General features: G+C 35.3%; 3 protein-coding genes across 3 annotated transcripts in view; all 3 read right to left on the reverse strand.

Annotated features, from left to right (window-relative positions):
- LOC132309281 (probable protein phosphatase 2C 33) overlaps nt 1-8,063 on the reverse strand; it is an 8,410-nt gene extending 347 nt beyond the window's left edge. The window contains exons 1-5 of the mRNA XM_059807599.1: nt 8,031-8,063; nt 7,007-7,102; nt 5,651-5,768; nt 5,299-5,522; nt 1-168 (exon numbers count right to left, since the gene is read on the reverse strand). The exon at nt 1-168 is cut by the window's left edge and continues 347 nt beyond it. Of these exons, the coding sequence (XP_059663582.1) occupies nt 118-168; nt 5,299-5,522; nt 5,651-5,768; nt 7,007-7,102; nt 8,031-8,063 (522 nt within the window). The 3' untranslated portion in view covers nt 1-117. The remainder of the gene's footprint in view (nt 169-5,298; nt 5,523-5,650; nt 5,769-7,006; nt 7,103-8,030) is intronic.
- Nucleotides 8,064-12,150: 4,087 nt separating this feature from the next.
- On the reverse strand, nt 12,151-15,624 carry LOC132309282 (cation/H(+) antiporter 14-like). The gene is made up of 3 exons (XM_059807600.1): nt 15,370-15,624; nt 13,498-14,502; nt 12,151-13,377 (listed from the first exon to the last, which is right to left on the reverse strand). Exons 1-3 carry the CDS (start codon nt 15,622-15,624, stop codon nt 12,151-12,153), a joined length of 2,487 nt encoding a protein of 828 aa, XP_059663583.1.
- A 20,741-nt stretch (nt 15,625-36,365) lies between these two features.
- On the reverse strand, nt 36,366-40,066 carry LOC132306475 (cation/H(+) antiporter 15-like). The gene is made up of 3 exons (XM_059803864.1): nt 39,629-40,066; nt 37,936-38,940; nt 36,366-37,712 (listed from the first exon to the last, which is right to left on the reverse strand). Exons 1-3 carry the CDS (start codon nt 39,845-39,847, stop codon nt 36,540-36,542), a joined length of 2,397 nt encoding a protein of 798 aa, XP_059659847.1. The 5' UTR covers nt 39,848-40,066; the 3' UTR covers nt 36,366-36,539.
- Between the last annotated feature and the right edge of the window lie 32,023 nt (nt 40,067-72,089).

Consider the following 72,089-nt stretch of genomic DNA (forward strand, 5'->3'; position numbering starts at 1 on the left):
AGCTACATGCAATCTACCAACAATGGGAAGATGGGAGATCCATAAGTCCAATCCCATGTAAGAACCAAAAGTACAAAAGTGAGTTTATACTGAGCCCATATGAAACAAAAAATATAGTTAATGGACCTGCAACAAAAAGTCAAAAAGATAATCCCAGCCACATACAATCTGTCAAAAAAATAAAAAAATTATGATTAGTTCAAACCACTACAACAAATTTAAGTTTCTACAAGGTCTTCTCATAATTTCAAGTCCTTTTTTACACACTAAGAATGCAAAAATACAAACCCAATAACAAACCACAAGATAACAAATAATTATTAAAGAAGCACAAAAAAATATCTTAAACTATTCACATTAATACAAAAGCCAACATGTTTGGAATGATTACAAATACATTAACATGTTTGGTCTTCAACTATTGATGGACTTGCAGTAGGTGTTTCTGGGTTCGGTTCTCTTCTTCCTCTTTTTACACCTAACTTTACTCTTTAATTTAGAAAATGGGCACCTATTTTGGCATCATCTTCTTCTCTATCACCATCAACACCATCTCTCTTTCTCACGCACAGTCAATATAAATATACACACATGCTAATGGTGTACTGATGAAGATGGTGATATTTCTCTAATTTCATGTGAACACATTCCTTAATTGGCTAGCTAAAAATTAGCTCTCTGCATGTGCTCCATTGCAAATTGAGGAATATTTCTATATTTTTGGGAGGATATTAATGAATGTAAGGTTGAACTATGTACATAGCATGATAGAACCCACTAAAGAGCTGGTCCACTACACCTATTACAGAAATTGGTCCAAAGCCTCACTAATTTCTTTGTAATTACTACTATTGACTTAACAAAATTTAAAAATCTAATTTATTTGTAATTACTACTAGTGACTTGACACAATTCAAAAATACAGTTCACTGTAAAGTATTCAAGTCTTTGTAAAGGCAAAGCGAACATGGAAGTGAATTAAATCTTTTACCTTTTTTTTAAAAAAAAAAAGGACTACTAAAAAAAGAAAAAGATCATATTTTGAAAAACAAACACATCTTACAAACAACATAGCCATTTCTAGACAAATTAGACCAAGTAGAGGGAGGAAAAGATGCCCATTGAGAAGGACATACTGAAATATCGCCTAAATTGCTACTAAATGAGCTTCCTGTTTAATCAAACTAACGTGAAGATCGAGACTACTTTTTGTAATGGAATGGATGCCCATGTAGTGGCAGTTATGTTCCATTTCTGAACATAATAAAAAACAGTGAATCCGTCTCTTTAATAAGAACCAAAAGTTGGCAATCTCCTGAATGGCTAAATGAGTTTCCTTCTAGTCAACTTGTGCTTCCTAATTCTCAATTTCTTATTCTCATAGGTAGACCCTACATCCCTAAAGCTACCTACTACGTTAATTAGTTCAGAGATCAAGTACAGGCATAATTTGCAATATGGATGTCCAAGGATAACTATAAATTCCATTAATTGTATTGCTAACCCCATACCATTAGTTTCCAAAAGTTTATACCATATGTTTTTAAAAGCTCAATGTCAAGCTCACATAGCCCAAAGATAGAGCATCAAAGTTTATGAACCAACTATTTAGTAATACATTAAGACAATAAAAAAGAAAGAAGATCATCTATATTAAAGAACCAATCGCAAAGCAATGCCTTTTGCTATAGTTCAGTTCATTGTATTACATTAAAAGGGCAGCACAAGCAAAGTCTCATGCATGCTCCTTCCATAACTAACTAAAATAAACCTAACTAATCCATGATACTGTTAAAAGACTGATGTTAAACAAATCAGGCTTCTCATGCAACCCCCATCATTATTCTATTAGAAATTTCTTTCCTTTTCTTTCAAGTTTGGCTCTCTTTTTCAATTCTTTTAGAACTGTCAACAACATTGGCACTGGGGATTTTTATGAAATTCAACCAAAAGTTGTAAAAGCAATAATATACAACAAACAATTCATAGTAGTTGTTCTCAATTTTGAATCTGTACACCTACGTTTGTCACCTAGAACTTTTGCCATTGCACTAAGTAGTGGCCCCTCTATGTAGACTATATCTTCTTTCAAATTGCAAAACAAATTTGTCTTATTCACATTTTTGTTAGTGGTTCTCTTTGGCCTCTCTAATAGGTGCTATAGCTTTTTCTAAATACATTCATTTCTCATTCAGCCATGTCATTTTTTTCTCCCCCAGTGGTCTAAATCAAATTATCAGTTCAAAAGTATGCTCTAATTTATGGACAAGTTTCTTGATGGCCAACATTATTAGGCTTAGGAGACTTTAAGAAAGAGATACTGTCATGCCTCAATTTTCACTAGAGTCTAATATTTTATTTTAAGTGAACCTTCTTCTAGTCATCTATTTTGAAGACAGAACAAAAATTATCTGCAGATCCTACTTTACTTAGAATTTCTGATTGCACTTTGATTGAACCTTCTCTAAATCATGTGTCTAAGGCTTTCTGGAAGGTTAAATATTTGGCCTTAAGAGATCTCAAGTGCAGCAACTCTTTAAAAATATGGGTTTCCAATCTTTCTGGAAGGTTATGACATGTCCACTTATAATAATGAAAATGTCTTAAAACTTCCTGTTGTAACTCATTTATTATTCTTATGGCTATAACATTTAAGTTGTTAACAAGGTGAATGGCTATCTTTTCCCAAGGAAGAATATCAGGGCTGTAATAGATCTTGCATTGCAAGTGGTATCAAAGGGAAGATTATCACCTCTACCTCACAATGTTCATTGCTTGGAAAATATTCTTCTAAAAACTTAACGGTTAAAGAAACTATCGAAGTTTATGCTTCACTATTAGAAAATGTTCTCAAGTTCCCATCTGAAGTTGCAACTCCCAAGGATGTTAGCGAAACTTATGAAAGATAATTTGTATCTATATATATATATATATATATATATATATTGACAGTGAACCCTAATTTCATAAGAAAAATGATAAGGAAACATAAATTAATTATACTTACCAAATATAAATAAAAGGAATTGTGGTTTACATTCAATTATTCAAATCACTTACCCAAAAACAAAGAGGTAGGTAAAGTCAGACTCTAATTCTAAAACAATGCATGAGCGGTCAATAGGCTCAAGGATTTCCATGTGCGTAACTAGGACTATATATGTAACAAGATCACAAACACCACGCATTACATTTAATGGACACAAAAGAATATCAATGCTTGTAGTTTAGTATTTAATATTTTTGATCATTAAATGTATTTCTCCTACTAATAAAGTAAATTTATAGCTACTAGTACATAGCGCGTGTAAATGCACATGATTAAAAATATAAGAGAAGTAAAACAATACAAGTTGAACACAATGATATAGTCATTGCTTCAAGGTGTTATATTCACGTACAATGAAAAATATAGAATGAAAATAGTGTTTTACACGTAAAAATTTGCTTAATTAAGGGTAAGAGAAGTAAAACATAGTAAGTCTCAAATGTATATAATATATATTACTAAAAATTAAAATACAAGGACTCAATTGGATCTAAATATATCAATTTGAAAAGAGTTTTAGATTCTTTACTCTGGGTAATATTAAGTATTAATCAGATTCGGAGATTAGATATTCTAAATCAGATTAAAAAAGGAATAAATAAAAAGTATTTGAGGCATTACATGTTAAAAAATGTGAAACAATTGTTCATGACTACAAAATATGATAAAAATAATGTTCACAGATTTGAGGCCCATAACATATTGTCCACTAAGAGCACCAAACATTGTCATCTTATATTTCTGACCATTTTTTATTTCTGTCCACTAATTAATCATCTGCTTTATTAAACAGTGACCACATATTAGTTTCAAACAAAATTATATTTCCTTCCTTTTTCATAGAAGACAAGAAGCTTAACTAACTTTTTTTAGGTGGCATCCAGAGTAGTTAAGCTACACACAGAGAGAGTTTCTAGTCCTTGAGAAACATACTTTGTTTGAGGCTTTAAATTTTTTTTTTTTCTACTTAAGCCTATCTCTTTTAGCAGGAATCTGGCCACTGGTATAATTTCTAAAACCCTAGGAACTTCATTTCATAGATCATTATTTATCGTTAAAAGGAATGGATCACTTAAACCTACAGGCAGCTAAATGATGAGGCTAGCTAGATTTGGGAATTCTATCCAAAACCATGTCAATCATTAAATTCCACTATAATTTGCTCTAATCTTGAGCACTTAAAACTTCTAAACTCTCATTCCAGTCCCAACTCCTGCAATCTTCATCCACTATAAAAACAATATAATAAATAAAATGAAGAAAGCCAATTCATCCACTATTGATCTTTTGGCACTTTATAAATTGTAACTGATAAGGGGAAGATGAAAGAAACTAGTGTTTGCTAACTTAATGAAAGTGTAATATGTTAAATCTTGTTCATAGGACAATCTAAAGCGGATAACTATTGAAAAAATGATAGCTCAAGAGAAAACTAATTTATAAAGTGCCAAAAAAAATACTCTGTTTTCAGAATGAGAAAGCAAGTGCATTTAGTGTCGGAAACTAGGCACCACAATCTTAAAATTCATTTCTGCTACCAATCCAATTTGGAATATGACCAGTTAAGTTGTTATGGGAAAGATCTAAGACCACTAATGAGCTGCTATTGTAAAATGAACAAGTTATTAGCATTAAGTGCACACACATAACAAAAAAATATCACTCTATTTTTTTTTTGGTACTTTTGGTGCAATGCATATTAAAAATTTGCTCACTGAAGAGTGGGTAAAGTGCCTTCTTTTGGGACCTTAGGAAATGTTCTCAAATATCATAATTTTCAAACCCATTTGACCACTGCTGTTAGAGTTCAAAGTGAAAGTTCAAATTTCGCCATGTTTAGTAAAAAATATGTGTGTGTGCGCGCGCGCACGTAAAGTGATACTTCTTGATATATCAATATCACTTTAAGATATATTGGAAGGTGAATTGGGGTATTTTAAGATTTTCGTATAAATGAAATGATTACAATTAATGTTGAAAACTTTATGGATGCTCTATGATATTAGAGATATAAAAGGAATATGACATATAAATAACAATAGATTTATATATTGCCGCATAAAAACTAGCCAAGATAATGCTTATGTACGTTCACACTTAAACAATTTACTGCCTAAAGCTAAGAGAAAGAAACGGTTTATTCAACCAAAAGTTTGCCAGAATTATCAAATTAGTTTTGCTAGAGAATTATGGAAGAAATGTTTGTCAGACTGTCACACACATAAAAAGAACTCTTTATGTTTTCTTACCCCATCAGTTGCTAGAACCACAAATTCATCTGTGTCCGTAAGCTTTCTATAAGAGACTTCCGGGATTGAAATTAGGCCAAAATCTTTCAAGCAAAAATCTCTGAAAGCCCTTGCCATTGCAAGACCGGGACAATTATCATCAGGCATCCATACTCTAAACACCTCTGTTTTTTCATCCATTGCGAAAACTCTGCCTTTGCAGTCCCTAATTCTTTTCGCTTCACCTGATTAACGACACAAAAAAATAAGAAAAGGTTCATTACATTGAACATTCTGGTTTTTTTTTTTTTTTTTTTTTTTTTTTTTTTTTTTTTTTTTTTTTTTTTAAGATAGCTCAAGAGAAAAGACTCACATGGAAGATTCGGTTTCACGTCAACTGTGAGTTGGACGGAAACGAGCTGATTTTTGTTGCCTCTAGTGCAGAGGACTGCACGAGAATCCCCCAAGTTTGCAATTACCAAGTGTTTACCCTAAGCATTGAACAAACAAAATGAGGGAGGAAAAAAATAAGAACAGTCATCTCCTTGTGATCAACAATATTTCTTTAAACAATTGACTGATTAAGGCATAGAAAATCCAATTTGGGTAATTAATAAAAAAAATTACCAATTTATTTCTAAACAATTCACCACTCAGTAGTCAGTACCCTATCTCTTCTTTTGACCAATTTACTAGTCCTATTTGAGAATCTACTAGTGGAAGCAGAGTGTGAGGTAGTTCATGGCAAGCCCTTTCCAACACTATGGAATTCACTCAAAAACATGCTTTTTGTAAGTAATTTAATTTTCAAGAAGTAACTTTAGAGCTTTACCCTATATTAAGTACTTTTGCTTGTCAAAGTTCTTGTTATGATTTTTTTTTTTTTAGTTCTGTAAAGGCTTCCGTCTTCAAAAAGCTTGGCATGTTGATAAAAATTGTTTCAGATTCAATCTCTGCAGATTTCTAATCCAATTCAGATTCCCTTTTTTTTTTTTTTTTTTTTTTTTCTTCTTTTTTCATGCCCATATTCAAATTTTCTTGTAAACATAATTGACCAAAAAAAAAAAAAAAAAAGAGTTTTAGAAATAAAGAAAAAATATGTTTTCCTGAAATAAAATGTAGATTACGGTGATTACCTCAAAATGCCTACTTTATATTGTAAAAAAAAATTATAAAAAAAAAAAAATCATAAAAAATTTCACCAAATAGGATTTAGTTTGCAAGACAAGAATTACAAACCTTGATTAGTTGATTCAGAAAAAAATTTAAAACAAAACCCATACATACAAGTTAGCAATTGCAGAGAGAGGGAGGGGCAAGCTTGAGAGTTGAGAGACATCAGGGCCAGCGGCTGAAGCTTGCGAACGGCGAACCCGAACTGGAACAGCGGGCGATGGAAACAGAAAGATATGGGTTTTGATTTTTTGAACAATCTGAAATGATATGCCGAAATGGGTTTTGATATAGGTAATAGGTTTTCAAATTTTGATTCTTGTAGACAAATTTTGTAGTTTGCAGTTGCAGAGACAGAGAGAGGGCAAGTTCAAGGTCGAGAACGAGAACAGAGATGGAGGTGATTGGGGAAGGTGAAATGATTTGCCCTAAAATATGGGGAACGAGAATGTGCGCTTGTGTGTGTGGTTCTGTTTGTGTGTGTGTGTGTGTGTATGTATATATATATATATATATATTTATATATATATCGAGAGAGATTGAGAAAAAGAAATACCTGATAGAGGGTATATGGCAGAAGAGAGATTTGAACCAAGAGATTGACGGATAGAAGGATTAGGGCTTCAGTCTGACGTAGAATACAGGGAGAAAACTAGGGCACCGTTTTCCTCTTGAGAGAGAGCAGAGAGAGAGAGAGAGCAAGGCACGGATCTTATTTGTCTGGGGCTGCGAGAGAGGAGTGTTATTTCAGTAAAAATTCACCAAAAACAATACTGGGCTAATGGCACTAATATTTCCCGCCCACCAAAATTTTGGGGAGATATTCTTTTGGGCTTTAGAGAAGTACTGTCCCAAAGTTAAAATACCAACCTAGAATACCCCTCGCAAGAGTATATATATATATATATATATATATATATATATGACCCAAATTTGAATTTATTTATTTATTTTTTATTATTATTATTATTTTACGTGGTGATGTCTAGTTCTTAGAATTTTTTTTTTTCTATCAATTACCTTAGAAAATTAATTCTTATAAAATCATCTCTCATGAATCCAAAGGCAATGGATATATAATTCAATCAATCTTATTACGTACCCAATGATCAATGATGGAAAAGTTGGCCTGACTTGCTAACAGGGATGGAGCCAGAATTTCAAGTAAGGGGACACGCTACCAAAAAAAAAAACGGAGTGTATATATATATATATATATATATAAAATAACTATAAAATTCAAAAGGCAAAGAAGAAGAAAATTATTCAAATATGCATATTAAAAAAAAAAAGAAAAAAAAAAAAAGAATTTTAAGAGTAGAAATAGAAAAAGAAAAATCAAAGAATTTTAAAAGGAAAAAGTTAAAAAGTTTCAACTGAGAAAGAAAATTTTGACTTTTCTATTAAGGAAATTTAAGGAATTTGAAGAGCAAAAAAAATAATAATAATAATAAAAAAGAGATCGTTTTAAAAACCACAAAATTTAGGGGGCATTGTATAATTATATATATATATATATATGAAAAAAATTAAAAACAAATTACCACAAATATTACAGAGTGCAGGCCAACTCAGGGGACATGTGCCCCCAGGCCTTCATTGGCTACATTCATGTTTGCTAATAGATTGATCAATTAGGGATAATTACTTTATTCAATGATCGATAATGGAGAAGTTGGCATAACTTGCTATAAAATTGGAATTAATTGAAATATAGTTTAATTATGAGATATTACTCATAAATGTATTTATAAAGACGGTCACATTAAATTTTTTTAAATTATTAATTATATAATTTATTTAATTAATATATAATTTATGTTTTAACTTAGGCCATTATGTGAAAAATAAGAAAAACAAAATTCAAAATAAATCTTAAGCAAAAACATTTTGTTAGAAAAGTTATAATATTTAAATTTCATTCAAAAAATTATTTTTTTAGTTTAGGACATTAAATTCCATGGCCCAAGTAGTTTTGTTTTTTAAATACAGATTCTTCAATAATACTTTGTTCAGTAAGAAAGAAAAAAAAAATTGGCATATGCAGTTTACTTGAACAACAGGCGATCGGCGATAGAAATAAAGTTGCAGAGACTAGAGACAATTTGATATAGTGATATGCGGCGTATATGCTGATATGGGTTTTGAACTTTTGATTATCGCATTTGCAGAGACTAGAGAGAGATAAGCACGTTTGATTTGTAACTTTGAAAACAGTTCTCAAGACCGGACTCAAACTCACACTATACTCTATGTATGCAAGTATGTAATAAGAGAGAATTAAGGAGGAAGAGGAAAATTTAGAAGAACAGAAGTATTCTGAATTTCTATCTCTTAGGATGTAACGGCCTTTCTTTCTTTGATAGCAACATTGCAAACCGAATAAATGGACGAACCGGCTTAATGTAGTACTCTCTCCTATAGACCGAACTCAAACTCACACTATGCTTTATGTATGCAAGCTAGTATGCAAGAAGATAGAATTAAGGAGGAGGAAAATTTAGAAGAAAAGAAGTTTTCTGAATTTTTGTGTGTTTTGCAAATGATCCTAATTGAGGTATTTATAGGCACGACTCACCAACACGACTCGAGTTAAGCGGGTTTGTGTTGCCTCAAACGGATTTGGGTCTTAAACGGGTTGACATGATTAACCCGTTTAGTTAATCGTGTCGTATTTGGATTAAGGGATTCAACCTGTATAACCCGTTTATACTTGCTTAACTATACGTGTCATAAACAAACTTTTATTTAAGCTCCAAAATAACTATCTAAACTTATATCTAATAATTTATTATTTTGTAAATTAAAAATTATTTAGTAATTTGATTGGATTGAAACCTATATTTTTCTAGTATTTATTATTTGATTGAGTATTATTAATTATTTAAATAATATAATGTTTGTTTTATTAAATAGGTCATTAACTGGGTTACACGTGTAACCCGTTTAATAAACAGGTCGGGTCAATGTTGATCAGGGTTTCTGACACGATTATTAAATGTGTTGTATTCGAGTTGAGTTGTTTAGTAAAATACCATTAGATCGACACGATACGACACGATTATGACCCGCGAACACGAATTGTCACCCCTAAGTGCAACCCTTTGATGCACTGGTTCAAACCATGGTTTAGAACAGGAATGGAGATTGGAGGCAATTGGCAAGGTTAAATGATATGCCCTAATTTTTTTTTTTTTTTTTTTTATGGCCCATAATACATGGGCCTATCAATTTTGAGGCCCTATAAATTTTGTTTGTAACTTTGCATTGGTTTGCTGGGCTGGGGTGGGCTAAATGGCTGATAGGAAATAGTAGTACTAATTTTTTTTTTTTAGACCTTTGCTATATAGCTTGGGTTAGCCCATGAATAGTTTCGCCCATGAGCATAAGTAATAAGTTTTTAGCAATTATAGTAATTAGCAAGAAATAGATTATTTGTGACAAATTATTTGTCACTAAAGTTAGTTTTTTTGACACAAAAAATAATTTTGTTGTCAAAAGATTCACAATTTGAGACAAAATAAAGATTTGTCACAAAAGAGTTACTAATTGGCGACAAAATCGAGAATTTGATGCAAAAAATTAACTTTTTGGGACAAAAACTTTGTCTTTAAAAATGTATTTTTTTGGCAAGAAAACATTTGTCACTAAATGTTAAGTCTTTTGAAACAAATAATATTTTTGTTGACAAAAGATTGGCAATTTGAGGCAAAAAGGAGGTTTGTCGCAAAAAATTAACTTTTTGGGACAAAAACTTTTGTCTCTAAAAATGTATTTTTTGCAACAAAAAATTTGTCACAAAATGTTAAGTCTTTTGAAACAAATAATATTTTTGTTGACAAAAGATTCACAATTTGAGACAAAAAAGAGGTTTGTTGCAAAAAATTAATTTTTTGGGACAAAAACTTTTGTCTCTAAAAATGTATTTTTTGGCAACAAACTATTTGTCACTAAATGTTAAGTCTTTTGGAACAAATATTTTTTTTTGTTGACAAAGATTCACAATTTGAGACAAAAAAAGAAATTTGTTGCAAAAAATTAACTTTTTCCAACAAAACCTTTTGTCTCAAAAAAAACATTTTTTCCCAACAAATTAATTTGTCACTAAATGTATAATTTTTTGGCACAAATAATATTTTGTTGGCAAAAGATTCACAATTTGAGACAAAATTAATATTTGTCGCAAAAAAATTAACAATTGGCGACAAAATCTAGAATTTGTCTCCTATAATAGCCTTTTTGGCAACGAACTCGTAATTTGTTGCAAAACATTACACATTAGGCAACAAATTTACATGTTTGTCATAACAAAATACATATTAGGCAACAAAATTTGAATTTGTCACAAATTGCAGCCTTTTGCAACAAATTTAATTTTCTTGCTAAAAAATTTGTCCCTAATACCCATATCTGTTGTAGTGTGCCTTGGAGGTGCCTTGTGGTCGTGGATAGTTAGCCAATATCCCTTTCGTGATGCTTTGGAGGTGCCTTGGGTCGAATTACACTAACGGTTTGGAAATTGAAATGGAAATGTTTCGAAAATCGGGAGCGACATAGGCACGGCATTGCACTTCATTGGCATATATGATGTATTTGTGACTTGAATGATTCTCTTGATTTATATTCTATATGTGGATTCACAGGGTCATAAGATCTGTGTCTTAGATACCTCTTACTGTGCTTATGCTCACCCCATTATTTTAACATTTTTCAGGTTTGGGAAAGGAAGTGGCGGACGGCATTCCTACACAAGTTTTGATGGGTTAGTGGACTCTTTGACCTATTTTGTAGCTATGATCTCATTATTATTATTATTATTATTATTATTATTATTATTATTTTTTTTTTTTTAAAACCCTAGTATGACTCGTATATTTTTATATTAACGTAAGAAAGGACAGTAGCGTCCTTAGTTGACCTCGGATTCGGATAAGGACCGGGTTAGTGATTCGGACCCTCGGGTTCGGGTCGTTACAAGAAGTGTGTCTTAAACACTTCCTACTGAGCTTATACTCACCCCACTATTTTTTAAATATTTTTTAGGATACGGAAAAGAGGTGGCGAACAATGATCCATCACAAGTTTAGACGAGATTGGAGGCCTATTTTATTTTGCTATCTTTTGTATTAGAACTCTAATATTTTGTAAATGTAATCTTAACTATTTTGTAAAATTTTAATATAATTGGTGTAATGCTTTAAGTTATGGATTTTAAAATTTTAACTATATTTTATGGACTGTAACTTGATGTAACTAAAGTGTGTTCCTTGTTTGGATGAGATGGAGGAACAAGATTTTTTATATGTATGTAATCATTTTGGGAATGTGATATAATATTTGTATTGTGCGTTGGGATATGATAGATTAGTTTTAAGGCCAGTGAAGCCATTAAATTTTTTTTTCAAACAGGTTGTAAAGGAACTTTTTCTGCGGAAGTTATGTCAAAATTTTATATAATTTATTATTATTATTTTGGGTTTTTTTTTTTGGGTCGTTACAAAGGCAAGGAAGGAATGGGATGGAAATTACTATTCAAAGACCATTGGAAGTCTAGCAGAGTAGATACCAACGTTGTGTGGCAAGTTGGAGGAAAAAAATAAAAAAAAAAACTGGATTTCATATTTACAAGGTTCATATTGAGTTTACAAATACTATTGCTCTATGGATTGAAATTCTTCTATTACAATTTTCACCCTTTTCTTATCGTATTCTAATGGGGCATAATTCGGATTCAGAAGGTTCTCGACCCACCCTTGAACTTACTGCAGGACTGCTACAAACTGAAGTGGTGGGATTGTCCAGAAAACCAGCTTCTGGTTGCTGTTCTTGCAACACCAAGACCGAAAACTGGAAATCTGAAGTGGCTAGCATGTCACCAACGACCCCAAGTTCAGGGCACTGGCTCCATTCCGTTAGACCTAATAAAAGTGGAGAATCAGGTTCATGATGTCTACCTACTATGAACAAATCAAAAGCATCCTCCATAGAACCAATCACACGCGTTGACCCCACTCCATCGTCCACTCTTTCTTCTCTATAGACAATCCTCCCATTGCCCTTGGCATTGCTCCTGAATTCGTCAATCAACTCGCTGTCAAGGTTGTCCTCCATTACATTACCAAACAGTTCCTGTTCTTCCCGATCCCATTGTTTAATCCAAACCACCGTGAGGGTGATTTGTGGATGGTCTGCCATACGGCTGCTATATGCAAGTGCTGCTCTGTCGTCTGCACCACCAAGGAAGAGCAAGGCAACGCGGAACAAGGACTGTCCTGTTAGAACAGACCAGTTGCCACTCATTTGGCCTCGGTCTACTAGGACCCCAACCGAGCAAGGGGATTTTTTTATAACATTTTTATTTACTGTCCTAATGGCAGGGAAGGTAGCTCCAACTGTTCCATCAATAGTCCACTGCTTGTGAAAGGGGACAATTACAAGGGTTGCAATTTTGTCCAGTGCAAGCATGCATATGTCGTCGTGCATGCTTGCATATGGTGCAACTGCTGTGAAGTGTTGTGCCATGACGCGCCCTTGATTATTCTCCACAAAGTAATTGAAAGCGTTAACTATATGATCAGACCGGCTTGGTGCAGAAGAGAATTTTACTCTCTTGAAATTTGGCACGAGTATGGATGCAGACCTCCCGGTGAGCTCCATGAGATTCAAGACGAAGACGGTAATGGGGCGATGCAATGTGGGATGTGAGGCTTCAAGGAGGTTTATAATGGTGGGGACATTGTCTTCATTGTGGATGCATACAAGTATCCGGAGCTCCATGTTCTGATTATAGGATTGTAGGATAGTGCTTCTCGTCTGATCCATGTACCTTCTTGATGGGTCATAGAGGTAACTTATAAGGGGTGTGGCAACTCCCGTTACAATTAACATCGACATTATCAGAAGATTATAAGCTTGGTTGCTAAATATCTGCACATTACCAAAGAACCACGAAAATTACGATTAAATCATAAACATAATATATATGAGATTAGTCAAAGTATTTCAACCTATACAAAGAGAGAGAAGCAAGAGCGTTTAAATATTTACCCCATTTAGCCTCCACATGTTATATAAAGCAGCCTCGACGACGCCTTTGCAGCACATGATCAAAGCAAGACATATGGCATCCCAAAGGGGCACCTTGCAGTAACAAGCCGAAAGAAGGGTGCCTGTGAACTTCCCAATGTAGCCCAAAACAATTATGAGCAGAAGTATAACCCCGGTACCGAAATTAGTGCTTTTGGTAAACAAGTTCACCCTCAAGCCACTAATTGTCATCTTCACAGGAAGCCACAATCCTGTAGACATTGCATCAAGCTTGTTTACCAAAGATGACCCTAGTGGTGGACCATCTGGTAAAGCCAATCCGAACATAAAAGTTCCAAGGGTACTCTGACCCACAATCTCAGAGAAATAAGCACACCCCAAAAGCATCACAACAATGGCTAGGAAGTTGCCCTCCTTCATGGATCCCCCTTCGTGCGTCTGCTTTGCTAACCATATTGCCAGCGGTCGGAGGACCAACACAATGGTCATAAGGAACATGGCAAGCCAGAAGATGGACCACATTGTGGTCCAGTGTGAGTTGCGCATAGATATACTGATTGTGGTCATAATAATGGACATGGAATAGCTCCACAAGTCGCACACCATGCAAGTTAATGTGGCTAAGCGACCTAGCTCTGAGTTGAGAATCTTCAGATCAGCAAGGAGGCTGGTGATAACAGGAAACGAGGACATGGAGTTCACAACTGCTATGAAGTGAAGGTATTTCTTTATTTGATCTTCTATAGTGAATATACGAAGTGAGATGAATGCTGCGGAGACTCCTAATACTAGAGGCAGCATGAAAGATGTGGTGCCTATCAGTGCAGCACTCTTCCCTGCCCTCGCCAACATGGTTGTGTCGATCTTTACTCCTAATATAAAAAGGTGAAGCATGTAGGCAAAGTCTGCTACTGTTTCGAGTATCAATTTGCCTCCCGGAGGAAACAACTTTAGCATGTACTCTCTATTACGCGCTAGAAGTGTTGGCCCCATTATAATACCAGCCTGGTTAAGAGAAATGATCACATTAAAACAATCAAAACTTGAAAAAAATAAATGAAATACAAATTAGGTACCATGTTCTATTTAGGTGCCCTGATTATCCTTCCATTCAAATGTCAAATGTAATCGTCTCAGCCAAATGCTAATAACCTTTTGTGTTTGAATTAGTACTTTTATATCGAAAATGAGTAAATTTGGTTCATATATTCTCATTCTTGTACTTTATTTTCCAGATTTCATTGAAGCCCTTAGTCGCGATATTGTAAAGGATCGAGTTTGTCACAATATTTGGTAATCTTCACATTGTATTTCATTGATTGTCTGCATAATGTGTGCATATCAACCTAGTGACGTTTGCGTGCCAATATGAACACTCGTGCTCTAACAATTGTGTTTCTTTCTTTGCTAATTCATGTTCTTCTCTATTATTCAAATTAAATTCATGACATGATAAACTACACAATAAGCATTAACTAAATAGCCATTACCATAAATCCTTTCAGAGCTCGCTATTCAAATTCAAAAATGCTGAGTTTAAGTTTAAGGACAAATTACTATTTTGACATAAAAGCTGAAGGGATAAATCAATTATACACAAACTAACCATCTAGCACCTCGGATTGACAAAAGTCACACCGGGTAAAACAAACACTTTATTGTTTCCTACATAGTATGATCTCTTCTTTCCAAAAAGGGGAGGTTGGGCGTTTAAACCCTTCTAGGGGGCAATATTGTGAGTATATGTGCATCTGTATGAACTTTTGAAATATATATATATTAAAAAATAAAAATAACACTTGCTAAGCAACATGGAAAAAAGTGGTAGATATAAATTAAAAATGTAGTGGAAGCCAGATAGAAGAGGCTTACAATAATTTGTGCACTGAAGAGACTTTGTTTAAGAGGTCTGAGGATGAATTGTGTGGTTCTTGTGAAAAAGAAAATGACAGCAAACTGGGCCAATAAAGTAGGCATGCTGTAGCTGAAACAATCATCATCAAACCATATACAACCCTTGGAGTTGGTGAGATGGATATATTGGCACACCATGATTTCGTCGTGGTTTTGTCCCGGAGTACCCGGAATTTTTCCAATTGCAGCTGTACCTCCATGTAATTCTGCCATGTCTATGGCGCATATAGAAGCTCAGGAGAGCCCAATGAATATTTGAAGGAAAACAAGGAGGAGATTGTACAGTTTTTTGAAAAATGAATCAGTGAAAGAGAGAGGAAAAAAAAGAGGAAAGAGAAGGAAAAGAGAGAGAAAGGGTATAATCAAAACATACAGAGGAGCGAGAGGGTAAGCGAGAGAATGGGAAGTTTGTTGGTCATGTCTCATATTGTTGGTACATTAGTAGCTTCAAATACAAATGGTTGAAGAACATTGTACTTGGCCTTGCAATGAGGAAAGCTTCCATGTTGGCACATTGCTCGGATTAGGCTCCTCTCTCACTCAATCTTTATATGAATGAGGAATGATTACATTATACATCGTTAAATATGATGATATCGTCGTGACATCAATTAAACGAATGTATCTAACTCTGTATCGTCACACACACACATATATATAATGCATAGAGTTTTGACTATGAGAAACAGTTTAAAATATTTGGTCTAATAAGTCTCTGCCCTAGATAAACATATATGATAATCTAGATAGAGATTTGACTAATGAAATGATATCAATGGTCCGCCTCTAAAAGCTGAGGAGATAAAAATTATTTGTGCCCACCAAGTAAGGATTCCCCTGTCTCTATTTCTTTCTAAAACCATTTTTAGTTCTCATATTTAGCGTCTAGCTTTCATCCCATTGATGAAGAGATAAGAATTTGTTTTTTTTTATGTGAAATCCATGAATCCTTTTGCTCTTATGGTTTTAATTGTAACGACCCAAATTCACTAGGTCCGGATCATTAAATGAGTCCTTACCCGACCCAAAATTATCCAAGGGTAATATGGACCAAATTTGTAACAACCCAAATCCATTGGGTCCGGATCATTAAATGGGTCCTTACCCGACCCAAAATTATCCAAGGGTAATATGGTCCTTTTACGTTAAATTTGTATATTAAACTCCAATAAGGACAAGCTGGTCATTTATCACAATTCTAATGGTATGAGATTCAAAGGGCAAAATAGTCATTTACTTGAATCACATAATAAATAAGATAAAGTCCGCAGCAATATAGTCTTTCCCATGGCTAAAATATAACCTTATAATGTGTAAGAATACACTTGAGTGAGTGGTCAAGGGCAACACAGGAACCGGTCAATGTATGGGGAGTCACACGTTAACTGGTTTGGGTCACGTACAGTGACATTGCCCACTGCCAAGATACCAGTCGACGAGTGGGAGGCTACGCGTCGACTGGTTCAGGTCATGTACAGTGAAATAACTATTGCCAAGATACCGGTCGACGTGTGGGAATTTCACGTCGACTGGTTCAAGTCATCCGGTCGACGTGTGGGAATTTTACGTCGACCGGTTCTAGGTTATCCAAACTCGAAATTTTTCACTATCCGAGATACATCAACATTGATAACCAATCACCCACGCCACTACGCTCACGTACACATTTAAATATATTTTAACATCTAATACATTAACAACAATATTGCTAACATAATTTACAACACGTTACATAAAATACACTAAATGATTTAGTGTAAATAAGCCATGTACAGAATGAAACTAAATACTTCACATGCTGCAAAATGATACACGTTGGGTCAACACTTTACAAAATGAGGCCTAATACAAAAGGCAGCAAAAAGATACATTCTTCTAATCCAAACTAAGACTGTGGTGGATTGTCGCCCGCCACTTCTTTTCCTGAACGTGAAAATGTTAAAATAATGGGGTGAGCTAAACGCTCAGTAGGAAGTGTCTAAAACACACTTCTTATAACCCCGTGAATCCACGTAAGGAATAGGTAAAAGAAAACGGGATCATAGCATAGGGGTACATGGCAATAACTACAGCAACAAGTAAATAACAATTGTCACCCAAACACATACACACCATATATTCTAATGAAGTGCAATGTCATGCAATGTCACTCCCCATATTCGAAACATTTCCGTTTCAACTTTCAAACCGTTAGTGTAATCCGACCCAAGGCACCTCCAAGGCGTCACGAAAGAAGGATTGGTTAATCATCCACGACCACAAGGCACCTTCAAAGCGTCGCATTCGGTCTGGTTAGCTCAACCATACTCCCCTCTAGACTACACTAACACCACTGATCACTAGACGCCTCCTAAGTGTTCGGGTTTTCGTAAACACTTTTAGAAAACTTTTTCCCAAAAACAATTTTACTTGTTTTAAAGACATTTTTGTTCCCTTTTTCTATCCCAATGAATGCATGAAATATTTCATACTTCAATTCATCAATTCCATCATAAAATTCTCACACATGCTATATAAAGTAAATTTCTAAACTACATAACTAAAGTTCTCATATAATATCAACTTTACATAACAAGCATATAAGACATGAATTCAACTTCATGTAAGCATGTTTAAATACTATAGAACAACTAACAATTTGTCACATCTATTCCACACTTTTATTTAAGCAATTTTTTGACAAAAAATACTAATTGAACATGCTAGACATCAATTCAAGTTATAAAACTCACAAAAGTACAAGAAATCACGCATTAGAACACCCCTACCTCAATGGAGATGAAAACCCCCAAAACTCCAAATCAAAGCCCTAATTTTCCAAATTGCAAGCTTAGCCAAACAAGAAATTGTTTACATCAACGTGAAGGTCTCGCCGAGCTCTTCAAATTGCCGCAAACGACTTCCAAAAATTCCAAGTAGTGAAGGATGAATCAAGTTCTAAAGTTTTGATTCAAAAAGAAAAAGAAAATGCAAAGTAAAGTAAAGGGGGTGAGAGAGAGAACCAGCGGGGAGAGAGAAAGGAAAGCAAAAAAAATGAGGCCTAAATGCCTCTTGTTTCAATCTTTAACATGATATGTGGGCCCCACCAAAAATTAAATTTATTTTTCCTTTTATTTTTAGTCTCATTATACACTATATATATATACTTATACACATTAATTCATAATCACTTAAAACACATTAAATAAAATAAATATGATGCAAACGAATCCAACCAAGATCCCCGGATGAAATAATTCTGGTAGCGGGTCCCATACAGAACCGTCCGACCCAAAAAACGAAAAAAAATGCAAAAATGGCAACCTTAGCATTTCAAAGAGTCCTAGACTCAATGAAATGTCCCAACCAACTCTCGGACACAACCGGTACACCCCACAGTGTTCGGCACGCAAAACGAGAAAAGACAAAATGCCCTTGCATGGACGAAAAATTTCAGAATTTGGAAAATGACGAAAATTGGACACGTTACAATCTACCCTCCTTAAAGAGATTTCGTCCTTGAAATCTACCCTCCTTAAAAAAGGAGGCCCACAGCCACACCTTACCCCGAGAAAACCCCAAGACCATGAACCTACCAACATTGTTGCCTTTGACGCCGGACGTGACCAGGCAATCACATACTACTGCCACTAAAACCCAATACGGGTACTCATCTCTTATGTTCCTCATAACATAAGATCAGCTAGATTTTACGCCTGACTCAGGACGAACATCGGCCTACTCCACACAGCCATGAAAGGCTCAAAAGCCCCAAAAGAAAAACTGCCACAAGACCTCGGAACATGACAACATCCCACCTCTACTCATCCTTCAAAGGACACACTAAACCTCAAACAAGGAATTCTATCCATCCTTTAATCAATCCCAACTCTAATCTACACATCCCTGACAGACTAAACACTTGCTATCTAAGACGTAATTACACCACCTTATAACCGTATCAACGACTACAATTCGCACAATACGACAATCATTACACTCAACAACTTCAAGATGATTGAACAATGAGTCTCCCAATGATCACCTAAACATAAATCACCAAATTAATAAAGTGTACCATCCTGTATCCAATACACAGATCCTCAAAACAAGATCTTTAATAATTAAATAGATTGGATACTTGGTCTCACCTAACATACCTCGTTACCCGAGATAACTTCCTAAATCCACACCGACACAATGTTCAGTACCATACGTTCACTATCCATGACAAATCGAAACAATCATTGACCTTTGACCCAACATCGTGCGGAAGAAGGATTGATTCAGAAGAAATGGTTGGCCAAGCCATTCTCATCATCGATCCGGTCTCAACACAAACGTCGTTCCAGTCCTCAGATCCAAACCTCAAACACAATCTCACACAGCCCACAAAATAACTACGAGATCTACTCTCTAATCAATCCGTTGCTCTGCATAACCTCAACAACAATACAGTCACATACCAGCTTTAAAATCCAATCATACCCCACTCACACAACCTATAACAAGCTAAAAGCAATACGACACCAAGTACCATAATCATCGACCAGCATATAAGATATCCTATCCCTTCATAACACCCATACTAGGCAAACAACTCTCCCTAAGATCATTCGATTCAATTCTTACCTCACCAAAACACACGATATGATCGTTTTATACCTGAAACTTCAAAACCAAAGTCAATCATTTCTATATTCCTTAATAGATTCACACATTCACTTTCTCAAATCACAAAATTCTAAAGCAACATCGACACTTATCCTCAAGACATTGCTCTAATTAAACGTCTATAAAAACATCCGAGTACATGACTTACATTCCATCACTTAATCATCCTTAGACTGTGATTCACGACACATTGCCTAGCCATCACTGCTAGTACCAAACATAAAAAACACAACCCCTATTCGGCAACCTATGCTTCACATCCTACCAGTCAAAACCACTCTTAAAACAAACACTACAAAAACCAAAGGCTCCACCTTCCTCCATGGGAGTGAGTCGACCTATTCGTCCATAACTTCTACCAACAAACTTTAACAGCGCAACAAATCACACACGAGTCCGTCTATCCACAGACGCACGCAACTCCGACATGGAGGACAAGACATACGACAAACGACATCCTTGCCAAGACTAGAACAAACAGAAAAGGGTAACGAACCCCGCTCTCACCAGAAACTAACAACTCCTACCTGAATACACCTGACACCCTATCACACTCTGCTCACCAATCGTCCCAAACTCACCTGAGATGAACCAACTCTTAACATATAAGGAGAAGAACCAACTAGACACCCATACGGAACTACGAACCCAAACCTAGGCAACCTCGCCACAAACGAACCGTCAAACACTATTACACAGAAACCTCGCACATGATACACCGCGACACCCATGCTAACCAAAACCAATCAGGCAAGAGCACTCACGCTCACAGCATACCAACATGAGAAATAATCACAGCCCTTCGGACACCGCGTCCCATTCTACTTAGAATCAGTCATTCCTAAATAACAACCTCTAAGCCATAAAACAACACTTTACCACCCATTCTATCTCTACCTTCCCAAGTGACACTGTCTCAATCACTGAGCACGCAAGACCCATGACCTCAATCACGACAACCCACTGACTCTTCAAAAGAAAAGGATGCTCATATGGTAACACCACTCTCACTGGCTCTAAAGACTAAGTTGCCCACCATTACCTCAACTGATGCATAACCCCATCTCCTACCTGACAACACACAACAAACAACTCATAATCTCAAATCTATCCTCGGTTCATACTTGAAACCATTAAGCTCATCAGTATTAAACACCACACCGTAACACCTCAACCACCATTCTTTCCAAACAACAATTCAAACCATCGTCCCATCGGACCATCAAACCACTGTTAAGCGATTCATCCTTAAACATCCTTAAGCTAATACCATCACTACAGAAAAATAAGCATTACTCTTGATACTCCCCATAACGGCCACTTTTTACCACTAGAAAAGAATCTCCATACAGCAATGCCATGCCGATAAATCCTCAAAACAAAAATGAGCACAAAACCAAAAATGCTCAACACCTAACTATCTCTTTAAAGCCACCAACGATGTAATCAATCACTAATGCCTAACTGATTACTTAAACCACTCTTTCTAGGCGATCCACGCACCTAAACAAGAAAACCTCATCACCTAGGTTCAACATCACCGTGATACCCCCGAATTTCCGAATGCGGGTTGGCCAGACTCACGCCCGAATACCCGAGGATATCAAAACAAATTGATAATAAACGAACACAGAGTACAAAAGAATAAAGAAAAATAAATAAAATGCTGACAAGAAACTAAAATGATAATCTAATAATAAACCTCATAATATATTTCCATTGATTAATAAACTCTTCTGATACAACTGATCCTCCAAAATACAACTCGGGAATCCATACTGTGTGGACCCCTAGAAAATCCAAACTAAACAAATGACAGTAATCTAAAACAGGAAACTGAATCGTAAAGGAACTCCTATATAGCATCGAAAGAATAAAGTAGACTGATCCCCGCTCAACACGAACAACCTCTACTCGTGACGAACACCTGAAAAATAATGGTGGGTCAGGCCCACAAACAAGTTCTACTCTACTATAGTCCAAGCAGAGATCCGATACACGTATATATTCTAGTCAATCCAACAGTAACTAGTAGTCCGTATATGTATATACACACTAAAGGAACCTCACTAGACTATAGGGTTGTCTCAACCTGAATAGTAGGCAACATGTAAAACGCACATATAGTGGGCATGAGTACCTAGACCTACCAGGGTACACAACTACACTATATCTAGCTACACATCCCTGGCGATATACGCGCCCTAACCATTGATCCTGAGACTCAAGCTCATATCATGGCACCATACTTATATATATAAAATCTAGTAACCATCCTATCCAGTATAAATTAATCCTCCATAAGTCATTCAACTTGTTCAGCTGACCTGACTTGAATATAAGTAGGACTTAACATTTTAGTTAATCCATTCCCTTATATAATAAATTAATCCTCCATAAGTCATTCAACTTGTTCAGCTGACCTGACTTAAATATAAGTAGGACTTAACATTTTAGTTAATTAATTCCTTTATATAAAATAGGTAGGACTTAACTGATAAGTTAATCCATCCCTAGAATGCCACCGTCCCATACCGGTGCATTAAACCACACAATCCAACAATTGATGTAACAATTAAGGAAATACATCAAATATTCCATAAATAACTATGATAAATATGATATCAAGTTATCACATAATAAGAATAACTTATTATTTCTTTAAACTTTCTATATCATATGTCCTACACAAACTGAATCTTATACATGCTGATATTTTATTATACCGTTAAATAAGGATTCTCCATATCCAATTTATCCTACACATTTAATCTTAATTGTTAAAACATTTTAAAAGATTAAATCCATTCGTTTGTTTAAAACATTCAAATAGAAAACATCATTATGATTGAGTCTATTTAAATTTATTTAAACCCAAACCTAGTTCCTATTTAATGTTCAGGAATCCTAGGCATGTTTCTACGTTCCATCATTCCACAGATATGAAAAATACATAATGTAAACATATAAAAATTCACACCGAAAATCACATCAAAATCATGCATTTATCAATTTATAACACAAGAACAGATATGAACCAATTTCATAAAACCTATGTTCTAATCCAATTAAACATGCATAATTATTTAATTTTATGTGTTTAATAAATCTTGAAATTTCTTAGGCATGCATAGAAACACGAATCAAAAGGAAAGAGATAGAAGAAGAACTTGCCTTAAACTTTCGGATCGAAAGTTAAACTTCTTCTTCCTTGATCTTCTCTCAATAGGGTTTTTCTCCTCTTTCCTTCCTTTTCCTCATTCCCTCTCTAACACTATCTCTCCAGTATATATCACGTGAATATTTCTAACCCCCTTTTACAACCTATAGCTATATATTTATAGGCTAAATAAAATAACCCTAACCCTTTTCCCAATCCAAGTCAATTAAAAAAAAATAAAAATAAAAATATTAAAAAGGTAAGCAAAATATGTTACGTATATAATTTATGTATATGTTTATTAAATAAATAAATTATACACATTTCATTATTTATTAATGGATTATCCAATAATATTTAAGTTACCATAATATTATAAAGTAACTTAAAACATAACACGTATCAAATCTATATATATTTTTATTATTTAAATAAACATATACATTAGATTAAATATTACTACCCAAATTACCATAAAAGTAATTAATAAATTACTTTCTCTTATATATATATATTAAAAAGGTAAGTAAAATATGTTATGTATATAATTTATGTATATGTTTATTAAATAAATAAATTATACACATTCCATTATTTATTAATGGATTATCCAATAATACTTAAGTTACCATAATATTATAAAGTAACTTAAAACATAACACGTATCAAATTTATGTATATTTTTATTATTTAAATATATAACATATACATCAGATTAAATATTACTACCCAAGTTACCATAAAAATAATTAATAAATTACTTTCCTTTTTATATATGTATATAATATATATCTATATATATATATACATTATTCATGAGTAATAATCCATACACATCCAACCTCCTATCCAAGTAGTCTATGGGATCCAATTAGTTGACCCATTACTACTAACCATAACCATAAAAGAAAAATAAAAAACAATAATAAAAGAAAAGAAAATATTTAATTTACAATTAATCAAAACACCATTTAAGCACATAATCTAATTAAACAATTAACACATAGACAAATACAAATAATACATAGACACATAATCAAATAATCAAGTAATACCTAATTCAATTAAATACATAAGTAATTAGTCAAATAATTAATTAAATAATTAAAAAAATACAATTAAAACAAATAAATAAATACCGAGACTATCCTTTTAAAATTAGGATTAATTAAATAATTAAAAAAATACAATTAAAACAAATAAATAAATACCGAGACTATCCTTTTAAAATTAGGGGTATTACATTCTTCCCCCCTAATAAAAGGAATTCCGTCCTCGGAATTCGCCCTTACTTTCTTCCATTATGCTTGGAAACTGTGAGCGAAAAACATTCTCATATTCCCAAATAAACGCAACCTCAATATAAGGGCTCCATTTAACTCCAATATACCCAGTGGTATACAGAGTTCCTATATTTTAAGAAACACAATAATCATACAATGCATAGGTTGTATCAAATAACAACGTAATCCTCCTATGTCGACAAGGGAATGATCTACATACCTCCAAGTGCCATAGAATATACGCACAAACTCCTATGCACCCAGCGCTAATAATTTGGTAACGCTAATTCAGAGGTGACTGCCTCAATTGCGAAACACAATCGTCTAAAAGTCAATGTAATAAGTAAAATTGACCTTTCTCCAAAAATCGCCTTTCTTCCTACATAGAAAACAGAACGAGCAAACTACTCCCTGATAGAAAAACTCTAGTATACGAGTTCAACTATTTACAACATCCTATTGTTGCCTCCCAACCGCGCGCAGTTCAATATAAAGGGAAGTATCTATTTCCGACATATTTTTAAATGAAGTCGAGGTCTGATTGTACAACCTTTACTTCCATTTCCAACCAACAAATGAAAGGTATGCATTGTGAAAGATACAAAACCTCCAAAGTTATCACACTAACCTCCTTGCGCCAACAATATCACAGAAAAATTCCGACAAGTGAAGTAAACACTTCCAACTGTCCATGAAAATCTAGGATATACACCTCAAACATATCCTTTATGGTCTAATTTAATCTCTCGATTAATTCCTCCGTCTATAGATATGAAGTAGAGCTGCTGCTCCAAAATCTTCATAAAGCTCCTTCGAAATAGCACTTTGCATCCACTAATATGGACATCCACATACTATAACACCACTATCACTGAACTATAGAACTACTATGAAGTTCTAAAATAAGTATCACTCAAATTTATGTCTTCAAGTGATCTTTCTCAATCCACCACTTAGATTCCATATGGAAAATTGAAATTCCAAATCAATGTCGATCCTTCCCATCAATCGTCACTCCTATTTAATTCAAATTCCATATTTGTTATAGGAAGTGGCTAAAGATTCCTACGATATCCGATGATCAACTTTCCACCTTTGTAGCAGGTTTTACACTTAGGGCAATTGTATATGCATCCTTATCTGTATCTGTTCACCAAAATCGACATTTGATGTCATGATGTACCTTCTAACCGTTTGATCACACCAAGAAAAATTATAAATTTTCTAGCTCAGTCGCCCGACCGTCATATCATTATTTACAGAAACTACGAAATCCTCCTTGGGTACCTTAAACTCCATCTGAGTAAGGTAACACCGTCTCCAAGGTCAGCTCCAATATTCAAAGTTGACCTTCTCAACTACCGTAATAATAACAAGTGTTATTATTACACCTACTATAAATGCATCTAATAACTCAACAACTAACCGAAAGATTTAAATATTCTATCATTTGTTGAGAGCATCCATTTACATCATTGCTTCCACTAGACGGAACTTAATATAAAGTGTGAATCACCAATGTAATCCATCTAAACCGTCTCGTGATCCATTCTATTCGTATGAACTAAAGTCCTACCAGTTCGAAATAGACAAGAATCAAGTTGACCTAATGTATCAGTCAACCAATATCCCATCCAGAATCCTGACCCTTGTGTAAAATCAAAAATCCCGCAACTAAATATGTAAAATGCTATCTCATTTCCATTTTAGTATAGGAAATGGCTGCAAAGGATCTAGTGATCTTTGATGGTCCATCTCTACTATCTAATAAATATTAGAAGAACTAAAAGTTGTGAAACTCAGTCCGTGCATCCTCCATCCAATTTGTCTATAGAAAGTACCGTTAGTCCAGTACCACCAGCTTTCATCTGTACCCAACGTTTAAATTGGAGCGTCTTCAAAAGCGAATTCTGTAACTAAATCTATCCACTACTGATCTGTGATAAACTTGCCGATATTAAAAATCAATTGATAATTCAATTTATCAATAATTAACTATAACTTTAACTCAACAAAAGTCAACAAACTACGACCTTTCCATACATACCATGCACCTCATCTTTATATAAGTATTTGGTCTCACCATCTTGTCTTTGACACACCCTGCTTCTTTAAGACAAGTTAATGACAATTCGACTTCTTTATCTAACTTCAAAAGAATATGAAATCTTTCCATCCTCTACATAAGTCATCAATTTCCTTGCAACAGCTAATTGTTGCAAATTGTGACTAAAAAAATAATTCCATATTATTTATGGAAATGAAGAGACTTAGTTTCCTCCTCCATGTGCAACACCGGCAAATTCATCCCAATGACACACCCTCTTGAATAAATTCTTGATTAAGAATTTACTGATGAATATTTATTCAGTCTCCTATCCTCACTCGGTATCATTCCAATAAGTACTTAATCCAGTACTAAATTCTCCTTATGACTTGGTAACAACTTTTGAAATTTTTAAGAAGATGTTCAGCAAATCCAGCACCTCTGATATATCATCATGGCATTTTAGTGATCTTTATTTACCACTACCTCATGCATATCGAAACATTAACAATCACCAATATCATGACGTTGTAATATGATACGAATCCATACCTAACGTAAAGTATATCAAATTAATCGTTCTAGATTGTTTGACTCATAGTGATGGTTTAATTATCCCATCCCAAACAATATAGTAGAATGACGCATGTCCAGGTCTAATAGATTGGCTAGAATTATGTGTATCTACCATATCCTACGACCACATGCTCACAAATCTAGCGTAAATAGAGCTATTACTCCATATTATTAAAAACAATAGTTAGCTTATCACATACTTGGGTCCCCAACTAAACCATATACCATTAACCGAAATAATCAACGAAAATAAAACCCGTATGACAAACACACTAGCACAAAATATACTCCTACTTTAGGACATCGTTCTTTCTAGAAAAGAAAGTCTCATTTGAAATCATCACTACCAAATTGTTTCATAATTTCCTTTTATAGTTTCGTAGGTAATCATCCAACCTCGAAACATATCCTTTAAACAGAGCATAAAAGCAACATATGTTTGCCTAAGCAAATACTAAGGGCTTAACCCTCATCCTCCCTACACGCTGAATGTAAACTATCTAACTTGGCTTTATAAAACGAATTAGAACGTCACAACATAATACCAATACCTTCCTGAATGTGATACAAAACCATATATTTCGTTCTGATAAGAACTCCATCAAATCCCCAATCTTCTGAAAAGTACATCTTATATATCTCTTTTAGAGATGATAAGACAGTTTAATTATAGTAAATTAATCAATACCAATTCTACAAATAACGTTAGCTATATAACCAGCAAACAAGATCACCCTCGCGTGATCATCCATCTTCCAGATGTAGTACCCTCTCTCTTGGAAACGCTGAAATCTCCTCCATTAGGACCCTCTTTGGACTCTTAATCCCCGCTTGTCTCCTTTTTGAGATCAACTGAAGTCGTGTCGGCCCCGATATGCGATGACCTATCATGCACATCTAAATCTTTCCTTGGCTTATACTTTAAAGTAGCTCCAAACGAACTTAAACCTTTGATCCCTAATTCTGCCTTCGGGCAATGAAATCAATAACGTATTCCTTTACTCCTTTGGATCTTTATCGCTGTCGCCTTGGACCCCATCCTTTTCCTAGTGCCAACCATTCTGTAACTACAGAATACAATTGATATCAGTTCCTCCTAACGATCCGTAAATAGAGTACAATGAATCCTAATAAGGGTTCTAAGTTTTAAGAGACGCAACGCGGAAGTCACATAATGAAAGACACTCTTAAGGACACTTAAACCTGGAGTGCTCTGATACCAACTGTGATACTCCCGAATTTTCGAATGCGGGTTGGCCAGACCCACACCCAAATACCCGAGGATATCAAAACAAATTGATAATAAACGAACATAGAGTACAAAAGAATAAAGAAAAATAAATAAAATACTGACAAGAAACTAAAATGATAATCTAATAATAAACCTCATAATATATTTCCATTGATTAATAAACTCTTTTGATACAACTGATCCTCCAAAATACAACTCGGGAATCCATACTGTGTGGACCCCTAGAAAATCCAAACTAAACAAATGACAATAATCTAAAACAGGAAACTGAATCGTAAAGGAACTCCTATGTAGTATCGGAAGAATGAAGTAGATTGATCCCCGCTCAGCACGAACAAACTCTACTCGTGATGAACACCTGAAAAATAATGGTGGGTCAGGCCCACAAACAAGTTCTACTCTACTACAGTCCAAGCAGAGATCCGATACACGTATACATTCTAGTCAATCTAATAGTAACTTGTAGTCCGTATATATATATACACACTAAAGGAACCTCACTAGACTATAGGGTTGTCTCAACCTGAATAGTAGGCAACATGCAAAACGCACATATAGTGGGCATGAGTACCTAGACCTACCAGGGTACACAACTACACTATATTTAGCTACACATCCCTGGCGATATACGCGCCCTAACCATTGATCCTGAGACTCAAGCTCATATCATGGCACCATACTTATATATATAAAATCTAGTAACCATCCTATCCAGTATAAATTAATCCTCCATAAGTCATTCAACTTGTTCAGCTGACCTGACTTGAATATAAGTAGGACTTAATATTTTAGTTAATCCATTCCCTTATATAATAAATTAATCCTCCATAAGTCATTCAACTTGTTCAGCTGACCTGACTTAAATATAAGTAGGACTTAACATTTTAGTTAATTCATTCCCTTATATAAAATAGGTAGGACTTAACTGATAAGTTAATCCATCCCAAGAATGCCACCGTCCCATACCGGTGCATTAAACCACACAATCCAACAATTGATGTAACAATTAAGGAAATACATCAAATATTCCATAAATAACTATGATAAATATGATATCAAGTTATCACATAATAAGAATAACTTATTATTTATTTAAACTTCCTATATCATATGTCCTACACAAACTGAATCTTATACATGATGATATTTTATTATACCGTTAAATAAGGATTCTCCATATCCAATTCATCCTACACATTTAATCTTAATTGTTAAAACATTTTAAAAGATTAAATCCATTCGTTTGTTTAAAACATTCAAATAGAAAACATCATTATGATTGAGTCTATTTAAATTTATTTAAACCCAAACCTAGTTCCTATTTAATGTTCAGGAATCCTAGGCATGTTTCTACGTTCCATCATTCCACAGATATGAAAAATACATAATGTAAATATATAAAAATTCACACCGAAAATCACATCAAAATCATGCATTTATCAATTTATAACACAAGAACAGATATGAACCAATTTCATAAAACCTATGTTCTAATCCAATTAAACATGCATAATTATTTAATTTTATGTGTTTAATAAATCCTGAAATTTCTTAGGCATGCATAGAAACACGAATCAAAAGGAAAGAGATAGAAGAAGAACTTGCCTTAAACTTTCGGATCGAAAGTTAAACTTCTTCTTCCTTGATCTTCTCTCAATAGGATTTTTCTCCTCATTCCTTCCTTTTCCTCATTCCCTCTCTAACACTATCTCTCCAGTATATATCACGTGAATATTTCTAACCCCCTTTTACAACCTATAGCTATATATTTATAGGCTAAATAAAATAACCCTAACCCTTTTCCCAATCCAAGTCAACTAAAAAAAAAATGAAAATAAAAATATTAAAAAGGTAAGCAAAATATGTTACGTATATAATTTATGTATATATTTATTAAATAAATAAATTATACATATTCCATTATTTATTAATGGATTATCCAATAATATTTAAGTTACCATAATATTATAAAGTAACTTAAAACATAACACGTATCAAATCTATATATATTTTTATTATTTAAATAAACATATACATTAGATTAAATATTACTACCCAAATTATCATAAAAGTAATTAATAAATTACTTTCTCTTTTATATATATATTAAAAAGGTAAGTAAAATATGTTATGTATATAATTTATGTATATGTTTATTAAATAAATAAATTATACATATTCCATTATTTATTAATGGATTATCCAATAATACTTAAGTTACCATAATATGATAAAGTAACTTAAAACATAACACGTATCAAATCTATGTATATTTTTATTATTTAAATATAAAACATATACATCAGATTAAATATTACTACCCAAGTTACCATAAAAATAATTAATAAATTACTTTCCTTTTTATATATGTATATAATATATATCTATATATATACATACATTATTCATGGGTAATAATCCATACACATCCAACCTCCTATCCAAGTAGTCCATGGGACCCAATTGGTTGGCCCATTACTACTAACCATAACCGTAAAAGAAAAATAAAAAAAAAATAATAAAAGAAAAGAAAACATTTAATTTACAATTAATCAAAACACCATTTAAGCACATAATCTAATTAAACAATTAACACATAAATAAATACAAATAATACATAGACACATAATCAAATAATCAAGTAATACCTAATTCAATTAAATACATAAGTAATTAGTCAAATAATTAATTAAATAATTAAAAAAATACAATTAAAACAAATAAATAAATACCGAGACTATCTTTTTAAAATTAGGATTAATTAAATAATTAAAAAAATACAATTAAAACAAATAAATAAATACCGAGACTATCCTTTTAAAATTAGGGGTATTACAATCACTGCTTCTCTTTTTCATCATTTCCCCAGAACACCTTTGACCCCAACAAAAGTCAAATGGGGCTACCTACTAGACCTACAAGATCAATCTCGTCCCAATCATTCTTATCGTTAGTCTACCTTTCCGGATCCTCCAACACCAAGCACTATCTCCTCATACTCCATAAGCAGTTGAAATACAACCCCAGTCCACAGCTTTCAAACTCTAGAACACAGTCCATTTGATAACACAGTACCCAACAGTTATCACTTCATCCATAAACAAACAAGCACCTCAATGACCTCACACAACCTGTCCTACAGTGCAATCCTACCCTACACAACTAAGACTGACCACTATACCTCACCTTGAAACTCTCTTGACAACCGTGCCAATCTGTAATCCCGTTCATCAACCAAGCTATGTAATCAACTCACCGAGAGTCAATTACTAGTAACATGCCTTGCAACTCTCCGAAATGGGGATCACCCTTCAACAAACCAATCTCCAAAACAGACTCTCACAACCCACGGACCGAATCTCATCAACAATCGATCACCCAACGCTAGCATGACTCCAATCAATGCCTACGTCATCCTAGACCTACAGAGTTCAACAAGTCCCCAAGACAGCCAGAACCAACACGCCTCCTCGAATCGTACCAGAACACTCGCAATCACACATCTACAACCCACAGACTATACTCATGACTCAAGAAACCCCTATTACGTCTCCCACGACCGGTTCAAAATGAACCTCCGCACTAAATCGTGACCCAAGTCACAAACACTAACCTTCTAACATCATACTTTTCTCCCACGAAACCATTACTCGCACACCTGACCCTTACAGTCACAAAAACCCATTCGCTGATGTATGAAACTCACACCCAACAAAAGCACCATGCCATAAAATACAAACCCATTCTGACGTCGTGCTCTAAGCACTGCACAAATACAACGAAAAGGTCAAAATAAATGCACACTAAATAGCTCAATCCACGAGCTAAAAAACCAAACCATTCATTTGATAAGAACTGGCACCCATCAATCCTGGAGCGACCGAGCTCCTCACCTACTCAAATCAAAACTCACACAATCATCCCATACTCGACTATGTATACATATAAGAATACATATATATGTAAATATCAGATCCCGTTCTGTAAATCCCATACCATGATACAATCATGTTCCTTCATAAAAAAATTTTAAACACCCCATCTTCCATAAGAAAATAATTGCATAAACCATGCCTAAATAATCATCACCATACCATACAAACACGCTTGCACATACCGTGCTCACCAGTTGCTACTTTAAAATTTAAATTAAAATTGCACACACCGTGCCTATCACGTTTTGTCACCATATTCCTCATACTTGTCATCATATTAAAATTAACATGCTTTCTATCATCATCATGGTAATAGTACATATTATTTTAGACACATTAACATGTGATCACATAAACAAGTACGTAAGTAAGCATACTTTTCAAAACTGTAAACACATAAGCAACTAAGCAAGTAAGCGTTCTTCTCAAAACAATAAACACTTTAACATGCAATGCATCTAAATTAGCTCAAGTCATTCTTAGGTCAACCCTACCCGTCGTCCTTAGGTTTTCGAACCTAAAGCTCTGATACCAAATTTGTAACGACCCAAATCCACTGGGTCCGGATCATTAAATGGGTCTTTACCCGACCCATAATTATCCAAGGGTAATATGGACCAAATTTGTAACGACCCAAATTCACTGGGTTCGGATCATTAAATGGGTCCTTACCCGACCCAAAATTATCCAAGGGTAATATGGTCCTTTCACGTTAAATTTGTATATTAAAGTCCAATAAGGACAAGATGATCATTTATCACAATTATAATGGTTTGAGACTTAAAGGGCAAAATAGTCATTTACTTGAATCACATAATAAATAAGATAAAGTCCGCAGCAATATAGTCATTCCCATGGCTAAAATATAATTATTGTATTTTACTGAACCTTATAATGTGTAAGAATACACTTAAGTGAGTGATTAAGGGCAAAATGGAAAAATAAGTCACAAATGTTTACTACACAGGAATTGGTCGATGTTTAGGGAGTCACACGTCAACTGGTTTGGGTCACGCACAGTGACATTGCCCACTGCCAAGATACCGGTCGACGTGTGGGAGGCTATGCGTCGACTGGTTCAGGTCATGTACAGTGAAATAGCTACTGCAAAGATACCGGTTGACGTGTGGGAATTTCACGTCGACTGATTCAGGTCATCTGGTCGACATGTGGGAATTTTACGTCGACCGGTTCTAGGTTATCCAATTTCAAAATTTTTCAATGTCCGAGATACACCAACATTGATAACCAATCACCCACGCCACTACGCTCACGTACACATTTAAATACATTTTAACATCTAATACATTAACAACAACATTGTTAACATAATTTACAACACGTTACATAAAATACACTAAATGATTTAGTGTATATAAGCCATGTACAGAATGAAACTAAATACTTCACATGCTGCAAAATGATACACTTTAGGTCAATTGTTTACAAATGAGGCCTAATACAAAAGGTAGCAAAAAGATACATTCTTCTAATCCAAACTAAGACTGTGGTGGATTGTCGCCTGCCACTTCTTTTCCCGAACCTAAAAACATTAAAATAATGGGGTGAGCTAAATGCTCAGTAGGAAGTGTCTAAGACACACTTCTTATAACCCCGTGAATTCACGTAAGGAATAGGTAAAAGAAAACGGGATCATAGCATAGGGGTACATGACAATAACTACAGTGACAAGTAAATAACTGTCACCCAAACACATACACACCATATATTCTAATGAAATGCAATGTCTTGCAATGTCACTTCCCATATCTGAAACATTTCCTTATCAACTTTCAAACCGTTAGTGTAATCCGACCCAAGGCACCTCCAAGGTGTCACGAAAAGAGGATTGGCTAACCATCCATGACCACAAGGCACTTCCAAGGCGTCGCATCCGGTCTGGTTAGCTCAACCATACTCCCCTCTAGATTACACTAACACCACGGACCACTAGGCACCTCCTAGGCGTCCGGGTTTTCGTAAACACTTTTAAAAAACTTTTTCCCAAAAACAATTTTACTTGTTTTAAAGACATTTTTGTTCCCTTTTTCTATCCCAATGAATGCATGAACTATTTCATACTTCAATTCATTAATTCTATCATAAAATTCTCACACATGCTATATAAAGCAAATTTCTAAATTACATAACTAAAATTCTCATTTAACATCAACTTTGCATAATAAGCATATAAGACATGAATTCAACTTCATGTAAGCATATTTAAATAGTATAGAATAACTAACAATTTGTCACATTTATTCCACACTTTCATTTCAGCAATTTTTTTACAAAAAATTTATACTAATTGAACATGTTAGACATCAATTCAAGTTATAAAACTCACAAAAGTATAAGAAATCATGCATTAGAACACCCCTACCTCAATGGAGATGAAAACCCCCAAAACTCCAAATCAAAGCCCTAATTTTCGAAATTGCAAGCTTAGCCAAACAAAAAATTGTTTACATCAACGTGAAGGTCTCGCCGAGCTCTTCAAATTGCCGCAAACGGCTTTCAAAAATTCCAAGTAGTGAAGGAGGAATCAAGTTCTAAAGTTTTGATTCAAAAAGAAAAAGAAAAAGCAAAGTAAAGGGGGTGAGAGAGAGAACCAGCGGGGAGAGAGAAAGGGAAGCAAAAAAAATGAGGCCTAAATGCCTCTTGGTTCACTCTTTAACATGATATGTGGGCCCCACCAAAAATTAAATTTATTTTCTCTTTTATTTTTAGTCTCATTATACACTATATATATATATATATATATATATATATATATACTTATACACATTAATTCACAATCAGTTAAAACACATTAAATAAAATAAATATGATGCAAACGAATCCAACCAAGTTCCCCGGATGTAACAATTCTAGTAGCGGATCTAACACAGAACCGTACGGCCTGAAAAACGAAAAAATGCAAAAATGGCAACCTTAGCATTTCAAAGAGTCCTGGACTCTTTGAAATTAATTTCACATTTTTTAGGACTTGTTTTTAAGGTCCTAAACCTTCTTTTCTCGATGGCTGTAGATCCAATTCATTTCATTATTGTAATTTGAATTATAAGTAAAATTTTTAAAGCAATGATATATTTTTTGAATTCGAAAAATGTTGAATAGATTAATAGGGAATAAGGGGTATGTGAGTGGAGATGGGGTCTCACTATATGATGTCGGGGTGATGTCGATCATGTGATGTGCCCTCACACTCCACCTACATAATACTTTTTGGACATTTTCGAATTCGAAAGATGTATTATTTTTAATTATTTTATTTTATTTATTTATTATTTTTTTTTTTATGATTCAGTTTTTCATGTATCATTTTTCAAAATTTTAAACTATTAGCTAACAAATTAAAGGCCATCCTCCACATTTTAAAAAACTTTGTTCAAAATTCTTTGTCACAAGGAGGATAAATGACAATATTTTTGCTTGCTTGGTAAATAATAAGGGGATATCCTATTCTTCCCTAAAAGTTGACTTGATTTAATTTGTTGACCTTCCTTTTAGATACTCTTGGGCGAATGAACTTTTTCAATAATTTTATCAAACAAATTTGAACAATGATTTAAGGATCGAATTCAATAGACTTAATAGACTTATATGACAGAAATGCTGAATCCCATCACATTATCGTAACATCATGCGGTGAGTCCCATCACCTCTCTCATATAAATTGAATTCAGTAACTGTCGAATTTGGTCCCTAAATAACTACTCAAAAATTTTAGTACAGCAATGATGCATCTTCCTAATCTTTCTGATCTCTTTCTCCATATCCATCAATACCCATAAATGAAGAGCTATGTGGTTATTTCCATGGAGCCAGGTGTCCTAGGCTTTGGGATCCTTTGTTCCTTCACCTTACAATTTTAGCCTTGGATGCCTTTTCTTCTATTGTCTGATAACTCCCACTTCTTTTCCATTGAAGGTGCAAATCTTTGAGCATATAAGTCTGTTAGATGGCATCTTATATGTCAATTAGGTTCTGCAAATGTCCTATACGCAGTAACAACTGGTGCCAAAGAAGAAGAAGAAGCTGGACAAAAGAAGAAAAGACATCCATGTATTAAAATTTAATCCTCATTGTTTCTCACTAAAAGAATTCATCCGTGTCTATACAACAAAGAAAAACAAATGTATGGACACACCAAACTTGAAATGGTGATTGTTTATAGTACCATAGTCTATATATGAACGTCTTGTAAATCTGAAAGAACCTACAAACTAATTTTTCTTAAGTGTGTTGACTCCTCAGGGTCCTGCAATCCCCATAGTCTGGTCTGCTGTTGCACCACCAAAACCGAAGGCCCGCCTTTCAAATCTGAGGCTGCGAGTATTTCTCCAACTGCCCCTAATTCTCCACATCTATTCCACTTTGCGAGCTGAGACATGATCTGTGAATCCCAATGGCGTCTACCGACCATAACAAGGTCATACGCCTGCGCGATTGATCTAGTCACTGAAAGCACATCCATTCCGCTAGCCACCACCTCCTCTCGGTATGAAACTCGGTCACTGCTAAGGGTTTTGACCTTGAAGTTGCTCAAAATATCTGCATCAAGCATCTTGCCCCGTTCTGTACCCCCCACAACTTCAGTTGAATTTGAGGCAGTGAATCTAATAAGATGGAGTGTCACACAGGGGTGCTCTGACATGCGCCTAGCATATGCTAGCGCTTCTCGGTCATCTAATCCCCCAAAGAAGAACACTGCAACTTGATATAAAGAAGGTTCTGTTATTATGTATTGCGACTTGCTTTTGTTCCCGCGATCAATGAAGATTCCAACTGAGCAAGGAGCCTTGTTGAGGACATTTCTGTTCAAATTCTTAAATGCATTAGAACTTTCTACCATTTCGCCAATTTCGCCAAATGCCCAGTACTGCTTGTGGAAAGGGACAATAATGAGAATCGTTCTATTTTCCATAGCGAGGGAGCACACGTCGTTGTGCATTGTAGCGTATGGCGAAATACCTTTGTAGCAATGCACCATGATAAGGCCATTGTGTTGTTCAAATTTTTTGAATGCATTGAATATTCTCTCAGATTGGGATGGGTTTGAAGAAGACTTTTCACGTTCCCGGTGAGCGACGAGCAGGGAGGAGTCGCGGCCCATGAGCTTAACAAGGTGGAGCACAACTAAATCTATAGGGCTGTCTTTGGTAGGATTGGATACTTGGAGGAGAGTCATGATCGCTCTGGCATTTTCTTGGTTGTGCAAGCAAGCAAGTACTCGGAGCTCATCATTGCGTCTGCTGTGTAGGATGGTCCTCCTCTTGTAAGCAATGAACCTTCTTGAAGGGTCATACAAGATTTTCACAATGGGTGAGATAATTCCTGTCACAACCACCACTAAGATTATCATTATGGCATAGCATTCTGCGTTCATGACCTGCATTAATGTGATTACAACCATTGATTAAGTTTGTAACAGCAAAACAAATAACTTGAAGTTTTTCAATTTTCAAAAGCCCATTCAATTCTTTTATCCTTTAACATGCTCATCAATAGATTAACTAGATTGCATTAATTAGAAAAGTGTGAAATAAATGTGTGAAAACCATGGTTGCTAAATTGACTTGGCATGTCAAAATGCAGAGAATAAGGTAGCTTACTTTGTCTTGCTTCCACCCATTCAAAAAAGCAAGCTCAACGATGCCTTTGGTGTTCATGATAAGAGCAAGGGAAAGGGCATCTCGGAATGGCATTCTGCAAAACAGAGGAGGCAAGATTGTTCCTACAGTCTTTCCGATGAAAGCAACTACACCGATCAACTGCATTACACCTACATTTTGCAACTTCATTATAGAAAAAACATCCATCTGTAATCCACACATAGTGAAGAAGAGCGGCATGAGCAGTACAGAAACAAAGCAATCAAGCCTCTCGACTAATGCAGCTCCTATTGGTGGCCCATCCGGTATCACCAAGCCAATAGCTAAAGATGCAACCATGCTGCTTACCCCAATCAATTCACCTACAAGTCCACCACCCATTAGAGCGAAAATGGCTCCGAAGATATAAATTTCCTTTACAGGTTTTCCTTCTGGGGTATGTCTGATTGCCCACAAAGCTGCTGGACGGATTCCAAATACGAGAAGGACAATAAAGAGAGCACTTGATAGTAAAGACCCTATCGATAGTTTTAATGATTTTGCCATTGCTAGCTTTGCAGCATACTTCAGTAACATTATAGACATATGACATACATCGCAGATTATTGAAGACGAAGAAGCTAAGCGTCCAATCTCAGAATTGAGGAGATTGTGCTCGGAAAGAAAGCAAGCGACAACAGGGAAGGTTGTAATAGACTGCAATGCTGCTACAGAAGGAAGTATGCTCGAGATATCATGGTCCAAAGATAGGAAATGGTTGAGGAGGAAGGCCGCGAAACTGGTCAGTCCATAAGGAATGAAGAAACCTAAAATTCCTATAGCGAAGGCTTTTTTACCAGATCTCAAAACCATGGTTGTGTCCATTTTGACTCCAATTAGAAAGATGAAGAGCATTAACCCGAAAACTGATACTGTCTCCATTATAGTTCTGCTTCTGACAGAAAACACTTTCGTTGAAAACGTCACATTTCGCCCAAGAATCGAAGGACCTATGATAACACCACCCTATCAAACACAAAAATTAGCAACCTTCTGTATGTGTGTGTGTGTGTCAGATTTTTCAAACTACAAGCTTTTGTGCTAATGAAAATTCAAGTCATTATAGGATCCTCGTAGTAGACCCAAAAATTGTAAAGCAAATTAATCCAATTTCTTAAGTCACAAACTGTTGAGCAATGACATGGACAACTAAGTTGAGCACCTACCTAATGCTTAAGAAATAAATGTAAAGAGCCTAAGTAACTAAAGGTTAGCACCAAATGCAATCACCAAAAAAAGGTTGGCCAAAAAGCTTATATCCAAGGATTCCGGATGCTCTCCTGTGCATTGGACGGTCCAGTGCACAAGGAGGGTTGAGATCACTCCACATAAGGTGTAGTCCACTCTACCTGTAGGGCGGCATTCCGTGATTCTAATTATATATCCAAGAGGCCGGACAACACAATCATCATCATACATACATATTCATGTTAGGGTTGTCTTAATTTTTATTTTTTCTCATTTTAAATTTTAGGGAAATTTTTGAAATTCAACTTGTGCATAATCCTAAAGATAAGCATATTCATAGTTAATTCAAGAAAATTAAATATATAGAGACCATAAATATAATATATATATATATATATATATATATATATATATATATATATATATATATATATAAGTTATGGAAGATAGATAGAAAGGAGCTTACAAGGATCTGAGAAACAATCAAGGGTTGGCCAAAAGGCTTGAGAATGATGTAAATGGAACGAGTGATGATGGAGATGAGAGAGAGCTGCAACAAAAGACAGGGAAGAGAAAAGTCAAGGGGGTTATCTCCAAGCCACATACCCCTTGAGTTGATCTTGTTCATATAATCGCAGGCATAGGTGACCACCTGCTCCTCAACCTTGGAATCTTCACCGTGCATGACCTAACCCACAATGGTCTGTGATCCTCTGCTTGATCATGAGAGTTTGTATACAAATTTTAATATGTTGTTTTTGATCTTCACCCAAAGACCGAAGAGAGAGAAGAGAGAGAAACAGAGAGGAAGAGAGGAGCCAAGACAGACCCCATTTGTGAGGAATGAGATTTGGGTGGACGAGCACTAGAATTGGATGGAGCCAGAGAGAGCAAAGTATGACAATGAAGCGTTATATGGTTCAATTGTATCAACAAAGTGACACTTGTCTTTCAATTGTATTAACCCACACAAAATAGTAGATATGTCGTATGAGTATGTATACAAAGTAACCATCATGTGTATGGTGCACAAAAATTCCGTGTAATGGAAAATTCAAATCCAACCTATTCAGATTATAATTTGGTTCAGTTTATTAATGGTTTGGTTTGATTACAGTTTTAAATTTGTGAAATCTTAAAAATACAGTTTGATCAAACTGAACCATTAAGTTATAAAATACGATTTGATCAAACTGAACCATTAAGTTATAAAATACGGTTTGACCAAACTGAACCATTAAGTTATATATATATATATATATATATATATATATATAATATAATATAATTTTATAGTGGCTGAATGTTGTTGGTTTTCTGAATTGTAGTATTTGTTGAATTAGTAGTTCTAAATGTATTAGGATATTAGTAGTTTCGAAGTTATTCACTAATTCAATTCATTTTTAGAAGTAACAGAGAAGAATGAATATATTAGTAATTTTGAATGTATTAACTTATGTTCTATAATGCTATGTTTGGTATGTAGAATGGAATGGAATGCTCATTCTAACTATTTATTTGTTTGGTATGTAATTTAAAGTGAGAATGACCATTCCATTAAAATGAAAATCCATTCTACAACTAAGCCTATGGAATGACTATTTCATACCCAAAGTAATTTTTTTTTTTAAAAAAAAAAAATCAATTTTCCAAAAAACCCTTATGTTTCAAGTCTAAAAAACCACCACTACCTTCCACCACCACCACAACCACCGACTTCGACCACCACCACCATCTTCCACCACCACCGCCACCGCCACTAACTTTCATCGCCGCCCACCGCTTTCCACCGCCGACACCGCATTTCTTTGCCACAAACAACACCACATTTGCCACCTTTCACCACTTTCCACCACTACCACTGTCTTTCACCACAACCACCACCTTCCACCACCACCACTACTGCTACCGCCACTGCCTTTCATCATCGCTACCGCCTTCCACCGCCACCACTTTCCATCACCACCACCAACGCTGCCTTTCATCACCACCGCCGCCACCATTGTCACTGCCTTCCACCACCTTCCACCACTACCACCACCACCAGCGCCACAGCCTTCCACCACTACCACCGTCTTCCACCACTACCACCTTCCGCCTTCGCCACCACCTTCCACCACTGCCACCTCCACCTTTCACCATCGCTACCTCCACTGCCTTCCACCACTGTTGTCGCCACCACCACCACCTCCTTCCACCGCCGCCACCTCTACTAACTTCCACCGCTATCGCCGCCGCCGCCGCCGCCACCACCACCTTCCACCAACGCCACCTCCATTGCCTTCCACAACTGCCGCAACCACCTATATTGGCTTCCACCACCTACACCACTATCTCCTTCCAACACCACCACCTACACCACTACCGTTTTCCACCTCTACCACCATCCACCACCACCACTGCCACCATTTATTTTTTAAAAAGTATAGAAAAATGTCATTTTGTTAATTTAATTTATTTGTTATTAAGAGGGATATTTTGGAGAATTCAATTTGAAATTTATTTCATTCTAAATTTTAAACTGATCCAATCAAACACTATAATTATTATTATCATTTCATTCCTACACATTTCATATTTACAACCAAATAATAGAATGACAATGGTCATTCCATTCCATTCTCATTCTCATTCCATTCCCATTTGCATTATATTCCATTCATGCATACCAAACGTAGCATAAGGGAATGTATTAGTAATTTTGAATTTGTTGATCAACTTGGCTTATTGTTATGTATTTGGATTTTGAATATGAATATTCAAAAAAAAAAATGGAACTTTGATATCGAACCAAACTGAACTGAATTGGTGTTTCGCGATTTTGTTTGGTTTGGTTCTTTTGGTCAAATGGTTCGGTTTAGTTTTAGATTTTCTGAAACCGTTACAAATGATTTGGTTCCAAAAAAACTCTCAAATCAGTCTAAAAAGGCCCGGGGATATCAAAAACAATATAGTAATAAACGAACACGAAATACAAGAAGAATAAAGAGAATAAATAATTCGTTGAAAGAAATTCTATTGATAAACTAAAACCTTCTTTACAAAATTAAAATTCATAAATGTAGATCTCTAAAATACAACTCGGGAATCTTATAAGTTAAGGACCCCTAAACCATAAACTACTAATTCATCAGTTCATACATAAATAAATTATCATCTAACAATAATTACCAATACTACATAGAAGTAGATGAAAGACAAGTCTCCAAGCTGCGGATTCTTAACCTTGAGACTTGGACTTCTAATAACTTGAAAAATAAAGCGTGGGTTAAACCCACGAGCAAACTCTATTTACCAAACCTCTAAAAACTGATAAATAAAATATCTCTAACCAAAATCATCTTAATTATAGTTTTAACATTTAATATAAGATGACACATATATATTTAAATAAATATACTGTGAGATATAAATTTGTAATTGGCAATATTCGATATCAAAACAAGTCCTAGTCGAGTTTTAATTTCAGTTACCATATCAGGATCAACTGTAACGACCAAAAATGATACCAATCATAAAAATAATAATAATAATAAATAAAATAAAATAAAATTCGGCATGACCTCTGCTAAAAAAGATCATATCACAACGTATTGAACTGCATAAAAAAGATAATGGCCTCACTTGGTCTTAAACTAATCTATCATGTCCCAATGCATAATGCAAATAATATAAAACATTCCCAAAATAACAAAATACATATAAAAGAGTCTCGTTCCTCTAATTCCTTCAAAAACATGAAAGCACAAGTCCACTACCTAGTCCCATACTCATTTACAAGGAATATACTCTAATTACATCAATGTACAATCCATGAAATATAGCTGAAATCAAAAGCCTATAATTTACAACATTATACAATTTATACTAAGTTTTACATAATAGTCAAGATTTACATTTACAAAATATTAAAGTTCTAAAACAAATATAACAAAATATGAATCTCCAATCCCGTCTAAATTTGTGGTGGATGGTCGTCCGCCACCTTCTTTCTGTGTCCTTAAAAATATTAATAATAAAGGAGTGAGCACAATAGCTCAATAGGAGGTGCCTAAGACATACCTCTTGTGACCTCGTGAATCCAAACAAGGAATAGGAAAAAGAATCGGGATTATGCCATTTTCGGGAAAAATATAAACACAACATCAACAACAATAATCTAAGTCATAAACGAACCATCTCATGCTATGGAATGCAATTTCATACAATGTCGCTCCCCATTTCTAAAACCTTTCTTGTCATCATTTCCAAACCGTTAGTGTAACATGTCCCATGGCAACTCCTTGGCGGCACAAGAGAAAGAGTGGCTAACTGTCCCTGTCCCATGGCAACTCCATGGCTTCATTTGGGCCCAGGTAACTCAACCACGCTAAGGAAATCTCCTCAGTTCCTTCTATGCCACACTAACGCCGCGGTCCCTAAGCAACTCCTAGGTGACCGGGTTTTTCGCAAACCCTTTCATAAAAAAAAAAAATCATTTCCCCAAAAATCATTTCTTTCATTTGCAAATCAAATTTCCCATTTTCTGCCTAATGCCACACATAAATGCATCATGCCTTTCCATATCATGTCAATATCAATTTCCACATATTTTATATACATCATTCTTGCATACAAAAAAAAAAAAATAATTAACTCAAAAGTTTCAACAAAAATTGAACTCAAATTCATAACATATAACATTCTTGGCATATAGGGAATTTAAACTTAGCATGTTTTTTCATATAATTTCAATTAAAACATATTTATAGCACTAATTTCTCACATAAGAATAAAACTAGCATAATTATTAGACATAGCCCATATAACCACAAGCAAAATCATATAATTAAGACATGGTGGAATCAAATAATAGAGAAATAATTCACCGAAATCAAAGATTGCATGCATTAGAGACCCCTACATCAAAAAAATGAGAAAATCACCAAAATGGGTCCAATTTTTCGAAATCCCTAAAGTGGCCAAAAGTGTGAATTGCTGGTATCTATGTATAGATCTCGCCGTGCTCTCCGATTTGCCGCAAACGGTACCAAAAATTTCTCAAAGCTAGAGGAGAAATCAAGCTTTAAAGCTTGAAAAGAAAAAAAAAATAATAAATAAAAGAAAGGAGCGAGAGAGTTACAGACGTTAGGGGAGAGAGATAGCTGATCTGCATAATGGCTTTAAGGCCATAAAAATGAATGAAAGGGTTGGTGGGTCCCACTTGCTTTAATAATATCTTATTTTATTTTATTATATACAATGTACATCCACTAAACCCACTACACCACATGTACAAGCACACAACCATATAAAATGCATCAAATAATAATACATTAAATGAAATGAACCCGATACTTAACCCCCGTGCTCAACAACCCCTGCAGCGGATCCCGCTTATGACCTCCCATCCCGAAAAACTAAAAATGGCGAAATGGCTACAAATGCATTTCCAAGAGTCCTAAACTCAAAGAAACGCCCCAATCAACTCTTTGACACACCCGGCACATCCCACGGTGTCCGACACGTAAAACGAGTAAAGACTAAAATACCCTTGAAAAATCATAAAATTCCAAAAAATAGAAAATGAAGAAAAACATTAATATTACAATCTACCCTCCTTAAAAGATTTCGTCCTCGAAATCTACACTCCTTAAAGAAGGAGGCTTACAGCACACACCTTCTCGGGAAATGCCCCACAAAATCACAAGACCATGAGCTCACCAACACTATTGCCTTTGACACTTGACGTCACCAGACAACCAGAACCCACTCAGGCAACCAGAAACCACTGCCACAAACACCCAATGCTCACCACCCTATAAAGAGTACTCATTTTTCACAACATCGCACCATGCATACCACTGAATACTACACCTGGCTTAAACTCGACACTGATACACTCTATACGCATCCACACATGACTATGAAGCTCCCAAGAAAACGGTCACTAAACCACTAAACACAATGACATCCAACCTCAACTCATCCTTCAAAGAACACACAAAATCCCCAATTCTATACATCTCCGTTAGACCAAACACTCGCTATCTAACATGTAGCTACACCATCATTTAACTGCACCAACGACTACTATTCACACTATACGATAATCATTACACTTAACAACCTCAAGATGATTAAACAATGAATCTCCCAATGCCAGTATAAACATTAGTCACCAAATTAGTAAAGCGTACTATCCTGCACCCAAGACATCAATCCTCGAAACAAGATCTTTAACAATCAAACGGATTAGACACTTGGTCCCACCTAACACACCTCATCACCCGAGACAACTTCCTATATTCACACCACTACACCGACACACGTCTAATGCCATCCTCTCACTGTTTGTGACAACTCGAAACAATCATTGACCTTTGACCCAATATCATGCTAAAAAGGGATTAATTCAGGAGAAATGGTTGGACAGGCCATTCTCATCCTCAATCTGGTATCAGCACAGACGTCGTTCCTATCCTCAGGTCCAAACCTTAAACACAGTTTCACACAGTCCACAGAACAATAATAAGATCCACTCATTATCAATCCATCACTCTACGTAACTTCAACAACTATACAGTCACATACTAGCTCTAAGAATTTCTATCATGCCTTAATCACATAATCATAACAAGTTAAAAGCAATACGACACTAAACACCATAATCATCGACTAGCACAAAAGATCTCTAATTTCCTCATAACACTCATACCAGGTAAACAACTCATAATATTGCTCGATTCAATTCTTACTTCCTCAATACACACAACACGACCATCTCATGCCTGAGACCTTAAAACCCAAGTCAATCATCCCCATTATTCCTCAATGGAATCCCATATTCACTTTCTAGTTGCTTAACACTCAAACAATACCAACACTTGTCTTCAAGACACTACCCGAATCAAATGCTTACAAAACTTCCAAGTACATAACTCACATCACATCATCTAATCATCCTCAGACTGCTATTCACAACACATCCCCTAGCCGTCACCGTTAGCACCAAACACAGAAAACACAATTCCTATTCAGTAACTCGTGCCTTACATTCTACCGATCAAGACCATTCCCAAAACAAGCACCATAAAAACTAAAGACTCCACCTCCCTCCGTGGGAGTGAGTCGACCTATACAACCAAACCTTATCGGTGAACTCTAACAATATAACAAACCACACACGGTTCAGCCCATCCGCGGACCCGAATAATTCCTAGATGGAGAACAAGACATACGACAAACGACATCCCTATCAGAACCAGAACAAATGGAAGGGTAATGAACTCTGCACTCGCCAGAGACTGACAACTCCTACCTGAATGCACCTGCCACCCTGTCACGCACTACTCACTAATCATCCAACCATGGACACCAAATCTTACCTGAGATGAAATGGACTCCTTACACACAAGGAGAAAGACTAACTAAAAACATATACAAGACCACGACCTCAATTCTAAGCGACCTTGCCACTAACGGACTGTCATACACTATCACATCGAAACCTCACATACGATACACCGTGATACCTAAGCTAACCAAAACCAAAACCAATCAGATAAAAGCACCAACGCTCACAACACACTAACACTAGAAACCATCACCGCACGTTGGACACCACGTCCCATTCCATCAAGAACCCGTCACTCCCAAATGATGATTCCCATGCTAAGCAATGACATTAAATCACCCATTCCGCCTTCACCTTTCAAGGCAACACTACCTCGAACACCATACACAAGATTCTTAACGTTAATCACATCAACCCACGACTCGTCAAAAGAAAAGATACCTAACTGACAACATCGTCCTCACTGACTCCAATGACTAAACCATCCACAATCGCCTCAATTGGTGCACAATTCCATCACTTGCCTGACAACATACAACAAACAACTCACACTCTCAAATCCATCCTCGGATCATACTTGAAACCATTAAGCTTATCAGTACTAAACACCGCACCATAACGCCTCTACCACCATTCTTTCCAAACAACAATTTAAACATATCGTCCCATCGGACCATCAAGCCACTGCTAAGCGATTCTTCCTCAAACATAGCTAAGATAATACCATCACTACAGAAAAATAAGCATTACTGTCAATACTCCCCACAATAACCACTTTTTACCACTAGAAAAGAATCTCCAAACGGCAATGCCATGCCGACAAACCCTCAAAACGAAAATGAGCACAAAACCCAGAATACTCAACACCTAACTGTCTCCTTGAAATCGCCAATGATGTGATCAATCACTAATACCTAATCGACTATTTAAACCAATTTTTCTAAGCGATCTACACATCTAAACAAGAAACCTTATACCCTAGGTTCAGTATCACTACCTCCTCTCTTCATCATTCCTCAAAACACTCTTAGCCCCGACAAAAGTCAAATGGGGCTACTAACTAAACCTACAGAATCAACCTTATCCCACTCATTTCAAATAGGTAATCTACCTCTTTGGATCCTCAAACAACAAGTATTATCTCCTGACACTCCAGACACACCCTAAATGCAACTCTAGTTCACAACTTTCAAATCCTTGAACATAGTCTATTTGGTAACACAGTACCCACCAATTATCACTTTACCCGTAAACAACCAACACTTTAATGACCTCACACAACCTGCCCTAAAGTGCAATCCTACCCTACACAACTAGGACTGACCATTATACCTCACCTCGAGACTCTCTCGACAACCATGCCAACTCATAATCCCGTTTATCAACCGAGCCATGTAATCAACTCACCGAGAGTCAATTACTAGCAACATGCTCCTGCAACTTTCCGAAATGGGGATCACCCCTCAACGAACCAATCTCTAAAACAGACTCTCACAACCCACAAACCAAATCACATCAAACAATCGATCACCCAACGCTAGCATGACTCCAATCAATGCCTACGTCATCCTAAACCTACAGAGTCCAATAAATCCCCACGATAGTCAGAATCAACACGCCTCCTCAGACCGTACCAGAAGATACACCTCTACCTCCTGTAAACTACATTCGTGTCTTAAACGACCTCTGTCACACCTACCACAACCGTTTCGATAAGAACCTCCGCACCAAACCATGACCCAAGTCACTAACACCAATATCCTAAAGTCATACCGAAACCCTCACTCACATACTTGACCTTTACGGTCACAGGAACCCATCCACCGATGCATAAAACTCACACACAATGAAGACACCACGCCATGAAATATGAACCCATTCCAAAGTCGTGCTCTAAACACTGTACAAAATGCAACAAGAAGATCAAAATGACTACAGACCAAATAGCTAAATCCACGAGCTAAAAGTTCAAGCCAAACGTTTGATAAGAACTGGCACCCAAAAACCTTGGAGCAACCAAGCTCCTTGCCTACTCAGGTCAAAACTCACATAACTATCTATGCCACAACAAGTACTCTACCGTACTAGCAACCATCCCATACTTAACCATATATACGCATATAAACATAAATATATAATAACCATACCCCATATCATGATACAATCGTGTCTCTTTATTTAAAATTTAAACACCCCATCTTTTCTTTAAAAAAAATACTTGCATACACCTTGCCTAAATAACAGTCACAATACCGTACGAAACATGTTTTCAATTATTATCACATAATTATTATATATACATGGCCATGGCATTTAAGCACATAAACATGTGAACTCTTAACAAGTAAGCATGCCTTTCAAAATCATAAACACATTAGCAATTAAGCAAATAAGCATACTTCTCAAATAACAAATACTTTAACACATAGGCACATAAACAATGTAATTCAACTTTCACCCAACTAGGCAGGCCTCTACCCGTCGTCCTAATGGTTTTCGAACCATCGCCCTAATACCAAATTTGTAACGACCCAAAATGATACCAGTCATAAAAATAAAATAAAATAAAAATTCGGCATGACCTCTGCTAAAAAGGGTCCTATCACAACCTGTTAAACTGCATAGAAAAAGTAATGGCCTCACTTGGCCTTCAACTAATCTATCATGTCGCAATGTATAATGCAAATAATATAAAACATTCCCAAAACAATAACATACATATAAAAAGAGTCTCGTTCCTCCAATTCCTTCAAAAGCATGGAAGCGCTAGTCCACTACCTATTCCCATACTCATTTAGAAGGAACTTACTCTAATTATATCAATATACAATTCATGAAATATAGCTGAAATCAAAAGCCTATAATTTACAACATTATATAAATTATATTAAGTTTTACATAATAGTCAAGATTTACATTTACAAAATATTAAAGTTCTAAAACAAAAATAACAAAATATGAATCTCCAATCCCGTATAAATTTGTGGTGGATGGTCATCCGCCACATTCTTTCCAGGTCCTGAAAAATATTAATAATAAAGGGGTGAGCATAATGGCTCAGTAGGAGGTGCCTACGACATACCTCTTGCGACCCCGTGAATCCAAACAAAGAATAGGAAAAAGAACCGGGATCATGCCATTTCCTGGAAAAATATAACCACAACATCAACAACAATAATCCAAGTCATAAACGAACTATCTCATGCTATGGAATGCAATGTCATGCAATGTCGCTCCCAATTTCTAAAACCTTTTCAGTCATCATTTTCAAACCATTAGTGTAACCTGTCCCATGGCAACTCCATGGCAGCACGAGAGAAAGATTGGCTAATTGTCCCTGTCTCATGACAACTCCATGGCGTCATTTGGGGCCCAAGTAATTCAACCACGCTGGGGAAATCTCACCAGTTCCCTCTAGGCCACACTAACGTCGCGGTCCTTAAACAACTCCTAGGCAACCGAGTTTTTCGTAAACCCTTTCATAAAAATAAAAAAAAAATCATTTCCCCAAAAATCATTTCTTTCCTTTTCAAATCAAATTTCCCATTTTCTGCCCAATGCCACACATGAATGCATCATGCCTTTCCATGTCATGTCAATATCAATTTTCACATATTTTATATACATCATTCTTGCATACAAAAAATAAAATAAAATAATTAACTCAAAAGTTTCAACAAAAATCGAACTCAAATTCATAACATATAACATTTTAGGCATCTAGGGAATTTAAACTTAGCATGTTTTTTCATATAATTTCAATTAAAACATATTCATAGCACTAATTTCTCATATAATGTAATACCCCTAATTTAACAAGGATAGTTCTGGAATTTATTTAGTTATTTAAATTGTGTTTTTATTTATTTAGTTGTGAATTTTTTGATTTAATTGTGAATTATTTAAATGACTTGTTTTGTTTGGTTGTTTTATTTTAATTGTTTTATTTAATTGTTTATTAATTGGGTTTTAATTATTTGATGTAATTGTTTTCTTTAAATATAATTAATTGTTTTTAATAAAAATTATTGTTTTCCTGAAATTGAATTAATTGTTAAATGATTTAATTAAGTATTAATTGATTTTCTATAATTGGGTTTTTACGTTAGTGGGATTAATTAGGGTTTTGTTTTAGTGTCCTTGTTGTAGCCGACTTAGTATCCGTCTCATATTACATTTAGAAGTAGGATTGGGAGGAAACCTTTAAATAGATCACTAGGGGTTTGCTTGGGGTTTAGAACCCTATTCACAGCATACTAAAGCAAAGAGACGTAGAGAAGTCTGGGAGAGAACAGAGACGAAAAACTGAAGGATTACCGAAACAACTTAGGAGAAAGACGTTGAGATTTCTGAACCGAGTCTCACAGGCAAGTTTTAGAACTAGCTCTATCTCTTTGGCCTGTGTTCTTTGCATCTTTAACACAATCCTAGGATGGGTAAAAGCTAAATTAAATTACTTGGTAGCATGGAATTTGTCCAAAACAGTTTGTGTTTCTGATTAAGTATTTTGTTTGTTTTTATTATGTTTTGTGTAATTCTTATTCCAATTGAATTTAATTAATGAATAATGAATTTAAATTACTCTGGAGCACCTCGGGATTTAGTTTTAACTAGAAAGAAAGTTGGTTTGAAGGATTAAACAAATTCTATACAGTATGTATTCATGGTTTTGGTTTTGGCTTACGGAAACTGTTTTTGCTAAATTCTTGTTTCAATTGAATTTGGTTAATAAGTAATGAATTTAATTAACTTTGGAACACCCTAGGACCTAGTTTTAATTAGTAACAAGCTTGGGTTGGAGGAACACAGTTGCCGGACACCGCCGGAAATGGAGAAGAAGACGCACAGGGGAAGAGCCTGCTCTAATTTGAGTAGAGAAGGCTCAACAAAAGGGTAGAACAGGCCCTACCTTAGGTAAAGCCGGCTCTTTGGGCTCTAGAGATGGCTCCACCATGTGTGGAGTAGGCTCTACTAAGTGGTGGAGGCGGCTCCACCTTGTGTGGAGCCGGTTCCTTCAACGGTTTGTAGTTTTTCGACTTTTCTACGAACCTAAGCTGCCGTGGTTGAATTTTTAAGGTCCCAGGCTGATTTAAGAGCTATTCTAGGGTTATTCAGTAAGGTAAGAACCCTTGTTAAATGGGCAGAAGGTATGGTAATTCATAAGATACCATAAGAAGCTGAAATAAGGTCATAGTCTAACCCTTAGGGAAGTTTTCAGTTTAAACTTTGTTGCGGACGATTCAAGTTGTTTAATTTTCTAAATTAGCAATTGAATTAGGAGTTTGATATGTAAATCATATAATAGTGGTATGAGATTAAGCCTGTTAACTAATATAAATTCAGTTAATGCTTAATAAGAAACTAATTGATGTTTACCAAGAATTGTTTATGTCAACTTGTGGAATGTTGTGGAGTAATTACAAGTAAGTATGTAATTACTGTTAATATTATTATTATGCTTATTGTGAGTTACAGGATGGTTATATTTATTCTCTGCATTTAAAATTTGTTAGAGAATCAGGTACTGGATGTATTGAACAAGCATGCTAGTTAAACATTCTTGTTATGCTTATGATTGGATATGTTGATATTGATATGTTATACTGTCATATATATATTATCAATATTGGATGGATGGTTTGTATACACTGGTATGGGATGGTGACATATTAGGGGGATTAGCTCAAAAAATGCTAAGTCCTACCTACTCTAGATTAAGGGATGGATTAACTATAAAAGTTAAGTCCTACCTATATTTTGTGTCAGATCACTAAACAGTTGAGTGACACATTGGTTTGGAATGGATTTTAAATATATTTTTATGGTGCCACGATATGAGCCTGAGTCTCAGAGTCGTTGGTTAGGGAGCGTATATGCATTGGGATGCATAACTGGCTATGATGGTTAGATGTGTACCTTACTAGGTCTAGATAGTCATGCCTACCTCGGGTGCATTTTTGCATGGTGCCTACTAGTCAGGTTGAGACTGGCCTGTAGTCCAGTGAGAGTCCTGTAGTGTGATTATATATATATATATATATATATATATATCTACGGACTATTTAGTTATTGTTGGATTGGTTAGGATGTACACGTGTATCGGGTCTCTGCTTGGGTAGTAGTAGTATAGAACTTCCTAGTGGGCCTGATCCACTTATCATTTTTTTTCAGGTGTCGGGCTGAGCAGAAACAATCTTCCATTCTACTGACGACGTAGGACTTCATTCCTTATGTTAGATTTGGATTTTATCTTTAGTTTGTTTTCATTCAGTTTTAAGGTTTCATTAGGGGTCCATTAAGGATGGATTCCCGAATTGTTAAACTTATGGAGTTTGGATTGTCAAATTTTAAATATTTATATTTGAGGATTTTTAATTTAGTATTCCTTCAGTTTATTATTGTTATTTCTTAAATTCATTTTGTATTCCATATTTTAAAATATTAATTGTTTGATATTCCTACGGGTTTGGGCCTGGGCCTAATCAACCCGTGTCTCGGATCCGAGGGGTATCACACATAAGAATAAAACTAGCATGATTATTACACATAGCCCATATAACCACAAGCAAAATCATATAATTAAGACACGGTGGAGTCAAATAATAGAGAAATAATTCACCGAAATCAAAGATTGCATGCATTAGAGACCCCTACCTCCAAAAATGAGAAAATCACCAAAATGGGTCCAATTTTTCGAAATCCCTAAGGTGGCCAAAAGTGTGAATTGCTGGTATCTATGTGTAGATCTCATCGTGCTCTCCGATTTGCCGCAAACGGCACCAAAAATTTCTCAAAGCTAGAGGAAAAATCAAGCTTTAAAGCTTGAAAAGAAAAGAAAAATAAAATAAAAGAAAGGAGCGAAAGAGTTACAGACGTGAGGGGAGAGAGATAGCTGATCTGCATAATGGCTTTAAGGCCATAGAAATGAATGAAAAGGTTAGTGGGTCCCACTTGCTTTAATTTTATTTTATTATATACAATGTACATCCACTAAACCCATTACACCACATGTACAAGCACACAACCACATAAAATGCATCAAATAATAATACATGAAATGAAATGAACCCGATACTCAACTCCCGTGCTCAATAGCCCCGGCAGCGGGTCCCGCTTACAACCTCCCAGCCCGAAAAACTGAAAAATGGCAAAATGGCAACTAATGTATTTCCAAGAGTCCTGAACTAAAGGAAATGCCCCAATCAACTCTCTGACACACCCGGCACATCCCACAGTATCTGACACGCAAAACGAGTAAAAACGAAAATACCTTTGAAAAATCATAAAACTCCAAAAAATGAAAAATGAAGAAAAACATCGACTGCGGAATTGGAAAGTTGTTCAAAAGAAGTATACTAAGATCATCAAGAAAGGAAAGAACAACACTTTTAGGAAGTTGTTTCCCACTTAGGACACAATACTTACAAAGTATATTTTCCAAGTTATCGAAACCCAGAATTTTCAAGTTCTATTTCGATTCTGTCAAGTGGGAACTAGTACCACATTTGGGAACCGGTTCAAGAAGTTGAGATTCGAATAATTCAATTTTGTCCTTTGGGAACCGGTTCCACATCTGGCTACCGATATCACTGCTATTTTAGTTTTAGGAAACTTTGTCCTAATCAGTTTTGAACTTCCTATTTGGTTTAGAATGTTACTAAAAGTCCTATGCACGAAATTTCATTTATATTTAGAAGGATTAGGTCTTTGAAAATTCTATATAAACCTTGAAACACATCTAGTTTTATTCATGACTTTTGCACTACAACTTATTATTCTTAAAAGCCTTAGGAAGATTATCTTTGCAGAAAATTCAAAAAATTTCGGTGTCAGTCTTTGTAGAACACACACATAAACACATAGTGAGTTTAAGAGTGTTGTTGTTCAAATCCTGATCGTGATCATACAGTTGCATCTAAGTGATCAGAGAAAAACAAATCTACTTCTACATCGAATTCAGATATTGAAGAATAGAAGTAAAAGCGATCACACTTTGAAAGTGTCAAAGCATTCGTGGAGTGTTGTTTGATCTACCTGCTACTCTTCTACAGATATCAAGCATAAGCTTGAGGTCAAGTTGCTATTGGAAGGGACATTGCAAAGCCAGATGATTATCAGTTATTGGTGTTTGGTAAAACGATAGGGTGTGAGCTAGAGTCAACGTTCAGTGTACTTTGTTTCAAATATAGTGAATTGGTTTACTTTGGATTGTACAGTTTATGAGATTTTTCCGCTTAAACAGTTGATGTATTTTATCAATTGGGGTTTCTTCGCTAAAAATCCTAGTGTCATCTCTAACTGTTTACTTTGCTTTATTTTATCTTGTATAAGATTAATTGTTTAATTGCTAAAATAAGTAAACTTGGAAAAACACAAATCTGTTTCTAAAAATACAAAACTTTCTAAATATTCCGCTGTGTACAACTCACAAATTGGTATCAGAGCCAATCTCTACAACAAAGTGTATAAGGGCAGTCCGATAAAGTCGGAAAGGAATGTGAATTTGAAGAAGCTCAGAGACAGTCTAGGTAAAAAGCTTATTGAGTTCATTGAGAAGAACAACTGGCTTTTCTTCACTAGGATAGAGCGTACCTATAGTCCAGACATGGTACATTACTTTTACTCTAAGATTCAAAAAGTCTATAATAGTGAATATTTTGAGGTTTCTTTGTTTGACAAGGATTATTCTGTCAATAAAGAAGTTATTTGGGAAGTTCTTGGTACTCCCAAAAGATATATAGAGCAGGGATACTTTCTTCTAATTGAAAAGTCTAAGCTTAAGTGGGAAGAAATTTGCAATACTGTATGTGTTCCTAATGCTTCAAGATATCCCGATCTTATTCCTTCATGCTATCTCACAGATGAGGTGGCATTCCTGAATTTGTTTGTAATGGCAAATCTTGGTTATTTCGGGAAGAAGGATGACATCTTTTCAAATCGTGCAGAGGTATTATTTCTTCTATCTACAAGTGCACATATTCATCTTGCAGCGTCTATTTATGGGTTAATGGTAGCACACTACAAGAACAACACCAAGAAGAAGTCATCTCCATTCCCTACAATCATCATGGGTTTATACAGGAAGTTTGAGATTACACTTCCACCCCGAGCTCATCATGTTGAGATTATGTCTGAGTTGGATCTTCGGGCCTTTAATAAGTCTAAATCTGCCAGGGGTACAGCTAGGAAAGTTAACTGGGGTTTAACTGCTACTTCTTCTCTTCCAAAGATCTCTCAGATTTTTCTGTCTAAACAGAACTTCACTACAGAGGACGCGAATCTGCTCTACTCACTGTTACTACATAATCAGAAGGCCTTACTTGATGCTAATTCTAATTTACAGGCTGAGCTTAGATTCCTTAGAGAGTAGAGGACGGGTAGTACTTCAGAGGATGTCTACAGACCAACTTCGCCGTCACTAGATGCTGAGGTTAAGAGAGATAAGAATTATGAGACAGATGATAATGCTGAGGATGATGAGGATGGTATGGTAGTGACAGTGATGATGGTGATAATGAGGATATACCGACTACTATTGTTCCTTTTGCGAGAGATGTTGATGCTTGATTCTATGTTCATATCATACATGCATTATATTTTGTTCAGTTTTTACATTGTCATGACTTGTTATTTTTGGATATTCTCTTTTGAATTCTGACATGTAATAAGCTGATTAACTATTTCTCTTTTAATTGTTTTTCTACTATAATGACCTGTTAATTGCTTTGTCAAATTTGTTCCAAAAAGGGGGAGAACAATGGTTCATTTAAAGGGGAGAAAATATTGAAAAATTGGATAATTTATTCAGGGGGAGTTTTTAACTTGTTTTATTAAACTTTCACTGGTAGTTTTGCTTGATCCATGTGCAGGAATTCAGGAAAAATTTTGTCCAAAAGAAAAAGAGAACAGAGAGAAAAAAAAAAATTCTGTGTTTCCTTGAACACATTGTAATTTACTTTTCTGCATGGGTAGATTGCTTAATTTGTTTTTAGGGTTTTGTCACGAAATTATCAAAAAGGGAGATTGTGAGATATAAATTTGTAATTGGCAATATTCGATTTCAAAACAAGTCCTAGTCGAGTTGTAATTTCAGTTACCATATTAGGATTGACATCGACTGTGGAATTGGAAAGTTGTTCAGAAGAAGTATACTGAGATCATCGAGAAAGGAAAAAACAACACCTTTAGGAAGTTGTTTCCCACTTAGGACACAATACCTGTAAGGTATATTTCAGAAGTTACCAAAACACATCATTTTCAAGTTCTATTTGGATTCTGTCAAGTTGAAACCGGTTCAAGAAGCTAAGATTCGAAGAATTCAAGTTTGTCATTTGGGAACCGGTTACACATCTGCCTATCAGTACCACTGCTATTTCAGTTTTAGGAAACTTTGTCTTAATTAGTTTTGAACTTCTTATTTGGTTTAGAATGTTACCAAAAGTCCTATACACGAAATTTCCTTTATTTTTAGAAAGATTAGGTCTTTGAAAATTCTATATAAACCTTGATACACATCTAGGTTTATTCATGACTTTTACACTACAACTTCATTATTCTTAAAAGCCTTAGGAAGATTATCTTTGCTAAAAATCCAAGAGATTTCTCTGTCAGTCTTTTTAGAACACACACATAAATACATAGTGAGTTTAAGAGTGTTGTTGTTCAAATCCTGATTGTGATCATACAGTTGCATCTACAACGATCAGAGAAAAGCAGATCTACTTTTACATCGAATTCAGATATTGAAGAACAGAAGTAAAAGCGATCACACTTTAAAAGGGTCAAAGTATTAGTGGTGTTGTTTGATCTACCTGCTACTCTTCTACAGATATTAAGCATAAGCCTAAGGTCAAGTTGTTGTTGGATGGGACGTCGTAAAGCTAGAGGATTGTTAGCTATTGGTGTTTAGTAGAACGATAGGGTGTGAGACAAAGTCAAAGTTCAGTGTATTTTGTTTTAAACATAGTGGATCGGTTTACATTAGACTGCACAGTCCACAAGCTTTTTCCCGTGTAAACAGTTGACGTATTTTATTAACTGGGGTTTCCTCGCTAAAAATCCTGGTGTCATCTCCAACTCTTTACTTTGCTTTATTTTATTTTGCATATTATTAATTGTTTAATTGCTAAAATAAGTAAAGTTGGAAAGACACAGAATTGTTTCTAAAAATACTAAAATTTTCTAAATATTCCGCTGCTTACAACTCACATCACATATACAATATAAAGGTCAAGTTCATTTAATATCTTCCCTAAATATCAAAACCATTAAACAATGATTTAATCACATCTATACCTAATCCAACCATTAATGCTGGTTTGGTGTGCAAGAATGACATAGAATGGAATGTCCATTTCAACCATTCTTTTGTTTGGTATGCAATTTAAAGTGGGAATGGTCATTCCATTGGAATGAAAATCCATTCCATAACTATACCTATGGAATGGTCATTCCATTCCCAAGTAATTTTTTTTAAAAAAAATCAACTTCCCAAAAAAACCTTATGTTCTAAGTTCAAAAATCACCACTATCTTCCACCACAACCACCTCCGCCTTTTACCACCACCACCATTACCACCGCCTTTTTATCACCACCATCGCCACTGACTTTCATAACCACCCACTGCTTTCCACTACCGCCACCGCCACCGTCTTTCACCACTGTTATCACTACCACCACCACTGCCATCACCTTTCACCACCGCCACCACTTTCCACCACCACCACCACTACTGCTTTCCACCGCCACTACCGCCGCTGCCGCCGCCATCACCTTTCACTGCCTTCCACCATCGCCACTAACTTTTTCCACAGCCACAACCTTCAACCACCACTGTCACCACCGCATTTCACCACCTTTCACCACTCTCACTACCACTGCTTTCTACTGCCATCTTTCACCACCGCTACAGCCTTACACTGCTATTGCCGCCGCTTTCTGCCGCCACCTTTCACCACCACCACCACCATTGCTGCCACTACCACTTTCATCGTCTTCCATCACCACCGCCATCACCTTTCACCACCACCAACTTCATCGCCTTCCACCATCATCACCGTTACCGCCATCCACCATCGCTACTATTTTCCACTGCCACCACCACAATTACCTCCATTGGCTTCCACCGCCACTGCCGCCCTCCACCATTGTCACCGTCGCCGCCTTCCAACACCTCCACCTACACCATTACTGCTTTCCACCTCCACCACTATCGTCACCACCATCCATCACCACCACTACCACCATTTATTTAAAAAAAAATTATAGAAGAATGTTATTTTGTTAACATAATTTATTTGTTATTAAAAGGGATATTTTGGAGAACTCAATTTGAAATTTATTCCATTATAAATTTAAAATTGGTTCAACTAAATACGAGAATGGTTATTATCATTTCATTCTTACTCATTTCATATTAACAACCAAACAATAGAATAAGAATGGTCATTCCATTCCATTCCCATTCTCATTTTATTTACACTTGCATTCCATTCCATTTCTGCACACCAAACGCAAAGTACATTCCATTTTAACAGAAACTCCTTTAAATTTTAAATTCCCTTTTTAAAATAGTTAATTATCCATTATATAATTAATGACAATTCAATAAATATTTTCCTTTAATCCAAATCCCAATGTCCTCCAATATAAGATTTTAGTTATATAAAAAAATCACATAACAATAACTTATACTTTGTCAACTCATCCATACCCTCACAAATATTATTTTATTCATACTATAAAATGATATAATATCCTTTAAATATTAGTTTATTCTTTTATAGAATATTTAACACCTCCAACTTATAGACCCATTATCCATAAATGTATATTTAATCATCTAACTTACATGGCAATTTATTTATATTTTGGCAAATCAACCATACCTCTAGAAGTATTTTTATTTATACTATAGCAACTCAACCATGCCTCCACAAGTAATTTATTTATACTTTGGCAAATTAATCATGCATCTAGAAGTATGTTTATTTATACTATGGCAAATCAACCATGCCATTTAAATGACAATCTATTTATGTTTTGGCAAATCATTCATGCATTCAAAAGTATGTTTTTGTCCATACTATTAATTAGCAATTCATCTATACTTCCTATGTATATATTTTATTCATACAATTAATAAAATAATTTATTTATGTCTTTGATAACTCATTCATACCTCCAATTTAATAATGTACCAAACTTTATAGTTACTAATGAACTAAATCATACATAGGCACTCTATACAAGTTATAAGCATATAAATAATTTAAATAAACAACCTATTATGATTTTATGAACAACACTACATATAAAAGTATGTTACACCTCAAAATACAACTTATTAGTTGATTATTACATACTTACTATAATACCACAGATTTAAATATGGTTATTTTTATCTTTTCTATTAATTCATAAATCATGTAAATATAATTCAAATATCATGCAATTAAATTATATACATTGTTTCCAAAGTTTAAGAACGTGTTCGGGGTCCTTAGAACTTTGTAAATATAACAATAAGAACTTTACAAGGAAAATCTAAAATTTATTATTCAATATTTATTATTATTATTACTATTATTTTTTCATTTGGTGGAGAAAAAAATTAAATAAGAAACCCATACTCATGATACTTTAAAAAAAGTTGAATCTTTGATTTTTTATTCAATTACAAGAATGAATATTAGAATTGAGCAACTTTTAGCCTCAAGTAAAATTTAAAAAGCTGACTGGACATTTTAAATAGTCAACTAGTTCAAAGCAAAATTATTACCCCAAAAAAACAAAGAGAAGAGGGAAAAAAATTTAGATGATAAGAAAAGTTCATCTTAACTAAATATAATTAATTATAGGATAAAGTACAAAAAATTTCCTTGAAGTATTAACCATGTGCTATTAATCCCCTTGAATTATAATTTGTCTCTTTAAATTATTGAATTTTTGCAATTAACTTGGCTAATTAGTGATAACGGAAATACATCTCAGGCTAATTAGTGATAACGGAAATAATAAAAGACAATTTTACTCCTTATCTAAAACTGCGTCATTTAGGCAAATATTTACTTAAATTGATGATGCGGAGGAAGAAATCTCAGCAACCAATTAGAATGCGACAAGTCATCCACGCAACAGTAAACATTCTTCCTCTTCCTTCCTCACCCGCATCTAAAACTACGTCGTTTGGTTACTCTCTTGGGCCATTCTGTATATACATACATATATATATTTATATACATACATCTTCACTGTTTATCTTCTTCACAGCACATCTTCAGTTTTAGTATCTTCTTTAATTGCATAAGCCAATTTTCTATTTGTGGAATCTCGTGTTGGAGTTGGGTTCCCCTACACTAACACATCCTCTGATCTCACCAAATTGGGTGATGAGTTTGTGGATAATTCAATAATTAATCATATTTAAATCACAAATTGCAATCATTTTATTTTTCTTATTTCTTATTTATATATTCAACTTATATATATATATATATATATATATATATATATAGCTAAGGATGCCTACAATTTTATGGTGAATTGGTTGAAAATATTTTGACAGTTAAAAACCCATGATCTCTTCATATCAGGAGAGAGTTATGAGGTAATTGATTAATATAGCCTAACATCAAGACTCCATTGACCAAACAAATTTTCGATAAAAAAATTTGGGTGCCTTTTTTACAATGCCAGTGAAGACCGAGAGACCAAAGTGGCGACGGAAAAAGTCGGCCAGAAGTTTCGACGAGCGCGATGACCAGCAGATGTTACGGCGATGGCGAGAGAAGGCTCCAACGATGAAGATCCGACGGCTTAGTGATTTATTAATCGATTTCATCATCACCAATTTGAGAAATTCGAATCGTCAGAGCCAAAGTAGTATTATAGAATAGAACAGGGGCATTCACTTCTTCTCAACTGGGTGTGACATGGTGCCTGTGTTGACTCGGGGCGAGCCGAAGTCCCTCGCAGACAGTGAATCCCATAGCCGACGGTTCCTTGTTACCGGCCGATCCTCATCGCCATCCTCGTGGCTGCGGTACTTTCCCCTTTGGGGTTTGTAGGGCAATAGGGCAATGTTTGGTTAGGATTTAATTGTAATAAAAGGGGCATTATGGTCTTTTAGTTTAATAAAGGATTGTATGGGCATTTAAGGAAATTTGGGTTGTCACGTGATCTATCGTCTGCTTCTTCACGATCAATTTTAACCGGCTTATTAACAAACGAGATTAATTGCAACAAATTAGTTAGTTTAGGGAGGTTATATGCCAAATTATTAGATTAGGGGGATTTTTTGCTATATGACTAATACTTCAAGGAGTTTTTTGCACTTTATCCTTAATTATATCTTGGGGACTTGTAAAAATTCTAGATTTCACAAGAGACTCGGGCATTAGTTTGCCCCTTTTGTTTTTCAAGCTGGAAAAAAAAAAAAAAGTTAAGAACAGCCTAAGTTTGAAATGTCTAAAAGAAAATGTAAAATTCTTTTCAAAGTGTAAAATAACCCATACAAATTAAATGCTGGCTCAGAGATATAACGTGTCAAAATGAGTTTCAGCATTTTCTAAAAGAGAGACGCCTAGTTGACTACAAATTAGCCACTCTTCTTTTCTTTTCTCTTTTCTAGTGAAAATAGGAAATGTACTTGAATAAACTGTCGTCGTATGTTGACAAATTTAGTTTCAAAAGCATAAAATTGCAATATTTTTTAATTTTATTTGAATTGAGTTATTTGAAAGTAATGAAACCATAAGTTTTTTAATCATTAAAAACAACCGGAGATTTTAAAAAATGATCATGGTATAATATGCATTTCGAAACCTAATTTCTTCGTTAACTTTTGTTGGCAATGTGTGAAAAATGTGTTTTGAGATTATTTCCATTAAGTGTTTTGAATTGGTGAACTTGGCTTTGTGGTCATTGATTACACAAAGTCGCACTTAGTCATGGAGATCTATTGCCTCAGTTGTGTGATGATCTTTCTAAGGCTTCTCTTGCTAGTCAATGTAATATTTTTCCTTAGAGCAATTGGATAGTAGGACGGACATTCAATATCCAGATAAACCGTATCTAAATAAACCGTATCTAATGTACTGAATGTAGGTTTGAATTCTTTTCTCTATGCAACTCCCCGACTTAAATTTTTTTTGTGGTGACCGATCCATCAGATGACAACATCTAAATCCCATCCATCCGTGTCATGGGGTTGGTACGGGTGGGAGGTACTGAATTTTTTTGTGGTTGTGGAAGGGGATTAATTGTAGGGCAGTCATTCTTCTCCAGCCTCAGTCTTCTTTCACTGTGGTGGTGGTGGTGGTGGTGGTGGTGGAGGCAAAACAACCCCATGGATGGTGTTCATTCCATCAATGCCGCTAAGCCAAACAACTAGCTCAACAATTATAACATTGATGTCTACAAAACAAACTGAGAATAACGTCGTCTTTAATGTCCTTCGTTCATAGGCCAATTGGATATCAAACACAACTTAATTTTTTTCATAAATTCCTGATTCCAGTATTATCAACAAATCTAGCAATTACAGTATATATCAACACATTATACATGATATGTTGAAACTCAAATATATCTAATTCGTATTTGTAGGCGAGAAAGTTGAAAAAAAATGTTGAGAAAGAATTACAGAACATATATCAAAGTAATCAACTCTTACCAATCACAATAATTGATGCACAAGAACTCTCTCGGAGTTGGGTGAAAACAGTTCCAAGCATTGGGTGTATGGTAATCACCAACCAACCTCGGAATCAAATGAAATTCATTCCCTTCCACATCCGTTTTCATCACCAGGAAATCGAAGGTGTTAATTGCCCATTTTCATCACCAGGAACGGTGGCGGGGAAGATTACGATGGAGTCAATGACGTCTTGGGCAGTTAGGGTTTCGATGCAGGGAAGAGAGCCTTGGAGTCCGGCGAGAGAGAGAAAGCCTTTGGAGATCAGATCGGAGTGTGTGACGGTGGTGTTAGAGAAGAAGCAGAGCAGTGATGGAAAGAATATCTAAGTTTTGGTAAACTTGTCCCACATCGAATAAAAAGGTAGAGAATTACTTCTATATAAAAAGCTAGCAGTTCTGGCTATCTTAGGTCGGTGGGTCTGAAGGCGAGCGTTGACTCTTATTTATGGAGTGGAAAGGGTGACCCGATAAGCAGTATCATTTACCGGTTTAATTTTTTTTTGTAAAATGTATACAAAATATCAACGGATCGATAATGATAATGATACTAAACGCTTAATAATATAAAACAAGATTAAATAAGAGTTGAACAGACTTACAGAAAACTTTCTTTATTAAACTTCCAAGCTAGTACAGAGAAATATTACAAAAGAGAGAAAAGAAAATTGAAAGATACATTGAAGGGAAACTTTGCCCTCTATTTATACATAAAATGGACTTGAAATTATCATTTTGAAGTCCGCATAGTGCATGGGAGCGTGTGCTAAAATAATGCAGTCGGTCGGCCCACCACTAAGTTCTGTCTCCTTATCGGACGGAAAGTAAATATCTGATGAAGGACATACTGTAGAACCAAAGACTTTTGGGGAAAAGTTCTTTGGCTGCTTCTGTCGGCAGGATAAGAGGAATCTTTACTTTTTGGGTGGATTCATCTTGTCCCTCAAGTGACTGGTGAGAGAGTCCCAATAGTCTGCTACTATAGGCTCATCTTCAGAAATAAGATCTTCATTGGGATCTTGTGCATAACCGGCTAGACAGGAAAACTGATTACCGTCTTGACTGGTCTGGCTAGAGACTGACACCATGGATGCATCATCTCGTACTGTAGGAGTGGAGGAATCAAAGGATTTAACAAATTTGGTCCTCATAAAATCCATGCATTTAACCATTAAATCAGCTTCAGTAATTAATGGTTGTTGTTTTCTGATCATATCTTTAACAAGTTCAAATGGGTTAAAGATTTCGGGTTCTGGAATAGTTAACTTTGGAATCTTATCCATGTATTCCAGTGTTTTCTTTCTGATCTGATGGAAGAGGGCTTGGATAGGTTCTTGAGTCATGCCTGACCACCATCGGTAATAAAAGATCCGCTGGAGGACTGGTAACTTATCAGTGGTATAACCACATTGGAAATCCCATTTCCAAATCCAAGGGATTCCAAATTCAGTAAAGAATAATAGGGTGGATTTCCCTACAGGAATATTATCCTGCCCTCGTAATTGAGGATGAAATTGTTGCCATGGTAAGTATAATTGGCTGATAGATTCGGGCAACATATCCAGATCAGGGCCAAATATAGCCCACCAGGGTATAACCCAGTTGGGGAAATCAGCCTTAACTGATTAAGGGCATATCTTGAAAAACCAAGAATGCTTATGCTTCGGATTTTGATAAAAGAACGAATATGTCCAAGCTGAGATATAATCCCAATAATTATAACTGTGACCATAGGATATTTTCCTTGGCAAATTGGGATTTAATCCCCAGTCACTAGGCCGTATAAGCCTCTTAAAGATAGCTTTACTATAAGTAAGAGGACTATCTTTGGAATTCGGAAATTGCTTCGTGTGGTTGATCTCCACAGAGGAAGTTTCAGTAAGAATGGCTTCATAGATATATCTATGGCGACCATCCGGTGCAGCATATTGTTGAGTTTGGAAATATCTGGATTTTACTTCCCAAGGATCTGGCATCCATTGCTCATCTTGAGAATCCAGTATCAGTACTGTTTGAATATACCTTTGATTAGGTATCCATGGAGTTTCTTGTTCAAGAACCTCTTTCATAGTTGGTTTCTGTTGTTTTTGCTGGGAATTGTTGCTTCCTTTAGAAGGTGTTTTGAGCAGATCAGCAACATGTTCCAAATATGGAAATTGATCATCAGTGAGTGGTATAACCACTTTGGCCTTAGCCTTATTTTTGCCACGAGCCTTTGGAGTATTACCCCGGCCCTGCCCATGGGGGGGCGGATTCATGAACCCTGCAAAAATTCACGAGTTAGGAAATCAGGTAAAGAATTAGAACTGCCTTTAATATATTCAATAGAAAAATCAAAAGCAGATAAATCAGCTTGCCAACCAGCAAATATCTGTTTGGACACTAAATTCTTTACATCCTTTTCCAGTACTTGTTTAGCAGCACTACAATCAATGCGTAACAAGAATTTCTGATTGATTAAATCATCTTGGAATTTATAAATGCATTTAACCAAAGAAAGAATTTCCTTTTTGATGGTTGAATAATTTAATTGTGCATTTTTCCAAGTTCCTGAAGTAAAGCGAACAAGCTCCTCTGTTCCTGTATTTGGATTTTTCTGTTTAAGAATACCACCGTATCCAATATTGGAGGCATCTGTTTCCACAATTTTGAACCATGAAGAATTGGCTAGAGCTAAGCAAGGAATTTGTTTGGCTCTGAGTTTAATCTTCTGGACTTCCTTGGTGTGTTCCAAAGTCCATGGGGAAGGAGATTTCCTTAACCTGGTATACAAAATTGCTGTGTCCTGTGCAAGATCTCTGTAGTGATTGCGAATATAATTCAAGCTACCCAGAAATCTTTGAAGCTGAGTTTTATCCTTAATTTCATCTGAAAATTTAGAAGCAAACTCAATACTGCGATTAATAGGTCTAATTTTCCCATCACAAATTTCATGTCCAAGAAATCTGACCTTAGTTAAAAATAGTTTTAGTTTAGGAGCAGAAACCACTAAACCACTACGGTAAATGATATCTTTGAAAATTTTCAAGTGTTTATAATGCTGATCTATGGATTTTGAAAATATGAGAATATCATCAATATAAACAATAGAAAATTCAGTAAAAGGATTAAATATGTCATTCAAAATATGTTGAAATTCTGAAGGGGCATTTTTTAATCCAAATGGCATTACTGTCCATTCATACTGTCCAAAAGGTACACAAAAAGCTGTTTTGTACCTGTCTTCTTCTGCAATCTGTACCTGGTAATATCCAGATTTAAGATCAAACTTAGAAAAGATTACAGCAGATTGTAATCTATCTAAAAGATCTTTGATGTTGGGAATTGGATACCGGATCTAACTCAAAGCAAGATTGAGTGGCCGATAATCAATAACCAATCGAGGAATTCCTCGTTCTTTTTCAGCATTTTTATTAACATAAAAAGCTCTGCAACTCCAGGGGGAGTAGCTCGTGGTGACAAGCTTCTTAGCTATTAAAGAGCTGATTTCAGTTTTACATAATTCCAAGTAGTCAGCTTTCATGTGGCTGGGACTAGCTTTAGAGGGAATCATGCGATCGGTAAATCCCTTTTCATAGGGTAAAGAAACAATATGCTTCTTTCTGACCCAAAAAGCATTAGGAATTTCACTACAGATTTCCTTTAGAAAGTTTTGTCGTAGTGACTCAATTTTCCGTTGCTCAGTGGGTTGTACCAATCTCTGATTAATTGCTAAGGAGGATACCTCATTTTGCAAATAATTCAGTTGCTTTTCCTTAAAGATAATGTTATCTTTAAGAGCATTGATATACTTGTTTACTGGTGGGGTCAAGAACTGGAAAGTAATTGACTGGCCATGTAAATTAGAGCATATTCCATGAGAATCAATTTTCCCAATTGGCATAATCAAAGCTAAAAAGGGAGTGCCCAAATTAACTTGTTGTGCCATATTCCTGATGAGTAAGAAAGTAGATGGTAAACAAACTCCTTCTTTGCAAATGAAAATATGATTAAGTTTATACTTAATCTGCATCTTACCTCCACTTGCACTGGTAAGACCTTGAGTGGTTTTCTCAAAGTATTGAGTAGGAACCAATCCTTCCTGTATGCAGTTCATGTCTGCACCACTATCAACTAAGGCAATTGCATTAGTGATTGTGTACTCCTGATTAATTACCAAATTGATAGATATATACCATTTTTGGTAAGTAACTTGATTCAAGAGTTGGAGATAATTAGTACCTTCCGATTGAGGGACTTCATCATTGGATGATGAAGATGGAACTGCAGATTTTGCTTTTAAAAGAGTAAGTTCCAAATCCATCTTAGTCTGACAAGACTTTAATTGACGAATTTCTTCTTTTAAAAGATTAATCTCCATTCTGAGATCAGGGAGATTAGCAGGACAAGAATTTTGTCATTGGTGTTCTAATCTGCTTAGAACTTCTTTCATGCTGTAATGATTTTCTGCTCTCAGAAAATCTGGATTATCCGTATCCTCATTAGATCGTGCCAGAGCAGAACCTATTTCAAAGACTTTCATCTTGATTTGAGGATCCTGGATATGATCTATAAGATCCAATAAGGATTGTTGAGTCGAAGTCAAAACATTTAAGCTTAACCCATTCATCTCAACAATTGCCTTATAATAATCATCATGTGAGGGATTACAGGAACATCTAGGGTTTCCAATCTTTGCTTCAGAGGAAGAAGAAGACTGTAATTCCATGACAACATCCCCATAATCACTTGATGATTCTGATTCAGAAGAACTAGTATTAAGTAATAATTTACTTAATTGAAGTCTCAGTTCTTCTTCGATATGAAGACTACTGAGTTTCTCCTTAGTTCTGCACTTGTTTGCATAGTGGCCGATACGTCCACATTTGAAACATTTAGCCTCAGCTTTGGGCTTTCCTTTACCCTTTGCTTTAGGATTATATTTCCTTTTAGGCTTAGTATACTGTTTAGAATTATCCTTTTCCTTTGAATAATTCTTTCTTTTAGAATACTTCCTTTTATAAGGTTTTTCAACCTTATTTCTTTTCCTAGGTTTAGGATAAGATAAGGGAGTCTGGTAGGCAAATTGATCACAAAATTCACCTACTTCCTTTCGACCAGTTAATCTTTGTGATTTTAACTGGGATTGTAATTTCAGATCATTACAGAGAGCTAGACCTTCCTGGATTACAATGTCGACTAGTCCACCATAGGTATAGTTTCTGTAAGGGATAGAGATACCATTATTCATATCTCTAAGCTTTTTCCTGATTCTTTCGGCAAAAAAGGTTGGTAAACCATCCACAAATTTTGCCTTCCAATGCTCATAATTTGCATCATTGAGTTGGAGAACCTTTGCCAAGAAGACATCTTTATACCACCGAAAATGAGTTAAAGATGGACATCTTAAATTCTGTAGAAGTTCACGACTCCGCTCACTATTAGCACCTTCAGGGCCAACAAAATGTTGGATAATAGTGGTAATGAGGGTGTAAACCGCATCAGGAGCAGGTCCTGCTTGTTGAGTAGCTTCATCTTTAACAAGCTTGGTAGCAGAAAAGATTTCAGCTTTCTGAATGTCAGTGAGAACATTATCCCACCATCCTTTAAGGATTCCTGTAAAACCAGCAACGACAAACTTAGCAATGGTTGGGTCAGTATTGTTGTTGATTTTACAAACTTGGCTATACATCAACATTTGATGAATAACCTCGTAAATCTGATAATCAGATTTGCCATCTATGTTCCATTCATAAATGGTCTTGCCATGAAAAGATTTCTGTGTATGAAAATAATCTTCTTCATACAAGATATCTTGAGGTGTGGGTCTGGGATAATAATATCTACTCGGAGCAGGGGCTGTATTAGAGTGGATATTCTTATCATAGACAATTCTGTTGAACTCAGGCATCTGAGTAAAATCATTTTGGAATACCTCAATATGAGGTAACACATTCTCAGAATCAGAACCAATTTCAGATTCAGGATGTGTCAGATTGAAGCCTTGAACTTCAATTGCAGGTTTCACCAATGCTTTGGATAAGGAAGCTTCTGGAGGAGAAGTTTTAACAGTAATACACTTAGTATTAATTGTATTTAATACCGTGTCAATTCCCGTTTCAATTCTCCCAAGCTGGGACCCTATCGTTTGTAAGCAAACATTAGTATAATTGTTCTGCCTGTAAACATGAGAAATGTCCTTTTTAGAAGCATTACGGGATGGATCAATTATTCTGGGTTGGCTATAAGCCTTGGTTTCCACTTTAAAACCACTGTCAGGGTTAATTCTTTTTAGAATTAGATGTTCAGTGGGAGGATGGACAGAGTGAAAAACCTTATCTTCAGATGTGGTCCATGGTTTGAGAAAATCATCCAATATGTTTATATTAACAAGAGAATGATTGGTCATGTAGAACCAAGAAACAAAAGGTATAACCATTTTGCGTTCTTGTAGAAATTCATAAAATTGGGTTTTAAAAAGCTGTAATTGATTTTGATCAAAAACTTTGAAATACCAATTTCTGAATTCTTTATATTGATCCTGTTGAAATTCAGTATTAATGGCAATTCTATCGGGGTCAATATCCATTAAAACTAATATTCATGAGGGTCATTTATGTCTGGAGGATCATCAAATTGATCCTTGACAGATTCATTTCCGATTCCCATTTTAGATGGAGTTGGGCTGAATTCAATTCCGAATTGGCGACGAGACATACCTATTGGTGCTTTCTCGTAGACTCCTCTTGGAATTTGATTATGAGATTGCTGTATTCCTTTCAACTTGAGTTTGGAACCAACTACTTCAGGGAGTTCTTCCTTTCGGTAATCCGACGAGATCGAATGTCGAGAAGGAGGACAAGAAACATCATAAGGAAGATGACTTCCTTTAGATGATGTAGATCTGGATAAATCAATGGATTTTCTGAAATTCAGAAAAACATCACCATCTTGGTCCTGAATAACACAGTCTAAGCTATGATTAGCAATTGGCTGTGCTGGAACGGCATTAGAAATCGTTCAGTGTTCAGGAAATGTTATCTCACTCCAAGGAATCATCCTTTTTGTGGCAACATTTGATGTGTACATGTTGGTATCCCATAACGCTGTTACTCCTTTAGAGTCTTTGCGTATGGCATTGGGACACATAGTATCAAGTACTTTGCATTAGATTGCTGCACAGGGTATTGTTTCCAGTAAATCGTTGACAGACGAGTAATAGAATCTCTCTTAAGCAGAAAGACGACAGAATAGTAACTTACTGTTCACTATATAATATTATAATATTTATACTATGCAGACCTTAAAGCATTAATAATAATTAACAGACATGTTACAACCATCTTCTTCCTCCTCTTCAGGAGTACAGGACAACCAGGATTCAGAACTGGTAAAAAATACGGAAGTAGTGGAATGGACCAATGTTCAAAATAAATTGAACAGATGGACTATCCCTCCAGTAAGTGCAAAAAGCATTTACAAAATCGGAATGCTTAATTTAGCTGATCTATGGACTATCAAGATCATGGAACAGACCATGCAATTAAGCACTAAGGATACAATAATTAAGTTATTGTCTTCTCGTGACCTTCAGAGGCACATGCATAAATATAAGTTCATCCATATAGGTTTAATTCAAATTGCTTTTAAACCTTTAACCTTGTTAGGTATGGATGCTTGTATTCAAGCAACCCTTAGGGATGCTCGATATCTGAAATTTCACCCTTCCTTAATGGGTGCACTGGAAACCAGTCTATGTCATGGACCGGTTTATTTTAATGTCTATCCTAGTCTGAATTTATCTTTGACAGATAAAAATATCCATGAGGCAGTTAGTCTTAGGGTCCAGACTTATGGGTATGATTACTTACCTAGATCGGAAGTGATAAGTGTTATTTATCGCATCCATTACAAAGTACTTGATACTATGTGTCCCAATGCATCTTTGAAGCTGAGTTTTATCCTTAATTTCATCTGGAAATTTAGAAGCAAACTCAATACTGCGATTAATAGGTCTAATTTTCCCATCACAAATTTCATGTCCAAGAAATCTGACCTTAGTTAAAAACAGTTTTAGTTTAGGAGCAGAAACCACTAAACCACTACGGTAAATGATATCTTGTCCCTCAAGTGACTGGTGAGAGAGTCCCAATAGTATGCTACTGTAGGCTTATCTTCAGAAATAAGATCTTCATTGGGATCTTGTGCATAACCGGCTATATTGTATCCTTAGTGCTTAATTGCATGGTCTGTTCCATGGTCTTGATAGTCCATAGATCAGCTAAATTAAGCATTCCGATTTTGTAAATGCTTTTTGCACTTACTGGAGGGATAGTCCATCTGTTCAATTTATTTTGAACATTGGTCCATTCCACTACTTCCGTATTTTTTACCAGTTCTGAATCCTGGTTGTCCTGTACTCCTGAAGAGGAGGAAGAAGATGGTTGTAACATGTCTGTTAATTATTGTTAATGCTTTAAGGTCTGCATAGTATAAATATTATAATATTATATAGTGAACAGTAAGTTACTATTCTGTCGTCTTTCTGCTTAAGAGAGATTCTATTACTCGTCTGTCAACGATTTACTGGAAACAATACCCTGTGCAGCAATCTAATGCAAAGTACTTGATACTATGTGTCCCAATGCCATACGCAAAGACTCTAAAGGAGTAACAGCGTTATGGGATACCAACATGTACACATCAAATGTTGCCACAAAAAGGATGATTCCTTGGAGTGAGATAACATTTCCTGAACACTGAACGATTTCTAATGCCGTTCCAGCACAGCCAATTGCTAATCATAGCTTAGACTGTGTTATTCAGGACCAAGATGGTGATGTTTTTCTGAATTTCAGAAAATCCATTGATTTATCCAGATCTACATCATCTAAAGGAAGTCATCTTCCTTATCAT

The sequence above is a fragment of the Cornus florida genome, unplaced genomic scaffold (assembly GCF_030987335.1).
Source record: "Cornus florida cultivar Cherokee Brave unplaced genomic scaffold, ASM3098733v1 CherokeeBrave_3.0.0_Hap2_Chr05, whole genome shotgun sequence".
NCBI classification, from domain to species: domain Eukaryota; kingdom Viridiplantae; phylum Streptophyta; class Magnoliopsida; order Cornales; family Cornaceae; genus Cornus; species Cornus florida.

Coding starts and splice junctions, on each gene's coding strand:
- LOC132306475 (XM_059803864.1), bottom strand. CDS start 39,847: ATGCACGGTGAAGATTCCAAGGTTGAGGAGCAGGTGGTCACCTATGCC. Junction 38,941..39,628: donor TGATTGTTTCTCAGATCCTT/GTAAGCTCCTTT, acceptor TGTGTTTGATAG/GGTGGTGTTATCATAGGTCC. Junction 37,713..37,935: donor ATGGGTGGAAGCAAGACAAA/GTAAGCTACCTT, acceptor ACATTAATGCAG/GTCATGAACGCAGAATGCTA.
- LOC132309282 (XM_059807600.1), bottom strand. CDS start 15,624: ATGGCAGAATTACATGGAGGTACAGCTGCAATTGGAAAAATTCCGGGT. Junction 14,503..15,369: donor TCTTCAGTGCACAAATTATT/GTAAGCCTCTTC, acceptor TCTCTTAACCAG/GCTGGTATTATAATGGGGCC. Junction 13,378..13,497: donor ACATGTGGAGGCTAAATGGG/GTAAATATTTAA, acceptor GGTAATGTGCAG/ATATTTAGCAACCAAGCTTA.